This window comes from Patiria miniata, unplaced genomic scaffold, assembly GCF_015706575.1.
Source record: "Patiria miniata isolate m_02_andy unplaced genomic scaffold, ASM1570657v1 HiC_scaffold_10, whole genome shotgun sequence".
Taxonomy (NCBI): Eukaryota; Metazoa; Echinodermata; class Asteroidea; order Valvatida; family Asterinidae; genus Patiria; species Patiria miniata.
This window is the reverse complement of record NW_024037048.1, coordinates 19,167,097-19,239,185: the sequence shown is the minus strand read 5'-3', so window position 1 is coordinate 19,239,185 and position 72,089 is coordinate 19,167,097. Positions and strand designations below refer to the sequence as shown.

Below are 72,089 nucleotides of genomic sequence, written 5' to 3'. Positions count from 1 at the left end.
ACATCTTGAAGCTTGCTCACCAAACGTTGAATCTTCTCCTAATTCTCTGCCGTTCTTCAGCATGACTTCTCCCAGGAATCCTACGGGTTGTTGAGGCTTGGTTCCTCCCTTGTTCTGACCACGGACTTTACTCATGGCTCTGGAGACTGTTCAGGAAAGACAATACGATTGATTAGGGTCGGCACACAAATAGAAGATGTATCTCTATTTGGTTTGTTTGAAGTGAATACTTAGACCCGATTCAAACCGGTGTTCTATAGTCACCCCAAACGTAATTATTCCAAAGGTTACAATTAAAGGTAATATACGACATTTGCAAACATCAGCAAACAAAACTACCAAATTATTATGAAATACTTTACTTGACTGTAGGTGAATGACAGTCTCAGACATCCTGTGAAATCATGGCACCTGGTGTGCTGTCATTTTTAAGAAAAGTGGAATTGTTGTATTGATTTCAAAAGATGGTCGGTCGACCATCGTTGGAAGAAACTGATTTGTCCAAATAGTGCCCAAATTTACCCAATTTATTTAGTCTGCATTTTTTTTGCAAGCGGTTACACATCCGTGAATGGATGCAAGCCAGCTAGTCTGGTTCCCTGAGCTCAGGGAACATCACAAGATCCGGCCCAAGACCTTGACACAGTGCATCCTCATAAATCAGGCACACATTTTTGCCATATAGCCTCAATCCTGCAAAAGCCTACATTTTGCAAATAGGATTTTGGAGGATTTGGGAAGGTTAGCGCCAATGATGTTTCAATTTTGGTTCTTACCTGGATTGGGCTGAAGGTATTCTATTGTCTTGTTCACCAAATCATCCACTGTGTGACCTGCCACGTCAATTTTCTAATGAAAAGAAAAATACATTACCCAAAGACAATGAGAAGAATTCAATAAGCATATATAATCTCAAGCAATATTTACTAATACTAAATGTGTTAAAACTTTTTTCGCTATGGCAGGAGAGATTCATACCCTGGACTCCGTTGCGTGTACACAACAGAGTCCAACCTGGGCTAGGACTAGGGCTAAGTTACACTTACAGCAGAGGGCTCTGGAGTGCTCTGAAACGTGCAAAACAAAACAGGCAAAGAAAATGTCCTCAGTATTTCACCAACCAAGTTTGGAGACTCAATTCAATTTTCAAAGGAGATTTTTCTTCAATGTTTTGCACATGAGAGGGAAGTCAAGTGATTTCAAAATGGGACTAAATACTAGACTGGTACATGTCCAACCATCATGACCATATGGTCCAACTATTTGAAAAGACTGACCTCTTCATTCAGTGTCAATAGTCTGGTGGCTTGACTACGGAGAAATGTGTAGTAAATTGAGACTAGTTCCCGCTTCATGCCACATGTTTCTTAAATTCTTTTGGCATGGTTGATTGATGCAGTACTGAAGCTGTGTTGGACTGGTTGTTTCAGGTGCCAGTCTTTTTTCTTGCTTTGCATGTTTTCAATACCATAAGTTTTGGGACTCTCATACACAGTATTGAGAGTCCCAAATTTTCGGACTACACTTACAGTAGTCCGAGTAACTTGGACCATGCTTGGACCCAACTTATCGTCTTTTTAACATTCAGATTTCACCCTCAAAATGGCCTCCCAATTACTAAATAGGCCACCTGAGGTACAAATAGACATCGATGATTAAGATGGTTGTACTGAAGGTTATTTACGATCCGGAAGAAAAGTGAAATTTCCCTTTCAATTCTGAGAGCTCCCCTTGCAATCACGAACACGTTAAATTTCCAACTTGTGATGTAGTCTTCATGCCCAGCGTACATTCAATGGTCCCAATATTCCAAGTGCGATTCTGTTACCGAGCGCGAAGCATCGATTATGATAATGAGTAGACTGGATCTCGCTTGTGAACACAAGTGGATATCAAATGGTAAAAGACAATCGGGAACTAGCTTGAACTGGTTTCCGCCCATAAAAGCTGTACGTCCTAGTTCCCGACTCTCTATTAGGCCAAAAAAAAAGAATATGACTCTGCCGTTTTCCTCATACATCATCTCAATGAAGGACAGTCATTGCAAAAATTATGCTAAGACTTGAATCTAGGACTAAGAAACATTTGCAATTTTAATGTTAGGAAATACTTCAATTTTCTTGACTCACCATAGACTTTGTACCGCTGAAGTGGCGTCAGGTTGCAACATTCTTTCCATGTCTGCTCCCCATTGGAGATCAACCTGCTATCTGTACTGCCATCAATTGCATCATATGCTGCATTCCTCTGACTCTGTGTCTTGCATCACTGGCTGCTCATGGCATGCACGTCATCAATCTCTATGAAAACCGTAGGATAACAGAAAGGCACTTTTATCTGTATCTGTATGGTTACGTTGCAGAAGCCTATTCAGGCATTATCGCAACGGAGTATATGTACTCAAGGCACTGGCAGTTATGTCTATTATTAGATGAATGAAGTACATGAGAAATATGAGACCCATTATGTAGCACCTTTCATTGGTTTAATATAAGTTGCTGCGGCCACTGCCAGGACACCGAGGCGAACCCCTTCTCTTACTTAGCGAACAAGTCTTTAACGTGCATTATACAACACACGGGACCTACAGCTTTACGTCCCATCCAAAGCCGAACGAAGCAAGAATGGTCAAGTGCCTTGCTTAAGCACAAGTGTCCGCCGGCGGGCTCGAACCCACGTGACATTGTTGCCTCTGAAACACCAGAACATGAGTCCGGTGCTCTTTAACCGCTAGGCCATGGCACTCCATTTATAACGGCTAAATAAAGCGTGAGTTGGTATTTGCTGGACGTGTACTAAAGGAGCAATTCTTCTGAAAATTAGGGACTGTCCATGCAAACTCAAACAAGGCCTAGCCTAGCCCTAGGCCTAACTTAACTGACGTTTTTTTGGCCAGCCATGCCAGCATAATTTATTACTTTTTTATTAGTCAGAATGGGACAAAACTATACGTTCACGTTACGAGTGTCTTACTACGCTGATCTTGAATAACTGCTCCAAAAGAATCCTGTATTTTATTCTGAAATTTACCTTTCCAAAACGAGTTGTGGATCACGTTGCAATTTCCCCATGTGGTGATATCTGGCGCCATCTGTCAACTGATAAAAGAACTGCGCCCTCTATTGATTAGATAAATAGCGCCCTCTATTGACCTTTCCCGTTTGGGGCTAACAAGTGGAAGGGGGCGAGTCGGTAACTGTATGGTCAGTAGAGGGCGCTGTTATGTTTTTCAATACAGTGCGCTATTTATTGGATCACAAAATAGCTGTTTATTATATCAATAGAGGGAGCTCTTCAAATGTTCAACAGAGGGCGCTATATCGGACAAGTAGAATGGCATAACCGGAATTAAGTGATCAGTTTATAGTTGCTTGCCCGTGCAATTTTGTTAGTTTTGACAATGAAAAATACATTTTGTTTTTAAATTTCTATTTTTTTTTCTAGCAATATGAAAGCTTTGCACTTTGTTATGATGGAGACATCTATCGAAACGATCCGCCCACGTTCAATTATAGAATTTTGACATGACCAAAATTTCGAACTATATAAGAGCCCAATAAATCCCTCGAATCTGAAATAGAAAGCTTATAATTTTTTTCTCTGACGGCGTGAATCCGAGAGCGAAATAGAAAATCAAGTGGTTACATTGTTTAAACTAGTAAAACAAACAATGCGGGCAGAGCAGCTTTAAAAGCCTGAACTTTTCACTGAAAAGAAACAATGTAGTGTGCATGTGACTGTCGCAAAAAATGACACCGTTTTCTTAAAAGGTCAATTACAATGTTAACAATATTTCGATTGATATGATGAACGGTAATATTAAGTGTAATGCTATAGTCTCACAAACAAACCATATCCTTCATGTGCAATCATAGATGATGTGCTGGACAAGCTATTTCAAAAATTAAGTGATGCATCGAACTGAATTGTGGCCAGATGACTGGTCATGACAAATAAACAAGACAGAATATTGAAACAAAACATTGTTTTGCTCGCCCTCAACATTGTCTTGTGTCGCAACACGTAGAAAAACTTTGTGATGGGCTGCAGTACAGTCCAAACAGAACATTTGTCTCACTTTTGCACAGAAACGATAGTCCAGGTAGACACGCTATCTCAAAAATTAAATGAGGCATTGAATTTAATTGTTGCCAGATGACTGGTTTTGAAAAATAGACAAACAAGACAGAAGATTGAGACAAAACATTGTCTTGCTCTCCCTCAACATTGTTTTGTGTCGCAACACGGAAAAAAACTTGGTGATTGGCTGCAGTTGCAGATCAAACAGAACATTTGCCTCACTTTTGCACAGAAACGATAGCACTGCTGGACACACTATTTGAAAAATTAAGTGATGCGTCGAATCGAATAGTGGCCAGATGATTGGTCATGGAAAGTAGACAATAAAGACAGAAGATTGAGACGACATTTTTTGTCTCCCTCAATAGTGTCTTGTGTCGCAACACAGAGAAAAACTTGGCGATGGGCTGGAGATGCTGTCCAAACATAACATTTGCCTCACTTTTGCACAGAAACGATAGTCCAGCTGGCACGCTATCACAAAAATTAAGTGATGCATCGAATAAATTTGTTGCCAGATGACTGGTTGAGAAAAATAGACAAACAAGACAGAAAATTAAGACAAAATATTGCTTTGCTCTCCCTCAACAGTGTCTTGTGTCGCAACACAGAGAAAAAACTTTGCGATGGGCTGCAGACGCAGCCCAAACATAACATTTGCCTCACTTTTGCACAGATACGATAGTCAAGCTGGATCTCAAAAATTAAGTGATGCATCGAATTGAATTGTGGCCAGATGATTGGTCATGAAAAGCAGAAAAACAAGACAGAAGATTGAGACAAAATATTGTTTTGCTCTTCTTTAACAGTGTCTTGTGTCGCAACACGGAGAAAAACTTGGTGATCGGCTGCAGTTGCAGTCCAAACAGAACATTTGCCTCACTTTTGCACAGAAACGATAGTCCGGCTGGACACGCTATCTCAAAAATTAAGTGATGCATCGAATTGAATTGTGGCCAAATGGCTGATCATGACAAATAGACAAACAAGACAGAAGATTGAGACAAAATATTGTTTTTCTCCCCATCAGCAGTGTCTTGCGTCAACACGGAGTAAAACTTGGCTATAGGCTGCAGTCACAGTCCAAACAGAACATTTGCCTCACTCTTGCACAGAAACGATAGTTCATGTAGACACGCTATCTCAAAAAATTAAGAGACGCATTGAATTGAATTCTGGCTAGATGATTGGTCATGAAAAAAAGACAAACAAGGTAGAAAATTGAGAATAAAAAATGTCGTTTTCTCTGCCTCAACAGTGTAAACACAGTTATTGTATTAACTCAAGATAAACACATTGCATAAATATGACATTTCCTCTTATATTTTGCCATGATATTTGACAAGAGCATCTTGAAAATTGACAGGAACCGCCAACGAATGAATGTAAAACAATTGAAGGAATTAGCATTGTGAGGACACTCCGTGTTATTTTTATCCGTGCATCAATTTCTTCCATAAGAGGGCGCGCTAAACAAACACCGCTCACCGCGCACCGACTTCAGTCCACTATCTCGTTTCGATCTCGTTTTCGTTCTTGTTCAACGAATTCCCATGAAAATATACTCCTGAATGTGATACATTATGAAGAATTATTGGTCGGAATTTCACAAAAATACAATTTGTAAATTGTGACTAATTAGGCCACCGAACCATATAGTATTTTCTGTCATTTACTATGTCATTCATTCGGAAGGTATTTTTCAGGTTTCACACACTAAGTTGTTTATTTGCTCACATTATTTTGTTCTTTGACGAATTCATTTGAAATGGTACCGGCGATCGTAACACATAATTAACAATTATTCAACGAAATACTGAGTTAATACGTTCAGTGTTCCATGAGATATTGTCCGAACCATTAGTGTCTTCTTTTTATTCAATACCAGTTCGTGTTGACTCTGCGTGTTAGCAGTCATGTAGCACAGTAGCGACCACTGTGCATGTGGTGCGCCCTCTATTGAAAGATTAAACCGCTGGGTACAGCTGTCTCTGCGCGAGACAATCAGAAAGCAAAGAGTAGTTGAAAAGAGTTTGGGTGAAATGCCCTTGAAAAAAATGAAACAACGGAACCTCTTGGGAATTTCTTTTCTTCTTGAAAAGGAATTGTGACTTTTTTGCCATGAACGTTGCTTCATTTGGATAATATTTTTCACGTTTAAAACATTTAATTGTTTCGATCTCATTTTCGTTCTTGTTCTATGAATTTTGTACAAATCACTTTTTACTCAATACTATATAGTTGTACGTTAATCATGACTGGCACCGCAAGCCTGTTAAATACTGACAGACAAAATAGAGATTATCGGTTTTTTGTATAACACCGACAATTAAACTACATTCCCAACTGAAGTCACTGTCCAGAATATCAACCATATTATTAAACAGAAACACAATCACACATAATGTCACACGATAACTCAAAAATATTTGTTATATTGCATTGGAATTTTTCCTATAGAGGTTGAGCATGACAGTTAACACAAGCATGATAAATATCGAGAGAAAAACACAGATTATCGGCGGCAATATAATTTCAGTAACACGGACAAAGCCCATCCAAAGTGAAGTCACGGCCTCCAGAAAATCGTGTGACACCTACGCCACACGATTGCTCTAAAACTAGTCCTTTTATGGGATTGAAATTTTGACTAGATGTAAAGTTTGACTTGCAACATTTGCCTGTTAAATATTTAGAGAAAATAATTGTGTTGTTTTGGAGTGAAACTATATCTTCTGATTGGTCATCATAGACAACACCACACTTTTTAATTTATAGAGGAGTAGTTAAAAAAAAATAATATATCCCTTATTTGATGACAAAACAACAACACGCTCGGTTTCCGGAAGATAACTCAAGAAATACATGTTGCATGGAATTGAGAGTAACTGTAGCCTTTCCACAATGTCACCCTGATTAGCGCCGGTAGTTAACCTAGTGGCGAAACAGCGAGGCGTTCGGAACGGAGACTAGACATAAGTACAGTCGAGTGAGTTGCAAGCGAGGTTTTGAAAGTCCCGGCTTCATTCCAATACCGGATCCAGCTCTATTGCCAAGCCGCATGCCCGAAGGCGGTATACAGAACGAAGCCGGAGTTTGAGAAACCCCGGTATGTCTCATGACCTCGGTGACTTTCGGTCGTTTTGTAAACATAGGCTTCGTGCCCGGTTCGGAACAAAGCCATGTAAGGCCCCTAATCAGACAAGTGGCTTTGTCATTTACTCGCATGGTATGGTCCCACTGGTATGGGGGAGGGGAGGGGGAAGGGGGGCATGTGGTCGTTCAACTGTCCCACCCCACCCCCATCGTCGCTACGTCATTGCTTCAGAGATTATTATCAATCGAGGTGGTTCGCAACACAGAATGGCAAACTCTGGTGTGATTTGTCCGGATATCACCAGGGCTAGTTCAGGGTGAGTCGTGCGCGTTATGCGGAGGCCACGAACTAGCAAATGTAGGAAATCTGGTCGTTCCATACAAGCCTTTCTCGTTGATATAGGGGGGGGGATCTTAAATCACTTTATATGCTATTTTGGAACTGTGTCATTACTTTAGGTAGTGAACGTTTGATTTTTAGGTCCATCATCACCGGTCACGCATTCCAACATTTCTGGAAATGATTATTTGAACTGGGAGATATTCAAGTGTAAAAACCTTTTCCACATTTAGAAGGCCACGATTATACACGGGCCGTATATGATACGTAAAGTTCATGAAAGTTTATTTAACTGTATTTTATTTTCTCAAAGTCCCAATCAAGGAGCAAAGCCTACCTCAGGGGCATAACTACGGGGACACGGGGCATTTACCCCACCCCCTGTGGAAGCCGGCCCCAGCCCTCCCCCGCCCCATTTTGAAATCCTGAATTAAAACATTCACTGTACTAAGCTGTAATAATACGTTTATTTTGCATTTAGTGCAGCCTTTGAAAAAAAAACACGCACCTCAGGTGCCCTACCCCAAGTTAAACCCAAGTTTCTCCGCTGGCTTGAGTACGATTTAATTCCTCATAATCCCGAATATATCCACACAATTTAATAGACTGAAGCGCCAACTGTACATTGAATGAATCACGGCCGGTGTATACGTCACTTGTCTATCCACCAATCACAGTTTGTCGGTGACAAGTTGGTGACGACAAGTCGGTGACCACAAGTGAGTGGTCTGTGACTGACAGATTGTGTGTGTCAATCATAAATTCCATATTTGGATGTGTCACCGACATCCATACAATATCCACCAATAAGAAGCGGCCATTTCAATCTCGGTGACTAGTTTTGATGGTGACTATATAGCCTCAACGACATTAACATTGCTTTCATATCATTAATATGAAGCGAGTCGGTGATGTGTGATTGACAGCGCACATGAGCCATGCAATCACAATCCAGGTCCGAGTTTTTAGTCACTGCTCAGGAAATCGATGGCACTATTTAAGACATGTGGGGCCGTCCACCCTTCACATCAACCACAGGTCATTAACACCTTCGGACGACAACCAGAGAGAGAACTGACTGCAACAACAAGATTTTGCTCGGTGAGTGTTTGAAACAATCCATTTTCCTCTGAAGAAATTTGTTGTCTTTTGAACAATGTGTTTGAATCATTGCGGAATTCAGATTTTGTTGAATGTTGCTGATTCAATCATTTTTCAAACAACGAGCTCGGTAGTAGGCTTGATATTTCCTCGTCTTTGTGTGTTTGTGAAATGTGGTAGCTTGACGACTGAAAAAAGAAAGATTGATGAACAAATGTTCAATTTCTTTTTACAATGACTCTGATACACGTTTGCTAGCAGCAAAGCCAGCGCGCTAATTCCGATCCAGAAGTTGTGCCTTTTCCCAACGACCACTTTGGAGTTGATAAAGTATCACGATAATTTACAAATGTGTTTGAAATTAAGTTGTTCAGACGGGCTTTGTTTGTGCATAACATGCACTAATCAAAGCCCGTCTGAAAGAGTTAATTTCAAACACTTTTTTGAATTATCGAGCTATTTTATTTCAGCTCTTAATGTAAACAGTTGGTGCGGATGCAGACCACGGTTTTGTGAGGTCAAATTTCAAGGCAATATAAATGAGGAATTCCTGTCTGGCAATATTTCCGCTACTACTTCCATTGTGCACTCTCATAAACAAATTGTCCAAATACTTACTGGTTTCTTTTCTTCTTGAACAAAAATCATTTGGATTCTTGTCGATATGGATAATACACTACGAAGTCACATTTATGGACTTTTTTTTATTTAGGTTCGACTGTTAGGTTGGACTGTTTTCTGACCGCAGTTTTTCGCAAGTATAAAACATCAAGTTCCCTGCTGTGATTCAGAACAGTAAAGATGTATTGATCATTCAAAATAATATTTCAGAGGAACTACAAATCGGTGTTTCACATTTTCGGTTTCAAAAATAAAAGTCTCGAAAAACCTGGACTCTTTATAACCTGGCCAATATTTTTGGAACGGTCAAGCACACTCTTATTTTTTGCCTCCTTTTTTCCTATTGACTTTATCGTTGAAATTTTCAAACATGAAATCCTAGTGCAATGTACTCACATTATTTCCGGATATCACTCAAACTCAATCAGAATGAAAAGTTATGCGGAAGTTGGCCACGGAAGAACGTATACAGGTATCCGGACATCTCAAAATGCCGGTCTTATTTGTGTTATTATTTGTGGATATTCTCAGTGCCTTTGAACTTTAGTTCACAGTGCGCCATTCCGGTTTCATCAAGTTACTTTTAAGCATTGCAGGATAAAAGTGTCACTGGTCAGAATAGACTAGAGGGCGCAAATACAAACGCACTGGATCATGATGATGCACACAGTTTTATACAAGTTCAATAGCTGGATTCATTATGTAGAATTCATGGATAGATTTGATTTTTGGAGAACGCATTTGAGATAAATAGTCAACCCAAATTACATTTCACAGTACAGACATTTTTTGGCCGTATTGTACTTGTGGAATTCAGCCATGCCTCCCTACCAGACTCCAAGTTATCTCCTAGAGGATTTTTAATGACTCATAATTGTTGTTGGTATTTTTTTTCAGCCAGCAATCCGCTCAAGTGTTGAAGAGTGCTTCTGCGAGAGAATTCAAGAACTGTGCTTAGGTGAGTGTCTGTTGACATTTTCTTCATTCAAGCATCAGAATAGAGCAGTGATTTGGTAGGAGACTGTTCCTTTTTTCTATGCATTTAATCTTTTCTGTTCAAAATTAGAAACCAGAAAACGTCATTCAATTACCTCTACGAAAAATATCATCCTGGCCATGATGGTTAGGCTTCTCAATTTCCCTTCTTAAAAAATATCCTCCAAGCCATAGTCTCCTCAATTATCCCTTCTAAAAAATCCTCCTAGCAATGATGGTTAGTCTCCTCAATGATCTCATCTAAAAAATATCTTCCAAGCCGTAATGCTTTGTCTGTTCAATAATCTCGTCTAAAAAATATCCTCCAAGCCATGATGATAACTCTCCTCAATTGATGATGATTACTCTCCTCAATCCATTCTAAAAAAAATATAGCTTCCAAGCCGTGATGGTTTGTGCGTTCAATAATTTCTTCTAATATAAATTCTCCCATTCATAATAGTTAGTTTCCTCAATTAGCCCTTCTTAACAAATATCCTCCAAGCCATGATGGTTAGTCTCCTTAATTATCCCTTCTAAAACAATATCCTCTAAGCCACAATGGTTTTATTTCAATAATCCCTTCCAAAAAATCCTCCTAGCCATGATGTTTAGTCTCCTCAATTTTCCCTTCTAAAATATCCTCCAAGCCGTGGTAATTAGTCTCCTCAATTATCCCTTCTAAAATATATCATCAAAGCCATGATGGTTTTCATTTCAATAATCTCTTCCAAAAAAAACCTCCTTGCAGTGATGATTAGTCTCCACCATAATTATCCCTTCATTTTAGAAAAGATCCTCCTATCCATGATGGTTAGTCTCCTTAATAATTATCAAATCTACAACATATCCTCCTTGCCAGGATGATAGTCTCCTCAATTATCCCTTCTAAAAAATATCCTTCTAGCCATGATGGTTTTCATTTCAATAATCCCTTCTAAATAATATCCTCTTAACCGTGATAAGTCACCTCAATTATCCCTGTAAAAAAACCTCCTAGCCGTGGTGATAAGCCTCCTCAATTATCCCTTTTCAAAAAAAATATCCTCCTAGCAATGATGGTTAATCTCCTCAATGATCACATCTAAAAAATATCCTCCAAGTCCAGATGATTAGTTTCCTCAATTATCTCTTCTAAAACATATCCTCCAAGCCATGGTGGTTTTCATTCAATAATCCCTTCTAAAAAAATCCTCCTAGCCGTGATGATAAGTCTCCTCATTTAACCCTTCTAAAAATATCCTCCTAGCCATGATGGTTAGTCTTCTCAATTATCCCCTTAAAAAATATATCCTCCAAGTCATGATGTTTAGTGTCTTCAATTAACACATCTAAAAGATAACATCCAAGCCATGATGGTTTGTCTGTTCATATAATCAATAATAATAATGTTCAATAATCCCTTCTAAAAAGATACCTCCTTGTCATGAGTGTGAGTCTCCGCAATTATCCCTTCTAGAAATTATCCTCCAAGCAATTATGGTTAGTCTCCTCAATTATCACATCTAAAAATTAACTTCCAAGCCGTGATGGTTTGTCTGTTCAATAATCTCGTCTGAAAAATATCCTCCAAGCCGTGATGGTTTTTATTTCAATAAGCCCTTCTAAATAAAAATATGCTCCTAGCCATGATGAGTAGTCTCCTCAATTATCCCTTCTTCCAAGCCGTGATGGATTGTGTGTTCAATAATCTCTTCTAAAAAATATCCTCCTAGCCATGATGGTTTGTCTCCTCAGTTATCCCTTCTAAAAATATCATCCTAGCCATGATGGTTAGTCTCCTCAATTATCCCTTCTAAAAAAAATTGTACAAGCCATGATGATGTCTCCTCAATTATCCTTTCAAAAAATATCCTCCGAGCCATGATGGTTTTCATTCAATAATCCCTCTGAAAAAATATCCTCCTAACCGTGATGAATAGTCTCCTTAATTATCCCTTCTGAAAAATATCCTCCAAGCAATGATAGTTAGTCTCCTCCATTATCCCTTCAAAAATATCTTCCTAGCCGTGATGATTAGTCTTCTCAATTATCCCTTCCTTCTAAAACATATCATCCAATCCATGATGGTTTTCATTTCAATAATCCCTTCTACAAATATCCTCCCAGCCGTGATTATTAGCCTCCTCAATTATCCCTTTAAAAAAATATCCTCGTGGCCATGATGGTTAGTCTCCTCATTTAGCCCTTCTAAAAAATATCCTCCTAGCCATGAGGGTTAGTCTCCTCAATGATCACATCTAAAAAAATATCTTCCAAGCCTTGATGGTTTGTCTGAACAATAATCTCGTCTAAAAAATATCCTCTAACGTATAACCATGATGGTTTTTATTTCAATAATCCCTTCTAAAAAATATCCTCCTAGCCGTGATGATAAGTCTCCTAACTTATCCCTTCTCAAAACAATTTCTTCCAAGCCGAGATCGATTGTGTGTTCAATAATCTCTTCTTCAAAAATATCCTCCAAGCAATGATTGTTTTTATTTTAATAATCCCTTCTAAAAATCCTCCTGGCCATGATGGTTTGTCTCCTCAATTATCCCTTCTAAAACAATATTCTCCTCGCCATGATGGTTAGTCTTCTCAATTATCCCTTCAAAAAAATATCCTCCTAACCATGATGGTTTTCATTCAATAATCCCTTCTAAAAAAATCTTATAGAACTGCGCCTGGAACACACCTTTTTGAACCGTAGCCTTTTCGTTCGTGGTCTTTGAATCAACATGCGATTCAGTTTCAAATTCTCCCTATTATAACTAACTTCGTTCGATGACGTCACAATTCTGAATTGTCGCAAAGACGTTTGTGGTAATTCAAAGAATATCTATGGCTGCAGACCAGCAAATAAACTGCCATGGACCTCAGTGATAAATACCCCACTTGTAAAGATCAGGACAAATACTCACAACTCTCCAAGGTGTTTGAGACACCCATCAAATTACAGCTTATTTCATCATCTTTCATTGTCTGTTCAATTTTTGCGGTATAATCCGATGACCTTTTGGGATAAAAATTCCATCCAAAGATGATGACCCTGTAGTCCTGTAGCCCATCGCCCAAGGCACAATCTGCCACTTCACAAAACAATGAACACTCAGGTTTATTGGGACAAAAGATATTGCTCAAACAGGGGCGGATCCTGGAATTTTTGCAGGGGGAGGGTCAGGCTCCTAAAGAAATTAACAAATTGTTGTGACAGGCGAACGGGTAATATTTTGTGTGCATGTTTCACTTTCAATTATTTTTCACATACTGACTGGTTTAGTTTTTGAAAAAAGTTGAAATCTTGTCACTATAAGGGATAGCACACTGTACATTCACGGAAAGTTGTATTGTCAAAACAAAGGCTATCAGTAGGACTTTTTCTAGTCACTATGATATCTGATCGCAGTTTTTAAAAGAGTTTAAAAAAACATCAAGTTCCCTGCTGATTTAAGAATAGTTTCAACTGATTGTGATTAATGCTTAAACAAATTCACGCACTTTTAATACTTTAAAAAAGTGTCTTTCTTTGGTTTAAAGAAGACATATTGCGAAAGCTCCATCCTTTATAAATAACCTCACCCATAAAATCAGTATGATCAACCACCCCTTATTTTCTTCCTCATTTTGCCATTTTAATTTTATCAATTTAATTTTAAAACACGGAAACTCTGGTGCAATGTACTCACATTGTTTCCCGGCAATCACTGAAACTAATTCAGGATCAACAGTTATGGGGAAGTTGGTCACGGCAGAACGTTTATCAGGAAATCCGGACATCAAAAACATTCCTGTCTTATTGTGTGTAATTGCTCAAGCAGTACCCTTTCAACTTTGTCATTTCGCTAGAGTTCACAGTGCGCTTTGATCATCAAGTTTCATTCAATCATCGCAGGATGAACGTGTCATGAATATAGAGGGCGCAAATACAAACGGACCGGATCGTGATGATGCACACAGCACACAGCACACAGTTTTATACAAGTTCAAATTGCTTTATTTAACTGGGTAAATTTGTAGAAATCATCTATAGAGTTGATGTTTGTACACATTACTCAGGCTTTCTGTTCGCCTGAAGATATTGAAGCAAAAGCTCTCGATGAATTCACTCATGTATTTGCATGTAGGGTTCCACTCAGCATGCCGCTGAGATTCTGTTGGACATTTGGACAAACAGCCATATTGATTTTTAGCTTATTTTTCGAAAGTTTTTGGTGATTGGTACAGATTTTCACAAATCTGAAATATTTTGTGAGACAAGTTTCAGTTGACAAACAGATGGTGGCTTACTAGAGCCAAACCGGTGCGCTGATTTCCTATCCGGAAAATAAATCTTTATGTAACGACTGTAACTTCGGTAGTCCAGCTGTAATGTTTGCGCCTCTACTTCCTTGGTATGAGATCGATTTCCCCCACAAATGCAGAAACTGTATGCTCATTGTGATTCCTACAACTACAAGTTCAAGCAACCTTGAACCAGTAAGAGGAACATATGATCAATTGCTCACAATCTTAAGTATGATGCAGCACAACTAACTTTTGAACTTTTAGCTTAGTTGATGCTATACATTTGACCAAAACAGATAAATTAAAGGGATTATTTTTTTGGTTCTTGTCACTGAATTCCGTTGCTAACACACGTTAATAGTCTGCCCACCGGCACACTATTTCGAAAACGTCTTCAGTTTTTTAAGACGATATATCTTGTCTGATATAACACTATACAAACACGAAATAATTCAGTGTCAAAAACAAAGCTGTTCAGACTCGACTGGTTTTGAATCAAATTTTGGGAGCATTTTTTTAAAGAGCTCATTACATCAAGTTCCCTGCTGTGATTCAGAATAGTTGAAATTGATCGGGATTCGCACTTATTCAAAATAATTCACGCACTTGTAATAGTTCAGGTAAAAAATTACTGCGTTAACATTTTGGTTTAAAGAAAACAATCTTGCGAAAGTTCGACTCTTTAACCTAAACAGTATGGTATGATCAACCACCCCCTTATTTTCTGCCTCGTTTTTTCCCTGTTTAATTTATCATTTTAATTTTTAAACATGAAATCCTGATTCGATGTACTCACATTGTATTCCGGCAATCAGTCAAACTAATTCAGGATGAAGAGTTATGGAGAAGTTGGTCACGGAAGAACGTTTATCAGGAAATCCGGACAACTCAAACATGCCTGTCTTATTTTGTGTTATCATTTATGTGGATACTCAGTACCCTTTTACGAAGGCCCATTAGCGCCACTGCAAGTATATATGTTACAGATTGTGTAATTCGTCTGATGTTCTCACACGTGGAGAGCACGTGACCAGGGGCCTGTGTATATAGCGCCGCTAGGCGGCGCTATCTTTGCATACAACGTTTGCACTCCTGTGCCATACTTGCCGAGTATGACTCAGAACGTATGAGTAATTCGTCACATATTAAATAATCCGTAATAACGAATTAGTAATCCGTTATAACGAATTAAATAATCCGTAATAACGAATTAGTAATCCGTAATAACGAATTAAATAATCCGTAATAACGAATTAGTAATCCGTAATAACGAATTAAATAATCCGTAATAACGAATTAATAATCCGTAATAACGAATAGCAATCCGTAATAACGAATTAATAATCCGTAATAACGAATTCAATAATCCTTAATAACGAATTAGTAATCCGTTATAACGAATTATTAATCCGTAATAACGAATTAATAATCCGTAATAACGAATTCAATAATCCGTTATAACGAATTAGTAATCCGTAATAACGAATTAAATAATCCGTAATAACGAATTAGTAATCCGTAATAACGAATTAAATAATCCGTAATAACGAATTAATAATCCGTAATAACGAATTAAATAATCCGTTATAACGAATTAGTAATCCGTAATAACGAATTAAATAATCCGTAATAACGAATTAAATAATCCGTAATAACGAATTAGTAATCCGTAATAACGAATTAACTAATCCGTAATAACGAATTAATAATCCGTAATAACGAATTAGTAATCCGTAATAACGAATTAATAATCCGTAATAACGAATTAAATAATCCGTTATAACGAATTAGTAATCCGTAATAACGAATTAATAATCCGTAATAACGAATTAAATAATCCGTTATAAATAATTAGTAATCCGTAATAACGAATTAAATAATCCGTAATAACGAATTAATAATCCGTTATAACGAATTAGTAATCCGTAATAACGAATTAATAATCCTTAATAACGAATTAAATAATCCGCAACATATATACTTGCAGTGGCGCTAATGGGCTTTCGTACCCTTTGAACTTTGTTGTTAAATTGTGTCATTTCGCTAGAGTTCACAGTGCGCCATTCCGGTTTGATCATCAAACATTCAAGCATTGCAGAATGAACGTGTCACTGAATATAGAGGGCGCAAATACAAACGGACCGGATCGTGATGATGCTCACAGTTTTATTCAAGTTCAAATTGCTTTGTTTAGTTGGATTCATTTGTAGCAATCATGTACAGCGTTGATGTCTGTGCACATTATTCGTCCCTTCTGTTCCCTGTCAAGGGCGGATCCAGAACACAATATTTTGGGGGGTAGCTCCCCCAAAAAATTGGTCCCCGGAACGTGGGTCCAAAATTTTACGGCGTGGGGTTCTCGGCCCGCTTAATCATGGGTCCCGATTTTTTTGTAATTCTAAATGCTCTGTGGCGATCTGAGGAAATTTCTGACCACTTTAGCCATTTTTTTTTCTCGAAAAGATGGTAGTGTACCCAGTGCCTGCCTTTATTGCGACGTCACTTAAAAACAAAATTGGGTTTTTTTTGGCGGGGCGGAGGGGGGGGGGGATGGTCCCCTCCTGTTCGTCTTAAAATATGAAGCACAAGCTCTGTTTGCATGCAGGGTTCCACTCAGCATGCCACTTAGATTCCGTTGAATATTTTCTTGAAATGGTGATAGTAGTATTTGCTGAATACTTTGAAAGTGTTTGGTCAGTTGGTACACAAATAATAATAAAAACAATTATGGGACATTATTCGGTCAAACATGGGTGGCTGATGCTAGTAGTCAAACCGGTGCGCTGATTTCCAATCTGGAACATAATTATTTTTGTAACGACCGTACCTTGACTGCGGCGCCCACCTGATTTCCGCCACTACTTCCTTGGTATGAGATCGATTGTCCTTGATAATGCAGAAAATGTATGCTCATTGTGATTCCTACAATTTCAAATGCAAGCAATTTAAAAAAGAAAACATAGGATTATTTGCTTTTGAATTTTTTTTTTTCGTGCGAAGCAACAAAATGGCTTAAAAACTTAAGAAGGTCGCAACTAACCTGTTGAAGTTTCAACTCAGTGGATACTATCATTGAGAAAAAGCAGAGAAAACGTATGCACTATTTTGTTGGATCTCGTTACTTGATTCCGTGCTTTATAACACCTTAACTATTTTTTTAATTTTAAAAACACCTTCAAAGTTTTCAACCGATATATCAGGCGAAATACTTTCACCGGGTATTTGATGCCAGTCCTTATCTTCACTCTCAGCATTGCAAGGTTTCTGTCATTAAATGTACTTTTCCGGGCAATTGTAAATGATCCTACGTGGCCTTAAATTCTTTTTGCATACAGATTTCTCTCAGAAAATCTGGGCATTTGTTTTGGTAGTTACTGCGTTTGATTCAAAAATATTAAATCCTTCAAAGAAGACATGAATATTGTTGCTCGTGCGTGGGTCTGTTCGGGGCCGTTGCATGCAGGACGCATTCCGCTAAATATATATATATATAATCATTCCAGATCACATTTCGCCCGACAGAGATTTTGATCTGGGGGTGTTTTACTTGTGAAATTCAGCGATGCCTCCCCCAACAGCCCCCAAGATATCTCCCGGTGGATTTTCAATGACTCATTTTCGTTGGTATTATTTGCAGCTCGCAATCTGCTGAGTGTTGAGGATTCCCTTCGTGATAGAATTCAAGAACGTTACATCGGGGTGAGGGTCTGTTATTTGACATTTTCCTCACTCATCATCAGAACAGAGCAGTGATTTTGGTTGGAGACTGTTTTTTTTTTTCTATATTTATAAACCTTTTGGTCAAAATTTTAACAGAAAACATCGCTCGAGTGATATTCCCTCCCTATAACACCCACCGTAGAACTGTGCAAGACATTTTGGCCTGCAGTCTTTGCAAACTCCTCGTTAAACTCATCGATGTGCCTCGAACTTATAGCGGAAACACGCTGAAATTTCCTTCACATTTTTTTTCTGCAGGTACATCAGTTGGCCAAAAAAGAGAACTAAGATGAAAACAAATATTGATCACACCAATATTTAGTTGCTGTGTAATCAGATTCTTTGGAATTTGTCTTCTTTTATTTATTTTTTAAATCGGAATTGTGTTCGCAACCGTTGTCCTAATTTTTTCTTGATCGTTGATCACGTTGTAATTCGTTTGTGATTGTTTATCAACTGCGGGAATCATAACATATAGGTTTTCCCGTCCAATTTCGCAACTTGTTCGTCCAATAAGAGAGACTGTTCATTACATTGAAAAAAAGGTCGCAGTTAACGCATTTGATTTTTTTTAAATATTTACACCCACCAAATCGTGTAGGCAACTTTGTCGTGCAAAAGAAAATCCATTTCTTTGTTGGTTTTCGATTTTGCACCGAGTATAGGCGAATCTGTAAGAGGAAGTATTCATTTTCAACAAAAGTGCAATGGAATAAGGGGTCCATTTTAATTTGCAATTTGCAATTCGCCAATTGTATTGGCTACAAAAAAATTAGGGCCTAGGCCTATACGATTTTTTTTATTTCCACAGAGTGATTACAACAATTAACAAACTGGTCACTTAATTGTCCTACATAAAAATCTGTCTTTTGACATAGTATTTTATCGGCGAGTGCTCTAAATGTATTTCCTTCTATCACTTTGACACTTTACATTGATACAGTTCTGTTCTGCTTTTTTCATATTCCCTTCCCAGGCATTCCAATCTTTGAAATAGCTGTACATTCCTTAATCCAAACTTGTCAAAAGCCATGTCATTTTATACTCTGTTGTATCACTATAACACAATATCTTGCTAATGCAACTTCCAAATATCATTGAACTGTGTTACTTTTGTAAACGTATGCATCAAAGTGAATTCCCGAGCGGGACTGAAATTCAAAGCACAAGAAATTCAATGCACAAGTCACGTAATTTGCTGCTTACTTTTCACGCGTGAATGAAGAATACCCTGAAACATGTTGAGCTTTCGCTAAATTCAACCGGGTGTGAAAAGGTCTGCATGTTTTATGCCAATTTGAATGCAAATGTTTTATTATTGAATTAGCAAAGTGTGAAATTGGGCGGGAAACCCTATAATATTTCACAGTGAATGAAGAATTTCATTGCTGCTTTAAAACTCATAGCGAACTGGAGTTAAAAGTAAATTTGCCTGGAAAAGTGCAACAAAAGCTTAGAATGCCAACAGACTTTTGACCGAGTTCCAATAGTGTCTCAAAATAGATACATGCCTTTAAAATTATTTGAAAAAAAGGTTTCAATAATAACGTTTAAACAAATTGAAGCTAATTTCAAGAATCAGTCAATTCGAGAGAAATTGAACAATGCGACATTAAAACAGGTTATTTTTCTTGACGAATAGGGCCGAGAAAACCTATTATTCTAATTACTTGACCGTAATAACTTGGTGAGTAATTTTCCTGTTTTGGGGTGGCAATGTATCCAAATGAGAAAAAAATCGCACTCATTTATCTCAATTGATAATAAAATAGTATTAAAATGTAAACTTAACCAGTATTCGTTTGTATGTTTTTTTTTTTCAGCCTACACTGAATTCCTTGTGATCTCTTCTTGGACCCGATCTTCAAGAACGAACCATCGAGGTGGGTGTGGTGAGGTTTGATTAATGATTCTATCAGGACCGGGGAAGGGGCAAGCAAGATGTGCTCCCCCCCCCCCCCCCCCTCCAAAAAAAAATACTACAGCTCCGGAACGCTTCGCCCTATCGGAATGCATTTTGGTGACCTTTCCTAACTCTTATTGACGGGCGAAATAAAAAAAATTCGATTCGATGGGTTGCCATGACAACCGGTTTTATAAACTAGGCTTTTCATAAATGTTAGCCCCTTGACCCCTCATACGCCACTGTTATATAACAAAGAAAACATTCTTTGAACAATAATTCCTCCAATCTCATGTTTTTTGGGTGTGTTTTTTTTCTTCAAATCTGACGGCGGATTGTCATGAATTTTAGACTAGTTCTCTTTTTTATCAAACCTCAATATTTTTGTCTACTCTTCCCTATTTTAAAAACTATTTTATTGAAAACAATTCTCACCTGATTTGTTTCAGTTTAATGCTTTGTTTATGTACAGAATGAAGATCTTCGTGGCAACCGTTCTTTCAATCGCCCTCCTTCTGGGTAACTCAGTCAACCTCCGAGCTTCCGTTACTGGGCCGGTTGCCTCGGACGGTGATGGTCCTGCGTCTCAGGCGTGTCCGATGTGCTGCCAGGGGTCGGCTGCAATTCCCGGCATACCAGGTCTGCCTGGGTCCTTAGGTCAACCAGGGTCAAAGGGCGAGCCAGGTCAAAAGGGTGATATTGGACAGAGTGGACCTATGGGTGAGCGTGGAGCAGCTGGGCCTCAAGGGGACGAAGGCATAGGCCAGCCCGGAAAAATTGGTCCAAGAGGAGTCCCAGGTGTTGTAGGGCCAACGGGGGAAACTGGTATCAAAGGTCAAAAGGGTGAGCCAGGGGAGACACCAGACGACTCCAACCAGCGGGTAGCATTCACCGTGGTGAGGACGAGCAGCTCGGATACCTCTACGAGTAACGACTACCGTTTGCCCTTCCAGGCGACCGAGACACTTCTGCCGGGTACCAGCTTCGATCTCGAGACCGGCACGTTCACGTGTGGTGTGCCGGGCACCTACGTGTTCATGTTTTCTGTGTGCAAATATTCTTCCAGCAGCCGCCTGTGGGTTCATCTCCGGAAGAACGGCGACGTGGTTGTCTCTGGCTATAGCACTGATTCAAGTCACGGTGAGCAGGTGTCTGGGAGCGCGGTGGTGGTTCTGCAGCGTGGAGATACGATGTATCTCGCAATGTACGGTAGGGCGTATAGTTATTCCTATCACCACACCTCATTCAGTGGCTTCCTCCTTTACCCCGAATAAACACAATCCAACACATAAAGATACACGAGCATCGTGTTTCTGATTTTTTTAATCACTTTCCATTATTGCCGAAACAATAACTAATGAATTAAAAGAAATAATGTTCAATGACAATGTCACAAAATATCATTAATAATGTTTTTGCTTTGCGCATGCGCCGATCTGTATACTACAATGGATTTGCCCTTTTTTAAAAATTCTTGCAAAACAAAATATTTAGCTTTATGCATGAGTATTGGGATATAGTGAAAAGTATGCGTTAAGATTTTTGACGATATTTTTTTTGGACCCATTGTAGGCCTATCGAGAAGTATTTTGATGGAATATTTTTCAAAGCAAGCTGGGTCATCATTGTTTTTAGAAACAAAAGGTTTGCAATAAAGCAGTGCCACCATGTATCCAGAAATGTTAACGACTAAAAAAAAATTGTGTTTATGGCATTATCTCGACCAACCTGGAGTTTTTAGGCCATGTTTCTGACCGCCATTTTTTTTTATTGCCACATTTGGTCAACATGTAGAATAACGTGTTTTTTTCCCGAATATATATGCAACTTATTTGTAGTATTGGGTATTTAAAACAGATTAATTAAACACAATAACTGTATCCTAAAGCAAACAAAGTATAAAAGACATACAGACAAACAAACAAAATATTTTGCTACATACCTGGATAATTTTAGGGCGTTTACTGTAACATGTTATTTTCTTTGCCTTATGTTCCCTGTATGCCCAGCACAGATAATGTCAATTAAATCAATCCCATGTATGTATCAATTTTTATTTCATGTCACAAAAAAAGTCTCGAGTGATTGAATCTGATTTTCTTATAGACTTTAAGCTTGGCATTTGGATTAACAATTGTTTGAAATATTCTAATGCTATTCACAGCAATTAGAATACACTGGTTTTTATTAAATGATTGCATTATTTTAAACGTTATAATATGTGAGAATTATGTAAAAGTAACAATTGACTGGCTATGAAAACAGTATGCATAAAACCTCATTCTGAGGATTACCAAAAGCACCACCATTGTTGATAAATACTCTCTTTTTTCGCTTGGCTTCGTTATGAAAAAAAACCCATGATTTTAATTACTTTCAGTTGAAACAGAAACGTGCCCACAGTAATGAAATAAGTGGAGTTGGCTGTTGTTTTTAAAGCCCGCAAAAGTGCGACAAGTATTTCTTAATTAACAGACTCCAAATTATTTGAAGACTGGTATTGTTCTTAATCAGCATTACTTGATTGCATTCAAGAAACTCACTTTAAAAACATCAGTGAAAGTGTGAGCCCGTTAGATGGTAAAGAAACAATCTTAACGAAATCAATCAAAACAAAAGTACAAATTCCATTCAAGTGAGGAGGGTCTTTCAACTGGTTGGAATTGTCCTTTGTCACTTTATCATTTCAAGTGAATTTCTTTGTATTGACTTATATTTGGATGCCATATTTGGTCGGGTGATGTAAGGCTCCTGCTGACAGCATATCCTTGGATAATGTCTCCAGCCGGCACATGTACATGTAAGCTGAACAAGTACGCTTCCTGGGAATAGGTAGACTCCTGCAAGAAATCAAAGAAAAGTTATAATGGACCCTCCTGCATGTCAATCAACAGTGCACATTGGCCAATCAGATCACCACTTTTGATCAGGTGACCACAGTAGCTCAGTCAGACTGGGTCACAAGCACTGTTAGATCTATTGCTCACCCCGCCCCCATTTTTTGCACCAGCAGTTAACACCCCCCCCCCCCCCCCAGTATTCTGTAAAGAGTGCCCTTTTTACACAAGTAACTTTTAGTTTTTACACAAGTGTCCTTAGTTTTGTTAAAAAGTTTCTTGTTTCGCGAGCGGCTTTTAAAGAATTGTTGGATTTCAAGGAGATGAGGTGAGGGATGAGTAGGGTCACGCCTGGGAGGGGGGGAGGAGGTGGGGAGCGGAGGTGGGGGGGGCACAAATAAAAATTATGCAGAGCATTATTTCCCTTTGTCATAAAGCATGTGTTTCCTTAGACATGCAGCCATCCAGAATAACCTGAGAGATCTCAGAAAGGCTCCATGAAATGAATTGGACACTGAAACATATAATAAAATAATAAGGCCTACCAAGAACATAGAGTGTGGTGTTTTCTATTACATATAAAATAAAAAACAACTGTGTGGTAGGGTAGGTAAAAATCTTTGGGGGGTTTGACATTTCTATAGCCTAAAAATATAGGGTGGGATGATAGTCGTTAAATATTTACTTTTTTCTCTATTTTGCATGCATTAGTTAACATGTGAATCATTCTGCACTACTGACCAACTTACACAAAATAAACATAACATTTATAGTTTTCACTGTGGGGGGGGGGGGTGCTTGAGCGCAAGGAGGAGATTCTACCTTCTCTTTGAGCGTGGTGACTTCTTCCTTGCTGATCTTCCAAGGAAACTTCTCTGTGGTCTCCAGGCTGCTTCCTCATCCAGCATCCAGGGTTTGGAGAGCTCCTTGATGATTGTGCTGGTCTTGATCTTACCCAACCCACCAATCTAGACGGAAACCAATCAGGAAAGAAAATTTGAATGCATTTGCTCTAAATAAATTGTGTTCAGGTCTTGGAAAAGACCAACGTTAGTGCTAAAAAAAAAGCGAGAAACCTGGACAAATCTGGTTTAATGATCTTGTTATTCATTTTGCAACTTTGACTTAATTCTTTAAAGACCTGCTTGCATTTTACTCAAACTGTTCATCAAAATTCATTCCGCAAAGTCTGTGAGTACACATTTCGGTTCTCAAAATACTCATCGAAATATTCTGCTCACCCTGTATGTTGAAATCACAAAAACTAGGTACTACGCGTTAAGTTACGGAAGACAGATAGTGCCACTCAATGAGTGTGAATATATTTCTTTGGTGCGTGTGGGAATATTTTTTTGTACAGCGGCCGCCACTTATTATGTGGCGGCAGCTACATAAGTCGTCATAATAAGTGGCAGCCGCTGTGCAAAAAAAATATTCACACACGTACAAATAAAATATATTCACACTTTTTTATGTGGCGTCCGCCAGATAATAAGTGGCAGCCGCCACATAAAAAAGTGTGGATATATTTTTTTTTGTACAGCGGGCCGCCACTTATTATCTGGCGGCCGCCAGATAATATGTGGCGGCCGCTGTACAAAAAAAAATATTTTCACACGCACCCAAAAAAATATATTCACACTCATTGAGTGGCACTATCCATCTTCCGTATAAGGGAAGAGCTCTAAGTGTATTGTCTCCATGCATGGACAAAAGAGGGCGCTTTATAGTCAAACAAGCAGAAGCCGGAATGAGGGACACTTCACTGGTTCACCCATGCTGGTTATCTTTCAATGGTACCAGCATTTATAAGCCATGATGGCGCCAAAAAGGCCCTCGTTTATAGTTTTCTCTGTGGAGGGGGGGGGGGGGGGGTGCTTGAGCGCAAGAAGGAGATTCTACCTTCTCGTTGAGCGTAGTGACTTCCTCCTTGCTGATCTTCCAAGGAAATTTCTCCGTGGTCTCCCCTGCTTCTTCATCCAGCATCCAGGGTTTGGACAGCTCCTTGAACTGTCTCAGGCTCTACTCCTTGGGCTTCTTGTTCAGGTCCGGGATGACCTCCATGTCCGAGCAGTTGATGCGGAACTTGCTGAGCATGTTGGCCATGTTCATCTTCTCCCTGTCCATTTGCTCCTTCTTGCTCGTGGTGGCAAAGACGCGCAGCTTGCATTTCTCCCAGTTGGATTTCATGGAGATGAGGTGAGGGATGAGAAGGGTCAAGCCGGGGGGTGGTGGGAGGTGGGGGCGGGGGTTGGGGGGGGGGGGTTCACAAACAAAAATTATACAGAGCATTATATAAAGCATGTGTTTCCTTAGACATGCAGCCATCCAGAATAACCTGAGAGATCTCTGAAAGGCTCCATGAAATGAATTGGGCACTGAAACATATAATACAATAATCAGGCCAACCAAGAACCAAAAGTGTGGTGTTTTCTACTACATACAAAAAAACAACTGTGTGGTAAGGTAGGTAAAAATCTGTTTTGAAGGGTTTGACATTTCAATAGCCTAAAAATATAGGGTGGGATGATAGTCATTAAAATTTCCTTTTTTCTCTACTTTAATTTGCATGCATTAATTAACATGTGAATCATTCTGCCGACTACTGACCAACTTACACAAAAATAAATATAAAGTTTATAGTTTTCACTGGGGGGGGGGGGGGGGGGTGCTTGATCCCAAGGAGGAGATTCTACCTTCTCTTTGAGCATGGTGACTTCTTCCTTGCTGATCTTCCAAGGAAACTTCTCCGTGGTCTCCAGGCTGCTTCCTCATCCAGCATCCAGGTTTGGAGAGCTCCTTGATGATTGTGTTGGTCTTGATCTTACCCAACCAACAGCACAGAACTCCATCTTGGGCAAAATCTTGTCCTTGTACCAGCCTTCAGAAAAAGAAAAAAAACAGTCAATTGTTATTTAATGAACGTTAACTTGGCCTCGTTTATAGTTTTCTCTGTGGAAGGGGGGGGGGTGTTTAAGCGCAAGGAGATTGACCTTCTCGTTGAGCGTATAGTGACTTCTTCCTTGCTGATCTTCCAAGGAAATTTCTCTGGGTCTCCCCTGCTTCCTCATCCAGCATCCAGGGTTTGGACAGCTCCTTGAACCGTCTCAGGCTCTACTCCTTGGGCTTCTTGTTCAGGTCCGGGATGACCTCCACGTCTGAGTAGTTGATGCGGAACTTGCTGAGCATGTTGGCCATGTTCATCTTCTCCCTGTCAATTTGCTCCTTCAAAGTGTGGGGGGGGGAGGTGGGGGGGGGGGGGGTTCACAAACAAAAATTATACAGAGCATTATTTCCCTTTGACATAAAGCATGTGTTTCCTTAGACATGCAGCCATCCAGAATAACCTGAGAGATCTCTGAAAGGCTCCATGAAATGAATTGGACACTGAAACATACATTAAAATAATAAGGCCAACCAAGAACAAAAATGTGGTGTTTTCTATTAGATATAAAAAACAACTGCCTAAAAATATAGGGTAGGATGATAGTTGTTAAACTTTCACTTTTTTTCTTTATTTTGCATGCATTAGTTAACATGTGAATCATTCTGCACTACTGACCAACTACCTGATTCTACCTTCTCTTTGAGCATGGTGACTTCTTCCTTGCTGATCTTCCGAGGAAACTTTTGGTCTCCAGGCTGCTTCCTCATCCCGCATCCAGGCTTTGGAGAGCTCCTTGATGATTGTGTTGGTCTTGATCTTACCCAACCCACCAATCTAGACGGAAACCAATCAGGAAGGAAAATTTGAATGCATTTGCTCTAAGTAAATTGTGTCCAGGTCTTGGAAAAGACCAACGTTAGCGCTGCAAAAAGCCAAAAACCTGGACAAATCTGGTTTATGGATCTTGTTATACATTTTGCCACTTTGGCTTAATTTTTAAAGACCTGCTTGCATTTTACTCAAACTGTTCATCAAAATTCATTCCGCAAAGTCTTCTTCAAGTACTCAACTGTGAGTACACATTTCGGTACTCAAAATACTCATCGAAATATTCATTAAAATAATTCACCAGAGGTAAACAAGACTTGTAAAAAGATACTAAACTAATACAAAACCTCAGGATTCATTGAAAACAAATGAATCGACTCATAAAGTAGTACTCAGTAAAAAGTAGTCTACTAAGTCAAAAACACTACTCAACTCATACTCGACTTATCGCAGACTGCTTCACTCATCAAGCAGACTCGACTTAAAAGACCAAAGTTATCAAACAGTACCTCAATCCATTTAAAACTGGTGTTCCAGAGTCCCTAACTTAACTCAACTAAACTCAACTTAAATAGATTCAAGTTTCAAACACAGGCAAAGTTCTTGTATTCATTTTCCATTGATTAGACACTGGAGTCATTCTGAACGACTGCAACACTCAATCTTTGGACGACTTTCATGTGTAGTTGCTCCTCAATATTTCAAACGTCAAACTTAATTCAACTCTTTGGAATAATTTAGTTCGGCACTTCTCTGAATGCTAGTCTGAAACGCATGTAGTTGTCAAAAGGTACACAACTCATCAAAATGCAGAAAACTTGAGCTATCCACGCATACTCAGGTCTGACCCTGATCCCCCTCATAAGCCTACCTGCATGAGTGCCATAGTTTGAGCGTAGGGCTTGCTACCATGGCTGGGAATGCCTTGATCTTCTGAACATCCACCCATTTCTCCTGAGAGTCTGTCAGAAGCTCCATCAAATGTGTACTCTGCTCACCCTGTATGAAAGGCGGGACAAAATGTTTCCCCTTAAAGCTTAGCAGCATACTAAAGAAATTAATACTCTACTAAAATAATAATTAAAAATTGCCCAGTCTGCCTACCGTCAGTATTATAGCACAGAGACAGCTTTACTTAAGATAAGAAATGATTTATTAATGGCTATGGATAGACAACAGGTTTCTTTGTTAGTTTTCATTGATTTGAGTGCCGCCTTTGACACAATTAGACCACAACATTTTACTAAATACCCTCCAGAGTAAATTTGGTATTCATGGTACTGCTCTTAAATGGTTTCATTCTTACTTGTCTGGTAGATCCCAACGACTGTTTCTATAAATGGTAATCTCTCTCAGCAATTTAACATTGATTATGGCGTTCCACAAGGCTCTTGTCTTGGGCCTTTGTTATTTATTTTGTATACAAGCCCACTGTTTGACATCATTAAGACCCATCTTCCACAGCATCATTGTTATGCCGATGATACCCACCTGTATATTTCTTTTAGCACTGACAATTCAGAAAATCAAAGATTGTCCTTAGCAGCTATGGAGAGCTGTATTCAGGATTTACGTAACTGGTTGTTGGCTAATGGTTTAATGCTGAATGACAGCTAGTACAACTGAGTTTATGATTATTGGGACCCACAAACAGTTGTCTAAAGTTAACCTTGATTCCATTCATGTTGGTGATTGTATGGTTACACCTGCACCCATTACTCGTAACTTAGGCTCATGGTTTGATGTACAATTATTGTTAGTCAATACAGAAGAAAATTAGTGAACTTATATGGAAATCTTTCCCATTCCGGAATCGGACTTTAAGCGCATTTTATTTTGTATACTTTCAGTCACTGCTCAGTTCATTGAATTTGAAAAATGCAGGGGTGTGAGTGACCACTGATAAAAATAGCTGAAAACAGCTGAAAAAGGTGTAAAAAAGCTGAACTTTGGAAATCTCCTATACTTTTGTACACAGCAAGTGAGGGAAAAAAGCTGAAATCCAAAACAAAAAAAGCTGAAATCAGCTAAAAAGCTGAGATTTCACACCCCTGAAAATGATTGTAGGTGATCAGGGAAAATATGGTAATCCTTACTTTTAGGACACCTCTATTTTGTACGAGTTCTGTTCAAAACTGACTTTTGCAGATGACTGTCCAGTACCAAAGTGACTTTGGCAGGCTAAAGAAGTCTTTTTTCTTCAGACAAACTCATGTTAGTTATAATTTTGAAAGCACTTTCAAAGAAAATGTGACTTTCCTACCTTTTTATGCAGTTTGCCATCTCAATTGTTTTAAATTTATTTTCTGTTTGTCATCGTCGTTTTTAACCCCTCATAAATCAAAACCCTGCCCTCTTTCTACAAAATCAAACCTGCTGATATTCAAGAGGTGTCATTGCCAAATTGTCAAATGTGTCAATAAATATCAGAATGTCACTTTTGAGTGTCATTTAGTCAGCTGTTTTGGTGAGTCTTTTAACCTTATATAGGAATGGGGTCCTAGAAAAAGTAAGGATTACCGAAAATATTTAGTTGGTGGGTTTTTTCCAATTTTTTTTCCAAACTGTAGAATGTAATATTGGCTCTTATCTGCTTTTTTTTTTAGCAAATGTACTCTTCAAATGCTCTGCCTATAATGAATTGACTAATTGAAGTGTGAATAAAAAGTCTAGACGTGATGACTTACATACATGTACGTTATCGATCGAGAAATTTGTCTGCTACATCAGCCAGCTGCACGACGGACTGCGGACAATAATGGGATATCATCAAACAACAGCCGGCGCCCTTCACAATTAACGGTGTGAAAAGTGACAATTTCATAACCCGTAAATTCCCGGTCGCATTAATTCCTTCCTAACGAAACCATTTCCCAATTCCTAAGCAAATAGAAAAACGGATAACGAAACCCACTTCCCCAATTCCTAAGCAAAAAGAAAAACGGATAACGAAACCAATTCCCATTTCCTAAGCAAAAAGAAAGGGTAACGGACTTCGAATCCAAAATCCATTCTCGACAGCAAAACGGATAACGAATAACGATTCCCCCCTTCCAAATCCTTTCGAGAAAGGAATTGACATTTCTCAATGCATGATGGGAAAATTCGGACTTCGAAACTTTTTCGCAACCTTGTCCCCAGGGTTAACTTTATGTCGTAACTTTCTTTCCTGTATTAAGTACCTGTCAGTGCGTACCGCTCAACACTACGTAAACGAGATTGTATTTGACACCGTTAATTGTGAAGAGCGCCACCTGTTGTTTGGTTTTCCCGATAATGTATGTGGCGGTAGGCTAGGCCTGTACACCAAGCATGTTTTGTCAGGTAAGCCTGGACTATTTACTTGTCAAAATTCAACTTCCTTTCGGCGTACTGGAAAGATTCCCATATCTGGACATTACTCATTTCTCCCTTCAGTGATTTATGCCACAATTCCGGTTTAAAATGTCCAAAAATATTGGATTTAGCAGGGAAATGTGTTACCTAAAAACTATAGTCGGAGTCCCTTATCGCGGCATCCCTTTATCGCGGCATGGAAAATTTCTCATTTTGTGTTGACTAAACTCCTTTAAGTGGCGATTTTTATCCAGGTCCTCCAGGCCATAAGGACTTACTGCCGAGTCGTATTAAAAAAGGACGATTAAAAAATGTTCTGTTTTTCGGGACTTTTAACGATTTTTAATAAATATTCACATTTTCCAAAACCTGCAAATTTTCCCTCACTGTCATGACCGTGTCTACTAAACCTAAAAGGTACCGTCTATTAATTTTAACATAAATCATTAATGGTGCTCCGTCCATGAAAGTTCCATTGTCTGGTTCCCCTTCTACAGCTGCAAACACAAAATGAAGTCGAATGACGATATTTCCACCGCGGAATCATAAAAACTTTTACGGGATCAAAATAAGGACAGCGCGTAAAAAAATAAAACGGCACACCGTGTAAACTCAATGGCGCCCCCAATCGCCAATCAGTAGAATTGTCACAGTAATTTTCTTCTCCTTTCGGGGAAGGGCAGGGTTTTAAGAAATCATCCTGCAGGGATATAGCCTGTCAAAGTTTAATCAACTTGAACGTTACAGGGAAAATATCAGACTTTATTCAGGGGATGTTTTGGTAAAACATTAACTACATGTATAGAAAAAAAGTTGAGTTATAAAAACCACAATTCCCACATACCGTGATAATATCCACCTCCATTCGCACATTCCGATCATGTCTATTTTCACAGGTATTTGAAAAGGAAGAGTTATACAACCTAAGAGACAGGACAATTCGGGAAGGTTAGCGGGCAATCTCTAGTCCAAACAAGAAACGTGATAAGTACTGCGATAATACGGCGTTCCATCCTACATGCTTACTGGCACTGCCAGCATCCTACTGTCTGAAAAAAACACCAAGGACATTTCACTAAATGTCCAGAACTCCAGGTATGGAATCTTTCCGGAGTACTTTTTAACCCTAACCCACCTCACTCCTCCAAAATCCTCCTGGCGGTTTTGGAGAATTCTAGAGGATTGAGGATGAATGGTGATTGAATCACATGAGGATTCTGGAGGATTGAGGATGAATGGTGATTGAAGCATAGAAGGATTCTGGAGGATTGAGGATGAATGGTGATTGAATCACATGAGGATTCTGGAGGATTGAGGATGAATGGTGATTGAACCACAAGAGGATTTTGGAGGATTGAAGATGAATGGTGATTGAATCAAATGAGGATTCTGGAGGATTGGGGATGAATGGTGATTGAAGCATAGAAGGATTCTGGAGGATTGAGGATGAATGGTGATTGAATCACATGAGGATTCTGGAGGATTGAGGATGAATGGTGATTGAACCACAAGAGGATTTTGGAGGATTGAAGATGAATGGTGATTGAATCAAATGAGGATTCTGGAGGATTGAGGATGAATGGTGATTGAAGCACAAGAGGATTTTGGAGGATTGAAGATGAATGGTGATTGAATCAAATGAGGATTCTAGAGGATTGAGGATGAATGGTGATTGAAGCACAAGAGGATTTTGGAGGATTGAGGATGAATGGTGATTGAATCAAATGAGGATTCTGGAGGATTGAGGATGAATGGTGATTGAAGCATAGAAGGATTCTGGAGGATTGAGGATGAATGGTGATTGAATCAAATGAGGATTCTGGAGGATTGAGGATGAATGGTGATTAAAGCACATGAGGATTCTAGAGGACTGAGGATGAATGGTGATTGAATCACAAGAGGATTCTGGAGGATTGAGGATGAATATATTGATTGAATCAAATGAGGATTCTGGAGGATTGAGGATGAATGGTGATTGAATCACAAGAGGATTTTGGAGGAATTTCCTCCATGAGGATGAATGCATTTTGAGGCAGGACTGTCTGATGATTTTGAAGGATTTGGCGTTGGTTATCCTTCATTTAAACACGAGTGCAAAATTTTGGGATGAGGAGGATTTTGGAGGATTGACGATGAATGCATTTTGAGGCAGGACTGAAACATTTTGAAACATTTAGGCGGAGTTGCAAAATTTTGGAGGATTGAGGATGGTTCTGAGCAAAAAGGGCCAAGGGGGTTATTAATGCTTCAATTGCATACATTGTTAGACTTTCTTTTTGTAGCTCCATGATTGTATAGTCATTCTTCCAGAACTGTAAGTGTAAGGGTTTTAAACTAAGTTCAGGAAGTATGGTCAGGCCCTACAGGCCCCATTTTTATCTTTTGTAAATTTGTCAATTTTTTGGGAAATTGTTCTCAAATTTCACAGTAATTATTGTCAACCAAATTCTTCAAACAATGCCCTTTCCAATAATAGCAGACGAAAACAATATTTGAACTAAACCTTATGAATTAGAAGGTAAAGATGTTTAAGTAACTTGTTTTGCTTTGTTTCTTGAAGATGACAGAGTTTGAAGGTTCTACCAAGGATGTCAACTGTGGAGCACATACAGGATGCAGAGCACAGTGATGACGTATCACCATGGCAACGCGTACTGCTCAACATGACTTGAACGAGATTGTACCTGACACCGTTAATTGTAAAGAGCGCCACCTGTTGTTTGGTTATCGATCAACATTATGCAGCAGATAATGCAGCGGTAGGCTATATAGGCCTGTACGTCAGGTAAGTCTGGACTATTTATTTCTCAAAATTCAACTTCTTTTCGGCGTACTGGAAAGATTCCCATATATCTGGGCATCACTAATTTTTTCTCTACAGTGACCTATATCACCATTAAAAGGGATAATATGTCCAAAAATGTGGGATTTAGCAGGGAAAAGTTGCTACCATGGCATGCCTACTGAGAAAACATGTCAAAGGACATTTCATAGTCTTTATTGGTCAGTGACGTCTGAGGTATGGGTGTCTTTCCGGAGTATTTTGGAATGCTTTGCATACATTGTTGGGTAAGACCTCTTTTTGTAGCTCCATGATTGTATAGTCATATAGTCAGCAGGGCCAGGGCCTATTGTTTTTAGTTCACCGCACCTACCCCAATTAAGAACCCAGAATCAATGCACACATATAGTGGTGTTCCCTAACGTGGCGCACTGCGACGTTTCTCCTGACTTTCCTCATGCACGGTTGCCAAACTTCTTTGTTGATAAACTTTGAATTCATTCAGTTATTACTGGTACTTTTTCAGTAGTGTTTGCCATTTTAACTTCTGTAAACAATTTCACTGTCATACAATTTTGAGCAAAATTTAAAAACGGTGGCGTCCAGAAATTGGGCCAAAAATCAGCTTAGTGTTCCCTAACACAGCGCACTTGCGTAAATCTTGGAATATTCCAGGTTAACACTAAAAAAGTTATTTAAAGTTAGCAAATTCTTAATTAATAAATGAATATATCTCTACTTTACCCAACTAGAAGTATGTTAGAACATTATTTTCTTATTTGTGGGTGAGTATATCAGTGGTGAGTTGAAGGTAGATTGTTTCTCGATGATAATTTGAGTTAGAAATATGATTCGGGTTTGTAACTTCAGGGGTTGCCCTTCAGAAAAATCAAGTTTGGATTGATTTGGGGGTCAAAAGGTCAATGTCATTGGTCAAGGTCTAGGTCATTCCATTGACCAGTATTAACTATTCTACTACATGTTCTTGTAATTTCACACCTTATATCAACAAACTCAGGCCGAGGGGTTTCAACAGCACCGCTATATTTTTTTAGGAAAGTTGCAGTAATGTTTATTGATTCATTTTATTTCATCAACAGCTTTGAAAATGGAGTTGAGGCCAGACAGACAGGGGGCATAGGACTGCATATTTGCTCTCAGGTCATTTCATCTAATGCATTTAATGTTAGACACTATTCGTTTTTGAACTTTTCTCCAAAAACCTGAAATTATTTATTGCCAATCACCCTCTATTATTCAGGACCAAATTTTTTTTGGAATTATTCTTGACCATTCTCTTTATTTGGTGAACAATTTTGACCATCGTCTGACTAGAGGCGTTTGCATGTTGATATTAGTGCTCATCAAGCATCAAATTACGTCAGGAATCGACCACTAGTCTCGCCCCAACTTGCTCATAGTTGTTTCTGTGACATGGTTTAGCTGTATTTGTCCTTTTCGGGGGAAAAAAAGTAGTGCAGGTGGGAATATTATCAGAAAAACCAAGATGACATTTTTGTATGTTTACGTTTCTAGAGTTACTTCAACAACGACGATAGGTTCAACTACAACTATGCGCAGGCCAAAGCCACAGCAGGCAACTACAAGGAAGCAGAGGAGGTAGGTTGGACTCCCGGACCCAATTTTTGTTGTTGCGCCCTCAATAGTTGGCCAGTCATGGCGCAGTGACTCGTCATGGTGCCTGAACTAGTCATGGTGCCTTTCATTTGCAAACATCAGAAACAAAAACTGCCAAGTTATTATGAAATACCTGACTGTTAGGGAATAATAGTCTCAAGCATCCTGTGAAATCACGGCACCTGGTGTGCTGTCATTTCTAAGAAAAGTGGAATTTTGTATCAATTTCCACCGATGGTCGGCCCTGTTTGAGAGAGAAGCCCAACTTTCTGTCTGTTCTCATCCATATACTGTTGCCGTATACCTAGATGTAGAACAAAAAGATATTCCAATAGCTTATTTTCCCACGTGCTGCATCTCTTTGGAATTCCTTGCCTGGTGCTTATTTCCCTCCAACCTATGATCTGTCCTGATTCAAGGGGAGTGTGGAGTGCTGTGGCCTCGTGGTTAAGGGCGTTGGATTCGTGGTCTGCAGGTAAAGCTGCAGGTTGTGGGTTCGAGTCCAGCCTGGGATCATGGTGCGTGTGCCCTTGGGCAAGGCACTTTGTCATTCATTGCTTCTCCCCACCCAGGAGTAATAGGCTATCAGCTTTGGTCCAAAAATTGGGCCACCGGCAGACGATCGAAAAGAGCAATGATAGCGATTTTTTGAAAGGCACATCTAGGGTTGGAGAATGTGTGATAGCTTTGCAGTGTGAGTGGTGGCAGTGTTATCACTTTTGATTTGTGTTTTCAAAATTGCCTTCAATATGCTTGAACCGGATAAATTGTATGTTGTAACAAGCATGTTTTGGCTGCCATTTAAAAAAAAGAAAAAAAGGGATAGCACCCAAAAAGCTGCCACCGCTGCAATGCTGTCACATATTTTCTGACTAGAGGGGTGCATATTTGCCAAAAATCACAATGAGCATTATTCCCCTCATTTGATACTGACCAAACCCCCACACTGATGGCTTATAAGTGGGTGCCTATGAGGGCAGAGATGGTGTGGTTGATTTAGCTGCTTTGCTCCGACTTGTAGCCCTGTATATCTGGAGTGGCTTGTAGCCGAGTGTTCAGGGCAAATAGGCATAAAGAACAAGTCTAAAACTCGGATGGGGATCTTTCTGTGCCTCCTAGACCACTGTTTTGGTGGGGAACACTTGGTTTTACCATGATTTAATTGGAGTGGGTTTCGTTTCTCTTGTTTTCCAGATTTTTATGCTCATTCAGAGTGAGAAGATCAAGAATGACTACACGTGTCTCTGGTTGGCAAGATGCTGTGAGTATTACCGTCAATTGTGAATGACGTTTCCTCTTCCAACTTCCAAGTTGCTAATATGGGAATGAATCTACCTGTTATTATTCAGGACCAATTTTTTTTTGGAATTATTCTTGACCATTCTCTTTATTTGGTGAACAATTTTGACCATCGTCTGACTAGAGGCGTTTGCATGTTGATATTAGTGCTCAGGCATCAAAATACGTCAGGAATCGACCACTAGTCTCGCCCCAACTTGCTCATAGTTGTTTCTGTGGCATGGTTTAGCTGTATTTGTCCTTTTTGGGGAAAAAAAGTAGTGCAGGTGGGAAAATTATCAGAAAAACTAAGATGACATTTTTGTGTGTTTACGTTTCTAGAGTTACTTCAACAACAACGATAGGTTCAACCACAACTATGCGCAGGCCAAAGCCACAGCAGGCAACTACAAGGAAGCAGAGGAGGTAGGTTGGACTCCCGGACCCAATTTTTTTTGTTGCGCCCTCAATAGTTGGCCAGTCATGGCGCAGTGACTCGTCATGGTGCCTGAACTAGTCATGGTGCCTTTCATTTGCAAACATCAAAAACCAAAACTACCAAGTTATTATGAAATACCTGACTGTTAGGGAATAATGGTCTCAAGCATCCTGTGAAATCACGGCACCTGGTGTGCTGTCATTTTCAAGACAAGTGGAATTTCGTATCGATTTCCACCGATGGTCGGCCCTGTTTGAGAGAGAAGCCCGACTTTCTGCCTGTTCTCATCCATATACTGTTGCCGTATACCTAGATGTAGAACAAAAAGATATTCCAATAGCTTATTTTCCCACGTGCTGCATCTCTTTGGAATTCCTTGCCTGGTGCTTATTTCCCTCCAACCTATGATCTGTCCTGATTCAAGAGGAGTGTGGAGTGCTGTGGCCTCGTGGTTAAGGGCGTTGGATTCATGGTCTGCGGGTAAAGCTGCAGGTTGTGGGTTCGAGTCCAGCCTGGGGTCATGGTGCGTGTGCCCTTGGGCAAGGCACTTTGTTACTCATTGCTTCTCCCCACCCAGGAGTAATAGGCTATCAGCTTTGGTCCAAAAAATGGGCCACCGGTACCAGACGATTGAAAAGAGCAATGCTCATAGCGATTTTTTGAAAGGCACATCTAGAGTTGGAGAATGTGTGATAGCTTTGCAGTGTGAGTGGTGGCAGTGTTATCACTTTTGATTTGTGTTTTCAAAATTGCCGTCAATATGCTTGAACCGGATAAATTATATGTGGTAACAAGCATGTTTTGGCTGCCATTTAAAAAAGAAAAAAGTGATATCACCCATATATAAAGCTGCCACCGCTGCAATGCTGTCAAATATTTTCCGACTAGAGGGGTGCATACCTTGCCAAAAATCACAATGAGCATTATTGCCCTCATTTGATACTGACCAAACCCCCACACTGATGGCTTATAAGTGGGTGCCTGTGAGGGCAGAGATGGTGTGGTTGATTTAGCTGCTTTGCTCTGACTTGTAGCCCTGTATATCTGGAGTGGCTTGTAGCCTTGTTCAGGGCGAATAGGCATAAAAAAAACAAGTCTAAAACCCGGATGGGGATCTTTCTGTGCCTCCTAGACCACTGTTTTGGTGGGAACACTTGGTTTTACCATGATTTAATTGGAGTGGGTTTCGTTTCTCTTGTTTTCCAGATTTTGGGCTCATTCAGAGTGAGAAGATCAAGAATGACTACACGTGTCTCTGGTTGGCAAGATGCTGTGAGTATTACCGTCAATTGTGAATGACGTTTCCTCTTCCAACTTCCAAGTTGCTAATGATGGGAATGAATCCACCTGTTAAGCCTCAACTCATAATGTATTGACCACTCACAATTGTGACTGCACAACCAAATGTCCAACTAAAGTCACGACACGTCGCGTGCATGCATTTCATGTACTGCTGGAAAATCCAGAGTGGCATTAGGGAGATGCACATGTTGCCCATGTGTGAGGTAGACTGAAGGGTCTCTAACAATGACATAACCAGCATGCAATCATCGCCCTGATTGTATATTAAGGATGTGACTTTGCGTTTCATTGTGTAAATGTAAAGCAAATATTTCAAGAACCGTTTTAAACGTTTAGCCATTGACAGTGGCTTTTGCCTACCCATTATGTCTGATCTGCAGACCGGCGTGATTGACATGATAAATCAACAATGGTTGACATAGTAAATAGCAGGCAGTCGTTGATAAAGTAAAAATGTAACTACGTGTTCCCCAAATGTAATCAAGTACTACGGTGCTTCTAAGGTTTAGTAAATTAAGTAGGTTTTAAATCTGTGTTAATTATTTGTGCTATGTGTGGTTATCTCCAAGGAAGATCGCGTGAACGGAGGTCCCGTTTGTATAATTTGGGTTTAGTTTAAATGTTTTGAAAAATTTGTAAGCGGATTTAGAAGTTTTTACGTTTAAACGTGTAAACATCACATCTTAGTCGTACATTTGCCATGTTGGATTTGTTCTATCACATTTTAAGCAGATTGTACGACAGAAATTTGCTACATTGAACATCCCTCTTGGCTCCCAAATATTGTACACAGTTACACTGAGCATTGCTGGCCGAAAATTGCTGAAACGAGCATCCACTGAACCGAACCATCTTTTGTGGACCCCAATGTGTTTTCTTACAGCAGTATCCTATGTATTTATATTAATGAGGATTTTGGAGGATTGAGGATGAATGGTGATTGAATCAAATGAGGATTCTGGAGGATTGAGGATGAATCAAATCAAATCAAATCAATCATTGTGATTGAATCAAATGAGGATTCTGGAGGATTGAGGATGATGGTGATTGAAGCACATGAGGATTCTAGAGGATTGAGGATGAATGGTGATTGAAGCACAAGAGGATTCTAGAGGATTGAGGATGAATGGTGATTGAAGCACAAGAGGATTTTGGAGGATTGAGGATGAATGCATTTTGTGGCAGGACTGTCTGATGATTTTGAAGGATTTGGCGTTGGTTATCCTTCATTTAAACACGAGTGCAAAATTTTGGGATGAGGAGGATTTTGGAGGATTGACAATGAATGCATTTTGAGGCAGGACTGTCTGACAATTTTGAAAAATTTAGGCGGAGTTGCAAAATTTTGGAGGATTGAGGATGGTTCTAAGCAAAAAGGGCCTAGGGGGTTATTAATGCTTTAATTGCATACATTGTTAGACTTTCTTTTTATAGCTCCATGATTGTATAGTCATTCTTCCAGAACTGTAAGTGTAAGGGTTTTAAACTAAGTTCAGGAAGTATGGTCAGGCCCTACAGGCCCCATTTTTATCGTTTGTAAATTTGTCAATTTTTTTGGAAATTGTTCTCAAATTTCACAGTAATTATTGTCAACCAAATTCTTCAAACAATGCCCTTTCCAAAAATAGCAGATGAAAACAATATTTGAACTAAACCTTATGAATTAGAAGGTAAAGATGTTAAAATAACTTGTTTTGCTTTGTTTCTTGAAGTTGACAGAGTTTGAAGGTTCTACCAAGGATGTCAACTGTGGAGCACATACAGGATGCAGAGCACAGTGATGACGTATCACCATGGCAACGCGTACCGCTCAACATCACTTGAATGAGATTGTACCTGACACCGTTAATTGTAAAGAGCGCCACCTGTTGTTTGGTTATTGATCAACATTATGCAGCAGATAATGCAGCGGTAGGCTATATAGGCCTGTACGTCAGGTATAGTCTGGACTATTTATTTCTCAAAATTCAACTTCCTCTCAGCGTACTGGAAAGATTCCCATTTATCTGGACATCACTAATTTTTCCCTACAGTAACCTATATCACCATTAAAAGGGATAATATGTCCAAAAATGTTGGATTTAGCAGGGAAAAGTTGCTACCATGGCATGCCTACTGAGAAAACATGTCAAAGGACATTTCCTAGTCTTTATTGGTCAGTGACGTCTGAGGTATGGGAGTCTTTCCAGAGTATTTTTGAATGCTTTGCATACATTGTTGGGTAAGACCTCTTTTTATAGCTCCATGATTGTATAGTCATATAGTCAGCAGGGCCAGGGCCCATTGTTTTTAGTTCACCGCACCTACCCCAATTAAGAACCCAGTATCAATGCACACATATAGTGGTGTTCCCTAACGTGGCGCACTGCGACGTTTCTCCTGACTTTCCTCATGCACGGTTGCCAAACTTCTTTGTTGATAAACTTCAAATTCATTCAGTTATTACTGGTACTTTTTCAGTAGTGTTTGCCATTTAACTTCTGTAAACAATTTCACTGTCATACAATTTTGAGCAAAATTAAAAAAAAAAACGGTGGCGTCCGGAAATTGGGCAAAAACTCAGCTGAGTGTTCCCTAACGTAGCGCACTTGCATAAATCTTTGAAAATTCCAGGTTAACACTAAAAAAGTTATTTAAAGTTAGCAAATTCTTATTTAATAAATAAATATATCTCTACTTTACCCAACTAGAAGAATGTCAGAAAGTTATTTTCTTCTTTTTGGGTGAGTATATCAGTGGTGAGTTGAAGGTCAATTGTTTCCCGATGATAATTTGAGTTAGAAATATGATTCGGGTTTGTAACTTCAGGGGTTGCCCTTCAGGAAAATAAAGTTTGGATTGATTTTGGGGTCAAAAGGTCAAAGGTCAACGTCATTGTTCAAGGTCTAGGTCATTCCATTGACCAGTATTAACTATTCTACTACATGTATTTGTAATTTTGCACCTTATATCAACAAACTCAGGCCGAGGGGTTTCAACAGCACCGCTATATTTTTTAGGAAAGTTGCAGTAATGTTTATTGATTCATTTTATTTCATTAACAGCTTTGAAAATGGAGTTGAGGCCAGACAGACAGGGGGCATAGGACTGCATATTTGCTCGGAGGTAATTTTATCTAATGCATTTAATGTTAGACACTATTTGTTTTTGAACTTTTCTCCAAAAACCTGACAATATTTATTGCCAATCGCCCTCTAATATTTAGGACCAATTTTTTTTTTGAATTATTCTTGACCATTCTCTTTATTTGGTGAACAATTTTGACCATCGTCTGACTAGAGGCATTTGCATGTTGATATTAGTGCTCAGGCATCAAATTACGTCAGGAATCGACCACTAGTCTCGCCCCAACTTGCTCATAGTTGTTTCTGTGGCATGGTTTAGCTGTATTTGTCCTTTTTGGGGGAAAAAGTAGTGCAGGTGGGAAAATTATCAGAAAAACTAAGATGATATTTTTGTGTGTTTACGTTTCTAGAGTTACTTCTACAACGACGATAGGTTCAACTACAACTATGCGCAGGCCAAAGCCACAGCAGGCAACTACAAGGAAGCAGAGGAGGTAGGTTGGACTCCCGGACCCAATTTTTGTTGTTGCGCCCTCAATAGTTGGCCAGTCATGGCGCAGTGACTCGTCATGGTGCCTTAACTAGTCATGGTGCCTTTCATTTGCAAACATCAAAAACCAAAACTGCCAAGTTATTATGAAATACCTGACTGTTAGGGAATAATAGTCTCAAGCATCCTGTGAAATCACGGCACCTGGTGTGCTGTCATTTTCAAGACAAGTGGAATTTTGTATCGATTTCCACCGATGGTCGGCCCTGTTTGAGAGAGAAGCCCGACTTTCTGTCTGTTCTCATCCATATACTGTTGCCGTATACCTAGATGTAGAACAAAGAGATATTCCAATAGCTTATTTTCCCACGTGCTGCATCTCTTTGGAATTCCTTGCCTGGTGCTTATTTCCCTCCAACCTATGATCTGTCCTGATTCAAGAGGAGTGTGGAGTGCTGTGGCCTCGTGGTTAAGGGCTTTGGATTCGTGGTCTGCGGGTAAAGCTGCAGGTTGTGGGTTCGAGTCCAGCCTGGGGTCATGGTGCGTGTGCCCTTGGGCAAGGCACTTTGTCACTCATTGCTTCTCCCCACCCAGGAGTAATAGGCTCTCAGCTTTGGTCCAAAAAATGGGCCACCGGTACCAGACGATCGAAAAGAGCAATTAATGCTCATAGCGATTTTTTGAAAGGCACATCTAGAGTTGGAGAAGTGTGATAGCTTTGCAGTGTGAGTGGTGGCAGTGTTATCACTTTTGATTTGTGTTTTCAAAATTGCCGTCAATATGCTTGAACAGGATGAATTGTATTGTAACAAGCATGTTTTGGCTGCCATTTAAAAAAAAATTAAAAAAGTGATAGCACCCAAAAAGCTGCCACCGCTGCAATGCTGTCACATATTTTCCGACTAGAGGGGTGCATACCTTGCCAAAAATCACAATGAGCATTATTGCCCTCGTTTGATACTGACCAAACCCCCACACTGATGGCTTATAAGTGGGTGCCTATGAGGGCAGAGATGGTGTGGTTGATTTAGCTGCTTTGCTCCGACTTGTAGCCCTGTATATCTGGAGTGGCTTTTAGCCTTGTTCAGGGCAAATAGGCATAAAAAACAAGTCTAAAACCCGGATGGGGATCTCTCTGTGCCTCCTAGACCACTGTTTTGGTGGGAAACACGTTGTTTTACCATTATTTAATTGGAGTGGGTTTCGTTTCTCTTGTTTTCCAGATTTTTGTGCTCATTCAGAGTGAGAAGATCAAGAATGACTACACGTGTCTCTGGTTGGCAAGATGCTGTGAGTATTACCGTCAATTGTGAATGACGTTTCCTCTTCCAACTTCCAAGTTGCTAATGATGGGAATGAATCCACCTGTTAAGCCTCAACTCATAATGTATTGACCACTCACAATTGTGACTGCACAACCAAATGTCCAACTAAAGTCACGACACGTCGCGTGCATGCATTTCATGTACTGCTGGAAAATCCAGAGTGGCATTAGGGAGATGCACATGTTGCCCATGTGTGAGGTAGACTGAAGGGTCTCTAACAATGACATAACCAGCATGCAATCATCGCCCTGATTGTATATTAAGGATGTGACTTTGCGTTTCATTGTGTAAATGTAAAGCAAATATTTTAAGAACCGTTTTAAACGTTTAGCCATTGACAGTGGCTTTTGCCTACCCATTATGTCTGATCTGCAGACCGGCGTGATTGACATGATAAATCAACAATGGTTGACATAGTAAATAGCAGGCAGTCGTTGATAAAGTAAAAATGTAACTACGTGTTCCCCAAATGTAATCAAGTACTACGGTGCTTCTAAGGTTTAGTAAATTAAGTAGGTTTTAAATCTGTGTTAATTATTTGTGCTATGTGTGGTTATCTCCAAGGAAGATCGCGTGAACGGAGGTCCCGTTTGTATAATTTGGGTTTAGTTTAAATGTTTTGAAAAATTTGTAAGCGGATTTAGAAGTTTTTACGTTTAAACGTGTAAACATCACATCTTAGTCGTACATTTGCCATGTTGGATTTGTTCTATCACATTTTAAGCAGATTGTACGACAGAAATTTGCTACATTGAACATCCCTCTTGGCTCCCAAATATTGTACACAGTTACACTGAGCATTGCTGGCCGAAAATTGCTGAAACGAGCATCCACTGAACCGAACCATCTTTTGTGGACCCCAATGTGTTTTCTTACAGCAGTATCCTATGTATTTATATTAATGAGGATTTTGGAGGATTGAGGATGAATGGTGATTGAATCAAATGAGGATTCTGGAGGATTGAGGATGAATCAAATCAAATCAAATCAATCATTGTGATTGAATCAAATGAGGATTCTGGAGGATTGAGGATGATGGTGATTGAAGCACATGAGGATTTTGGAAGATTGAGGATGATTGGTGATTGAATCAAATGAGGATTTGGAGGATTGAGGATGATTGGTGATTGAATCAAATGAGGATTCTGGAGGATTGAGGATGATTGGTGATTGAATCAAATGAGGATTCTGGAGGATTGAGGATGAATGGTGATTGAAGCACAAGAGGATTTTGGAAGATTGAGGATGAATGGTGATTGAAGCGCATGAGGATTCTAGAGGATTGAGGATGAATGGTGATTGAAGTTCATGAGGATTTGGAGGATTAAGGATGAATGCATTTTGAAGGCAGGACTGTCTGATGATTTTGGAGGATTTGGCGTTGATTATCCTTCATTTAAACACGAGTGCAAAATTTTGGGATGAGGAGGATTCTGGAGGATTGAGGATGAATGCATTTTGAGGCAGGACTGTCTAACAATTTTGAAAAATTTAGGTGGAGTTGCAAACTTTTGGAGGATTGAGGATGGTTCTAAGCAAAAAGGGCCTAGGGGGTTATTAATGCTTTAATTGCATACATTGTTAGACTTTCTTTTTGTAGCTCCATGATTGTATAGTCATTCTTCCAGAACTGTAAGTGTAAGGGTTTTAAACTAAGTTCAGGAAGTATGGTCAGGCCCTACAGGCCCCATTTTTATCTTTTGTAAATTTGTCAGTTTTTTGGGAAATTGTTCTTATATTTCACAGTAATTATTGTCAACCCAATTCTTCAAACAATGCCCTTTCCAAAAATAGCAGATGAAAACAATATTTGAACTTAACCTTATGAATTAGAAGGTAAAGATGTTAAAGTAACTTGTTTTCCTTTGTATCTTGAAGTTGACAGAGTTTGAAGGTTCTACCAAGGATGTCAACTGTGGAGCACATACAGGATGCAGAGCACACTGATGACGTATCACCATGGCAACGCGTACCGCTCAACATCACTTGAATGAGATTGTACCGTACCTGACATCATTAATTGTAAAGAGCGCCACCTGTTGTTTGGTTATCGATCAACATTAATGCAGCAGATAATGTAGCGATAGGCTATATAGGCCTGTACGTCAGGTAAGTCTGGACTATTTATTTCTCAAAATTCAACCTCTTTTCGGCGTACTGGAAAGATTCCCATTTATCTGGACATCACTAATTTTTCCCTGCAGTGACCTATATCACCATTAAAAGGGATAATATGTCCAAAAATGTTGGATTTAGCAGGGAAAAGTTGCTACCATGGCATGCCTACTGAGAAAACGTGTCAAAGGACATTTCCTAGTCTTTGTTGGTCAGTGACGTCTGAGGTATGGGTGTCTTTCTGGAGTATTTTTGAATGCTTTGCATACATTGTTGGGTAAGACCTCTTTTTATAGCTCCATGATTGTATAGTCATATAGTCAGCAGGGCCAGGGCCTATTGTTTTTAGTTGACCGCACCTACCCCAATTAAGAACCCAGTATCAATGCACACATATAGTGGTGTTCCCTAACGTGGCGCACTGCGACGTTTCTCCTTTGTTGATAAACTTCAAATTCATTCAGTTATTACTGGTACTTTTTCAGTAGTGTTTGCCATTTTAACTTCTGTAAACAATTTCACTGTCATACAATTTTGAGCAAAATTTATAAACGGTGGCGTCCGGAAATTGGGCCAAAAATCAGCTGAGTGTTCCCTAACGCAGCGGTACTTGCATAAATCTTGGAAAATTCCAGGTTAACACTAAAAAAGTGTGTGTGTTTACGTTTCTAGAGTTACTTCTACAACGACGATAGGTTCAACTACAACTATGCGCAGGCCAAAGCCACAGCAGGCAACTACAAGGAAGCAGAGGAGGTAGGTTGGACTCCCGGACCCAATTTTTGTTGTTGCGCCCTCAATAGTTGGCCAGTCATGGCGCAGTGACTCGTCATGGTGCCTGAACTAGTCATGGTGCCTTTCATTTGCAAACATCAAAAACCAAAACTGCCAAGTTATTATGAAATACCTGACTGTTAGGGAGTAATAGTCTCAAGCATCCTGTGAAATCACGGCACCTGGTGTGCTGTCATTTCCAAGAAAAGTGGAATTTTGTATCAATTTCCACCGATGGTCGGCCCTGTTTGAGAGAGAAGCCCGACTTTCTGTTCTCATCCATATACTGTTGCCATACCTAGATGTAGAACAAAAAGATATTGCAATAGCTTATTTTCCCACGTGCTGCATCTCTTTGGAATTCCTTGCCTGGTGCTTATTTCCCTCCAACCTATGATCTGTCCTGATTCAAGAGGAGTGTGGAGTGCTGTGGCCTCGTGGTTAAGGGCGTTGGATTCGTGGTCTGCGGATAAAGCTGCAGGTTGTGGGTTCGAGTCCAGCCTGGGGTCATGGTGCGTGTGCCCTTGGGCAAGGCACTTTGTCACTCATTGCTTCTCCCCACCCAGGAGTAATGGGCTATCAGCTTTGGTCCAAAAAATGGGCCACCGGTACCAGACGATCGAAAAGAGCAATGCTCATAGCGATTTTTTGAAAGGCACATCTAGAGTTGGAGAATGTGTGATAGCTTTGCAGTGTGAGTGGTGGCAGTGTTATCACTTTTGATTTGTGTTTTCAAAATTGCCGTCAATATGCTTGAACCGGATAAATTGTATGTTGTAACAAGCATGTTTTGGCTGCCATTTAACAAAGAAAAAAGTGATATCACCCATAAAGCTGCCACCGCTGCAATGCTGTCAAATATTTTCCGACTAGAGGGGTGCATATACCTTGCCAAAAATCACAATGAGCATTATTGCCCTCATTTGATACTGACCAAACCCCCACACTGATGGCTTATAAGTGGGTGCCTATGAGGGCAGAGATGGTGTGGTTGATTTAGCTGCTTTGCCCCGACTTGTGGCCCTGTATATCTGGAGTGGCTTTTAGCCTTGTTCAGGGCAAATAGGCATAAAAAAAACCAAGTCTAAAACCCGGATGGGGATCTCTCTGTGCCTCCTAGACCACTGTTTTGGTGGGAACACTTGGTTTTACCATGATTTAATTGGAGTGGGTTTCGTTTCTCTTGTTTTCCAGATTTTTGTGCTCATTCAGAGTGAGAAGATCAAGAATGACTACACGTGTCTCTGGTTGGCAAGATGCTGTGAGTATTACCGTCAATTGTGAATGACGTTTCCTCTTCCAACTTCAAAGTTGCTAATTATGGGAATGAATCCACCTGTTAAGCCTCAACTCATAATGTATTGACCACTCACAATTGTGACTGCACAACCAAATGTCCAACTAAAGTCACGACACGTCGCGTGCATGCATTTCATGTACTGCTAGAAAATCCAGAGTGGCATTAAGGAGATGCACATGTTGCCCATGTGTGAGGTAGACTGAAGGGTCTCTTACAATGACATAACCAGCATGCAATCATCGCCCTGATCGTATATTAAGGATGTGACTTTGCGTTTCATTTTGTAAACATTAAGCAAATATTTTCAGAACTGTTTTAAACGTTTAGCCATTGACAGTGGCTTTTGCCTACCCATTATGTCTGATCTGCAGACCGGCGTGATTGACATGATAAATCAACAATGGTTGACATAGTAAATAGCAGGCAGTCGTTGATAAAGTAAAAATGTAACTACGTGTTCCCCAAATGTAATCAAGTACTACGGTGCTTCTAAGGTTTTGTAAATTAAGGAGGATTTGAAAACAACGTTAATTATTTGTGCTATGCTTCTAAGGTTTAGTAAATTAAGTAGGTTTTAAATCTGTGTTAATTATTTGTGCTATGTGTGGTTATCTCCAAGGAAGATCGCGTGAACAGAACTCCCTTTTCTATAATTCTGGTTTTGTTTACATGTTTTGAGAAATTTGTAAACGGATTGAGAAGTTTTTTCGTTTAAACGTGTAAACGTCACATCTTAGTCGTACATTTGCCATGTTGGATTTGTTCTGTCACATTTTAAGCAGATTGTACGACAGAAATTTGCTACATTGAACATCCCTCTTGGCTCCCAAATATTGTACACAGTTACACTGAGCATTGCTGGCCGAAAATTGCTGAAACGAGCATCCACTGAACCGAACATCTTTTGTGGACCCCAATGTGTTTTCTGACAGTAGTATCCTATGTATTTATAACCTTTCTTTGTGTTGTTTTCGTTGTTCAGACATCATGAATTGTAAGGCCAGACTAGCCTGGGAGTTGTACCTTAAGGTGGAGACGTCTGGCGAATCGTTCAGCCTGCTGTAGCTCATTGCCAACGACGGCTACAAGGTAAAACATCATCCCCTAATTTTGTCCGTTGTATGTTTGGTCAAGATTTTGGCATTAGCCCCAAATTAGTATCCAGTCACTCAATCTCAACCTGCAGCCGATTTCACGAAACAGATTTGTCACTTCGTCCAAACGCAAATCGTAGAGGAGACATAAATCTAAATATAACGCAAGTGTAGAAAAGAATGCAGTATCCAGACACTACTTCAGCAGTTGTGTACAAAGTCGATGGAGAGTCAAGAAAACTTTCCAAGTATTTCTGAACCAAATTGGAAGTGTTTCTCAGTCCCAGATTCATGTTTGTGAAACATTTCTGCAATGACTGATCTTTATTGAGATGACGTGTGAAGACAAATGTTGCGTCAGGTTGCAACATTGTTTCCACGTGTAGAATAAACGAGAATAAGTGACGAATCTCTGTCAAATCGGGGGGAAAAAACTGATTCATTGCACATTTACCACTTTGAACCACCTTGAATAATGAAGTATGCACTTTTGTGTTGCAAACTTTGATAAACATGTAGAGGGCATCATAAAATATTAGAATAGCCAAAAATCCCAAACTGCTTCAAATATTGATTTTGGACAAATTCATCACTTTAACATCTTATAAAAATTCATCACTTTGTCAACACGGTGGGGATATGATAGAAAACTTCAGGCTTTTGGTTCGAACTGCTGATTTTTTTGCTCGACCTCAAATAATTGTCACGGTCTCTTCTCAATTTTCATATTCCAACTTTTCTATCAGCAGATGGGCCAGTTTTACTATGCAGCTAAGGCTTCCGATGTAAAGATTGGACACCAATCCTGCATACTGGGAAGGCAAGCGAGGGGCGTGCGTGGGCGTATTCCAGCAGATCATAGCTGGCCATGAACCAAGGTGGGTGTCATCTCTGTCAATCAGCAGTGCACACTGACCAATTACATCTCAACCTTTGGTCAGGTGACCACAGTACATCGATCAAACAGTGCGTACTGACCAATTACATCTCAATTAGTATATCACTCCGGTGCTCTACCAACTGAGCTATCCAGCCCAATGTTGGCGGTTCCCTAATTGTCAATGTCTCTGTCAAAGGGGCGCTAGTCAGAAGCCCTCAACCCGCATATGCCATGCAGCCAGGGATCACGCCCAAAGTCACGATGCAGACCTGGCAAATATCAAGCGGGGATCACTCAGAGAGGATACGGCTTTTTATTACAAATTTTCATGAATACTTTGCAACTTCTTAGCCCTCTAGTTCAAATTCATTGATCTTTATGGATTTTTCCTTTTTCCCCCTAAATTCTATAAACAGCTTTCATTTTCACTATTAGGTTTTGCCCTTCACTGACGTATAAACACTGTATACTCAGTGCGTTACCTCCCGAGTTAAAGTTGAAAAAATTACTCGGTTGGGACTCGAACCCATGACCTCCTGCTTGTTAGTGCAGACGTCTTAACCACTGGACCATCAAGCTTACAGAATTGGTTGCCTAGCCAGCCAACCAACCCCGTAAGCTCCATGGTCGAGTCGTGGGTTCGAATCCCACCCAAGTGATTATTTTTCAACTTTCACTCGGGAGGTAACACACTGAGTATACAGTGTTTATACATCGGTGAAGGGCAAATCCTAATATTGATTGACATCGCCTCGACGCAAAGTCCATCTTGTTAATAGCTTTCATTTTCATGTGCACAAAACCCAGTGAAGTTCAAGCCACTAGATTTTTGTCATTTTTTTCCTCTACAGAGAAACACTGCGAGACATCCTCCAAATCTTGCGCAACACCGGTAACCCGCAGGTGGAATACATCATCCGTGTCATGAAGAAGTGGGCCAAGGACAACAGGGTACCAGTTTCCTGAGGTGGTCCCTATCCTAGTCTTGAGATTGTTTAAATTTGTACATTCCAAAAAACCCTGCTTCGCAAAGGGATTTTGAAATAATGGAATGGTACTGTTGATTAATTTAAGAGTGATTTAATTGTTCGTCACGTTGGGAAATTTGCCTTGGAATATTTCTCTATTTAGCTTTGGCAAGGTGGTTATGCAGGAGAAAACAACAGTTCTGGAGAGAGGCTAGTCTCTCATGGCATAAACAAAGTAGGCTTGCCTAGTTAAGCTGGACTCTGTGACTCAGTCAGTGACTTGGTCAGTGACTCAGTCAACAACTCAGTGACTCGATCAGCGACTCCGTGATTCAGTCAGTGACTCAGTCAGTGACTCAGTCAACAACTCAGTGACTCGATCAGCGACTCCATGATTCAGTCAGATTCGGTCAGTGACTCAGTCAGTGACTCAGTGAGCGACTCAGTGACTCGATCAGCGACTCAGTGATTCAGTCAGTGACTCAGTCATTGATTCGGTCAGCGACTCGGTTAAGGAATCACTCAGTGACTCATTGAGCGACTCAGTGGCTGTCATCAACTCAGTGTCTTGGTCAGTGACTCATCGCGCAGTCAGTGATTCGGTCAGTGACTCGGTCAGTCAGTGATAATAGTGACTGACTCGATCAGTTAATACTCAGTGACTCGGTCAGACAGTCAGTCAGGCAGCATTGAAATGTTCATCATAATTATGAATGTTCACGTCACAAATGTTGCTTACATGTAGGACAACTCTGCAAGTTTGTTTTCTTGGAGTTTCTGGGGCATGTTTAGAGACAACCCAACGGCATGAGAATGGGCCAGGAATGGTTATTCAAGGAGGGGGGTAGTCATCTGTACGTAATGTAATTATACTAATTAATGGTTTATATTGATATAAATATACATGTACAAGTTTTCAGAGCACGTTTGTCAGGTAATTAGGGTGTAAGGTCCAGAAGGCAGGAAACAAATTGAAAATAAGTGATTTGAACCGAGCCCAATTTCATAGCGCTGCTTAGCACACAATTTCTGCCAGCAGAGCCTCTCCGTCTATATTACTGAGACTGTAAGCAGTAAACAAAAGGCATGCTAATACCTCAGAGAAACAATTTGCTTAACTTACCGTAAGCAGTAAACACAGCAATAGGGACGCTAATACCTCAGAGGAACAATTTTCTTAAATTACCGTAAGCAGTAAACACAGCAATAGGGACGCTAATACCTTAGAGAAACAATTTGCTTAACTTATCATAAGCAGTAAACACAGCAAAAGGGACGCTAATACCTCAGAGGAACAATTTGCTTAGCTTTTGACGTAACAATGTACATGTAGATCTCAATGCGTGCTGAACCGTTAGCACATCCACGCCATGAGTGCTTAAGGATGGTACAGTTCTGCTGTAGTAATATGAGCACAACTTTTCTGGTAACTGTTAAGCAGCGCCATGCAATTGGGCCCAGGTTGTATTCAAGTCCCGAGTCCGCACAAATCCTTGAAAGTCAATCTTGTCGTCCATGTCCCAAGTCAGTTTCAGAAATTTCAATCCAACAGAATCTTTCTCAAAGGCAATCTATCACATTGTCAATACTATATTTTTTTTCATGTACAATATTGGGAAAGAATGTTGCAACCTGATGCTGCTTTTTCTTCATATCATCTCAATGAAGTCATCCATTGCAAAAATGATGGTGGGTCATTCCATGTCAGACCAACGCACTTTTTTACCTCATGTCTTCCGATTTTGATTATAATTGCTGTGCTTGTAGGTCCTAATGAGCAATGAATACACACCAATTTTTAGCCCGATCCGACCTACCATGTGGTCAGGGCAGAAGCCACAAAAAATGGCATTTTTAGAGTAAAATACCACCCTTTTGGTATAAATATGTCAAAACTATGGCAATTTTCATCGAATATATGTGAATTTGGTATTAAAATAATGAGGATTGCATGCTCAAAGCACTTCTTTTGTCAAAATTATATTTTGTGAAAAGTAGGTCACATGACCTTTAATATGCTATCGTGACCTTTGACCCATTTTTTGTAATAATGTATCATTCCGAAAATCAACGAAATCAAAATAACTTGCTAGAGCATGTCTTCCTCTATCAGAATCTACTAAACATCAGTTGGGGTCTTCAAAATTTACAACTTTATGACTATTTTTGTACAGTTGGTAGGTTACAAATGAGTCAATTTATAGACTTTACATAAGAAATACACCAACACAACTTACTATTCTGTTTCTAAAGTTACTAAAATATATCTTGGTTTGTGAATTTCTCATTCTGAGGGCTGATGAGGTCTAACCAGACTCATAGTGTAGATTATCAGCAGTGGCGCACCCAGGATTTGGCTTTTGGTGGGGGGGGGGTCATAAATCGTTTTTTTGTTCAAATTTCTGTTAAAGATTGGACCAACAAAAACTAGCCTAAAATCAAACAAACAAATTGACAATGTTGGGGGTATGTTCAAGCCCCCCCCCCCCCCCCCCCTCCTGGGTGCCACTGATAATTAGTTATCCCACGAGCGCGCTTGGAACATGAAATAATGCAATGCTGCTGTGACCCATATGCCACTCGATGCACTACATAATTCCGTGTTCCACGAGCGCAAGTGGGATTTATAACCAATTTATCTTCAAGCAAACTTGATATCAAATGCGTACACGCGGTGAAGATGATATGTACGTGCATACATGTACTGTTTTGGTCCGTTCTGCAGGAAATAACACAACATATGTACACGTACATTTCTAATATCTGGGGTGCAATATAGCTGTGCAATATTAAAATCACACAGTTGTTGCTATAGATGGACTAATCAGGGTCTAGGATTCAAGTTTGCTTGAAGATATACTTAATATTACAATCAAAGTTACCTTTACTCATTCATCACTGTGCTTCTTGAACTTTAATGACTCTCACAGACTTGGCATTTTGTTTCTTTGAGATGAATTTCACCTGGACGTGAGTCCGCTGTACTGGGTGAAGGCCTGGTAACTGTTAGTGGTTAGCACACTTCCGAGTCCAGATATTCTGATTAGACAGTTTCTTTGGAATCAGAAGGTAGAATTTTGTTTTTCCTGGCTTTGTACTTTATACATAAAAATCTAGATTAATTTTAGTAACTTAAGAAACAGAATAGTAAGTTGTGTTGGTGTATTTCTTATGTAAAGTCTATAAATTGACTCATTTGTAACCTACCAACTGTACAAAAGTAGTCATAAAGTTGTAAATTTTGAAGACCCCAACTGATTTTTAGTAGATTCTGATAGAGGAAGACATGCTCTAGCAAGTTATTTTGATTTCGTTGATTTTCGGAATGATACATTATTACAAAAATTTGGTCAAAGGTCACGATAGCATATTAAAGGTCACATGACCTACTTTTCACAAAATATAATTTTGACAAAAGAAGTGCTTTGAGCATGCAATCCTCATTATTTTAATACCAAATCCACATATATTCGATGAAAATTGCCATAGTTTTGACATATTTATACCAAAAGGGTGGTATTTTACTCTAAAAATGCCATTTTTTGTGGCTTCTGCCCTGACCACATGGTAGGTCGGATCGGGCTAAAAATTGGTGTGTATTCATTGCTCATTAGGACCTACAAGCACAGCGATTTTTATTAAAATCGGAAGACATGAGGTAAAAAAGTGCGTTGGTCTGACATGGAATGACCCTGGTAGGACATGAATCTGGGACTGAGAAATACTTTTTTTCTTGACGCTCCATAGACTTTGCACACAACCGCTGAACTGGCGTCTGGTTGCAACATTCTTTTCCAATATTGTGTGATATTCTGACTTCATTTCTTTATTTCATCTGTAAAAACATTAAATGTTTACTGCCTTTCTTTAAAGGGAAGATACAACATTTGCAAACATCACAAAACGAAATGATCAAATTATCGCGAAATACCTTGCTGGATTGTTGGGGAATGACAGTCTAAAGCATACTGTAAAATTGTGGCTCCTGATGTGCTGACATTTTAAAGAAAAATGGTACTTTTCCAACGCTGGTCAGCCGACAAGCATTGGAGAAAACTGGCTATTTTTCAAAAATTGCTCCCAATTTTTTTATAATTAGTTATTCCGCATTTTCTTTGCAATTGATTATACACCTGTGAAGAGGTATAAGTCTGCTAGACTGATTCTCTGACCTTACAATTCCCCAAAGTCTATTAATTGCTCCGTTTTATCTTAAAAGTGGGGTCACCAGACTGCAAATACATGTCTGGTTTTCTTGGCTTTTCCAGCATCTACAAGCCCAAACGTGAAAAAAGTCATTTTAACAATATTTGCTAAAACATACTAATCCTCCAAATCCATTTATTTCTGAAAATTGCAGCGAAAGCAAATGTTGTACATGCCCTTTAAGTCCGATAAATCTTATCTTGCAGTGTAAATATTGTGTAGGTGAATTTTAAAAGTAAATGTGTACTTAAAATGTTGTTGAAATGCTGTGCATAGTTCTTTGAATAAAGGGATATTAAATCATCACAATAAATAAAAGTGAAAAAAAATACCTGTTTGTTATTGATTTGTTTGTTTTCTTGGTAGTTTGTTTGGGATTCTGAAAACAAAACTTCAGTTTATTTAAAAGATAAGTTTAGTAAATTTATGTTTGGGCATGGGGCTATAAAAAGTTGGGAAGGTAAAAAAAGAAAGAATAATATAATTATGGTGGGACTCGAACCTGAGTCGCCTGATTGAGAGTCCTACGCCGGTCCACAAGACCATTAACGCACTCAAATGTTATACTAGTTCTGCTTAATTACAATTGTAAGATAGGCTTATCGTGGCTTTTCACGTTGACGCCCATGCACGCTTAGACGTAAAACACAGTCTGACGATGTAAAACATTCGTTAGATTTTGGGTGTAGCTGTTCTAATCGATCTAAATTTAATTGGAAAAGGGTAAAGGGTGTCAACTGAACTAAAATCCTGAAATTCAATGAAATAAAACTCGTACAATCCTTGGTTTCAGTTTGAAACACACGTGTTCAACGGATGCAGAGAAGCCTATTTCTTTTGTTAAATTCTATTGTTGAATCTTGCGTTAACAATAAAATGTTTCCATTGAGGCGAAAGGATTAAACGCCGCGATCTTTTTTCACGCTTGAGTGCATCTGAATGGGGAATATTGAAGCGGAAAATCACGATTTACAGCACTTAGGCAGCATTTTATCCCACATAATGATACTTTTTGAAGAGGAAATTGCATACTGAATACATCTATAGTTTTAAAATGCCAAAATTCGCCTTATTTAAAAAGTCGAGGTAATTTTTTTGGAAAAATTTCACCCAAACTTTCCTCATCCTGACGTAGGCGGCGCTTTATATATTTCATTCACAGTGCGTGCATTGTTATCGCGCTAGCCGCCGCCCCATCTGAGTATCACCCGCTATCCACTGTACCCAATCTTATCCTAGCATCACAATTTCAATTTATCTCACCAATAAAAGTTGAATAGGTCTACAACTAAAACAATAGATAATTAAGGTCTGTGAAACAAAATGCAATCAGAATAAAAGTCAACTTTAATGGAACAAAAGAGACGCGTATAAGGATATTAATAAAAGGGCCCCGGTATACCCATGAAGCAAGAGGGGGGCGGGAATTTGTTTTGTCGTGTGAGATGGGGGGAGGGGGGAACAAGCGAAATATTTTTACTAAAAGTCGTTAGTGGAAAAATGGTTTTAAAAAAGGGTTATAAACCGTACATGTATACATAATAGGCAGCCAGCCCCGCCCCCATCCCCTTGCAATGCCATACACACACGCTAATGCGCTAGCCAACTCTGAATACGGTGCACGTGCGAGAATGAAATGTATATAGCGCCGCCTACGTTCGGATGAGGAAAGTTTTAGTGAAATTTTTCCAAAAAAAATACCTCGACTTTTTAAATACGGCGAATTTTTGAGTTTTGAAACTACAGTTGTATTCAGTATGCAATTTCCTCTCCAAAAAGTATCATTATGTGGGATAAAAATGCTGCCTAAGTGCTGTAATTCGTGATTTTCCGCTTCAATATTCCCCATTCAGAGGCACTCAAGCGTGAAAAAAGATCGCGGCGTTTAATCCTTTCGCCTCAATGGAAACATTTTATTGTTAACGCCAGATTCAACAAAGGAATTGAACAAAAGAAATGGGCTTCTCTGCATCCGTTGAACACGTGTGTTTCGTACTGAAACCAAGGATTGTACGAGTTTTATTTCATTGACGTTCACGATTTTAGTTCAATTGACACCCATCACCCTTTTCCAGGTAAATTTCGATCAACGTGAACAGCTACACCCAAAATCAAACGAGTGATTTACATTGTCAGACTGTGTTTTACGTCTAAGCGCTTCATGGGCGTGTACGTGAAAAGCCGCGATAAGCCTATCTTACAGTTATAATTAAAGAGAACTAACAGAGTATTTGAGCGCGTTAATGGTCTGCTGGACCGGCGTAGGACTCCCAATCCATCGACTCAGGTTCGAGTCCCACCATGATTATATTGATACTTAGTTTTCTTCTTTTTTTTCTTTCCCAAAAATAAATTTTTATCTTCCTTTTTTAAAGTGAAGTTTTGTTTTCAGAATCAAATACATCAAAAATATAAACACTAAAATTGTATTTTATATTCTTCTCTCATTTTTAAAATATTATTTAATCCTCCATCCATGATAGGATTAAGAAATTGAAAACTAAAGAAGAGACAAGTTTGGATTTTTTTTCTGAAAATGATTTTCATTTTAATTCTGTCAACTGCGTTTAACACTTTATATGAAACTTAACACATAGTTATCACTGACTGTGTTATTATTGAAATATATGAAGAGCATTTTATTGCAAAAATGAAACATATGTTAAGGGTAGATATAACATTTGCAAGCATAAAAAAACGACATGGTCAAATTTTCACGAAGTACTTCACTGGATTGTTAGGGAATGACAGTCAAAAGCTTAGCATCCTGTAAAATCATGGCTCCTGGTGTGCTGACATTTTCAAGAAAATTTTTATTTTTCCAACACTGGTTAGCCAACCAGCATTGGGAAAAAAGTGGCTTAAAAAAACAGTTCCTAATTTTTCATGTTTAGTTAATTCGCGTTATCGTTGCAATTGAATTACACAATGGTGAAAGGGTACAAGCCTTCTAGACTTATTCTCTGACCTTACAATTCCCCAAAGTCTACCTATTGCTCTGCTTCATCTTAAGTGGTTCAGGGAACCAGACTACATGAACATGATTGGTTTTCTTGGTTTTTCAGCATATACAAGCCCAAAACGTGAAACAAGTCAGTTGAACAATATTTGCTATAACATAATAATCCTCCAAATCCATTTATTTTTGAAAATTGCAGCAAAGGCAAATGTTGTACATTCCCTTTAACCAAAACATTTCACGCATATCAGTACTGCATGCGTACAGTTAAAAAAAAAACAATGATAAGGACCAGTAACTGGGTTTTGGCATTAAAGATGACTCATTGTCCAAAATCAACAAATTATTTTGTTTTCCAATTACCAATTTTCCATCTTTTTGTTATTTTAACAGAAGAAAACAACTCTTTTGTTCTGTTTTGGGACATTTACAACCCTCAGAACAAGTAGCATTTAATTTGGCAGCTTTTCCATGCAAACAGGCCCCCTACCCTACTGAGTACACGAGACTGTTTGCCTGCATTATCATTTCTGACAGGGATATCGGGAACCAGTTTTCCCTACAAGAACTGACTTATTACAGGGCTACATATAATGACAATCTAAGTATAATTTATTACATAACCAAATATGGGCCAAATTTGTTGTTCTCATGCAAAAGTGCATACTTTTTGTATTGTTTGAATATACAGCAATAAAGAACTTTTCTTGGGGGTCGGAGTCTCAGTAATTGCACAGACTGTGGTTATAAAAAAAATCTAAATTTCATGTATGTAGACGCCTACTAAGGAAATAGGAAATATACTGAAATAACAGCTAACATTGACCCAGGATCGCATGGACCAACAAAGGGCATGAAAACGACTCTTCTCAACTGTTCTCAGACTTTAATTTAAAATTATATCCAAGTGAGAGATATTGAGGCTGTGTTCAATCGATGGGTACGATGCACCCATACCCAACCTTGCGTCATTCAATGACTGTTTATTGCCTGTAAGCAAGTAACTGAAAACTTGGTAAAAGGAATTACAGGGAGCACAATATTTGAGTGAATAACCAAACCACATTACTCTGAGTTACTAAACATGCAAAACAATCTAAACCGCATGGATGTTTATTGAAGGCAGGACCAGTCCAATTCAGTCCAGGATCTGCAATCCAGTATCCTAACTGGTTCAGCATCTGCAATCCAGTATCCTAACTGGTTCAGCATCTGCAATCCAGTATCCTAACAGGTTCAGCATCTGCAATCCAGTATCCTAACTGGTTCAGCATCTGCAATCCAGTATCCTAACTGGTTCAGCATCTACAATCCAGTATCCTAACTGGTTCAGCACCATGTGATAGCTGGGTGACCCTCTCGATGATCTTATCCTGTCTCTCTCCACCAACCTGCTGATCAAATTTCTGCAGGAAACAGTCTGGATGCCACAGCAGCTGCACGGAGCGTACAAACCCCCACAGCCCGGCAGCATCATCGCTGAACATAATGTAACGCATCAGCACCTGGAACAATCTTGTCTGAGACTGAGTTGCCATGATGAAACAGTCACGGCATGTCCTCCATGGATCCCAGCTGAGTCAACTACTGTTCCTATACTTGCACTAATAGCATCTTGTTACACAACTGTAGATACTCATCCTGTGTCACTGTCTTTGTTCTTTGTCTCAGCTTGTCTAATTCCTCTCTGCTGTATCGGACAGCTGAGACCCCTTGTATCGCTGCTGCTGTTCTGTCAGTGATCTGCTGCTATGGCGGCTCAGTCGTCAAATGAATCCTGATGATTAAATACATCATAAAAAAAAATAATTCTGAAATAATTTATAATATGTGAATCTTCGTTTTGACAAAAAAAATCACTGACATCTTTGCTTTATTCAGACTAAGTTTTCCACAGGGAAAGTAACATATATTCCAGGGTTTTAGTAAAAATACCTCCATCGAGCTTCATAAACAGCCCCAACAACTTCAACAAGCATGATACTCAAGTTGCTAATAAGAGTTGCAATAATAGGCGTCAGCTATTTGGTTCGACTTACAGTCAAGAAAGCGTACGTAGTTTTTTTTCCTCAAAAGCTTCTTGAAAGCCCGGAACGCACCCACTCCTTTGATTAACTTTTTGGAACCGAAATATAAAATCTGTGTCGCCAACATACCCTGCAGTCCTATAATAAACCCACACTACTGGGACCTGGCATGGAGTGCTCTGAAACATGCAAAACACAGTATTGATGAGAGTTCCAAATTTTCGGACAAGCATAAACCTGCGGAAAGAATTTTGCAACCTGACGCTGCCGTTTCCTTCATATATCATCTCATTGAAGGACAGTCATTGCAAAAATGATGATAAGACATGAATCTGGGACTGAGAAACATTTCCAATTTTAATGTTAAGAAATACTTCAATTTTCTTGACTCACCATAGACTTTGTACCGCTGAAGTGGCGTCAGGTTGCAACATTCTTTCCATGTCTGCTCCCCATTGGAGATCAACCTGCTATCTGTACTGCCATCAATTGCATCATATGCTGCATTCCTCTGACTCTGTGTCTTGCATCACTGGCTGCTCATGGCATGCACGTCATCAATTTCTATTAAAAACCATAGGATACAGACAGAAAGGCACTTGTATTACATAAATAAAGTCACAGTGAGTTGCTATTTGCTGGGCGTGTTTTCTTAGTTGAACCTAGCCCGAAAATTAGGGACTGTCCATGCAAACTCAAGTCAAAGTCTAGCCCGACTGCGTCTGGCCGTACAGTACTATCGCAAGCTCTGTAGTACGGTCAGATTATCTTTTCGTCCAGGACACAAATTTCCATCCACAAAATGTAGGTGGGTTTAACGCAAAAAATAACGGGCAATTTTGAGTCAACTTTCACACTCGGTTTCCACAAGATAACTGAAGAAATATCTGTTGCATTAACTTAGAATGTATTCCGGGATCCCTTTGCAAGTTTTCCAACAACTTTGGGGCAATTTAGATTTTTTGTTTTTTCCTCAATAAAAAAATACAAGAGGTTAGGCCAAAAAAAAAAGTCTCCGGTTTCTGGTATGGAGCTTGCCCAAAAAGTGGTGCGGCGGCGCGGCTTTTTTTTTTTTTTTTACCTGATTTTTTGGGTTCAAATGTCGGCTGATGACTGCAAATGGTGCCCGAGAGAGGCCACATAAAGCTTATTCTCGACCATAACCCAATCTAAAAACACGTTAAAATTGTGCAGCAGCAGGATTCAAGTCAAACCAGTGAGTTTGGCGGTTTTGAGACATCATGTTTCATAAAAAAAAAAAAAATTCATTTTGCCGACGCGCATGGCTACGGCGACGCGCGCATACCAGAAACCGGAGCCTTTTTTTTGGGCCTTAGCCTCATATTTTTAATTCAATTTGGCAAACAACAAAAGCTTTTCTCCAAAACAATTATGCAAACATTCCTTGGAAAGTAGGAGAAGCTTCGACCAACATTCATCGACCCATTTTGTTTTTTAAATATCAACCACATATAACCTTATATGGTAAGGAATTATTTTGTTTCCCCTTCTTTTCTTGCGCAGTTTTATCAAACGAAAAGCAACGATTTCTGATTTCGCAATCTACCTGAAACGAAAGCTGGACATTGTTCGTTGTGCAATTTTCTGAACGACATAGACACATTGGTTGCGCAATGCATTCCAAACGACGCGGATACGTCTTGAGACCATGATTATGTGCACCAAGTATAAAGCATGTTATCTTCTAGAAATAAAATCAAAAATATTTTGAGTGTTATTTTTAATAAGAATGTCTTTTATTTCAAGTCACTACCACTATCTACCACTATAGCTATAGTACGCGGGTATGTATACATGCATTTTGGAACAGTGCCCTCAATAGTCAGGTAGCGTCTAGCCCAACCCCCTCCACCCCAGCTTTTCAAACTTTCCAAGTTGGTGGCTCCGCAAATATGAACAAGAGATTGCCTCTGCTGGTCAAGAGGCCTAACTGTAGCCTTTCCACAAGGTCATCCTGACAAGCGCCGGCAGTTAACCGAGGGACGAAACAGCGAGGCGTTTTGAACGGCGACTTGACACACGTCGAGTGAGCTACAAGCGAGGTTTTCCAAATCCTAGCTTCATTCCAATACCGGATCCAGCTCTATTGCCAAGCCGCATGCCCGAAACCGGTTTACGGAACGAAGCCGGAGTTTGAGAAACGCCGGTATGTCTCATGACCTCGATGACTTTCGGTCGTTTTGTAAACATAGGCTTCGTGCCCGGCTTCGGAACAAGGCCATGTAAGGCCCCTAATCAGACAAGTGGCTTTGTCATTTACTTGCATGGTATGGTCCCACTGGTATGGGGGAGGGGAGGGGGAAGGGGGAATGTGGTCGTTCAACTATCCCACCCCACCCCCATCGTCGCTACGTCATTGCTTCAGAGATTATTATAAATCGAGGTGGTTCGCAATACAGAATGGCAAACTCTGGTGTGATTTGTCCGGATATCACCAGGGCTAGTTCAGGGTGAATCGTGCGCTTTATGCGGAGGCCACAAACTAGCAAATGTAGGAAGTCTGGTCGTTCCATACAAGCCTTTCTAGTTTAAATCACTTAACATGCTTTATTGGAACTGTGTCATTACTTTAGGTAGTGAGCGTTTGCTTTTTAGGTCCATCATCACCGGTCATACATTCTAACATTTCTGGAAATGATTATTCGAACTGGGAGATATTCAAGTGTAAAAACCTTTTCCACATTTAGAAGGCCACGATTATACACGGGCCGTATATGATGCGTAAAGTTCATGGAAGTTTATTTAACTGTATTTTATTTCCTCAAAGTCCCAATCAATGAGCAAAGCCTACCTCAGGGGCATAACTACGGGGACACGGGGCATTTACCCCACCCCCTGTGGAAGCCGGCCCCAGCCCTCCCCCGCCCCATTTTGAAAACCTGAATTAAAACATTCACTGTAAGCTGTAATAATACGTTTATTTTGCATTTAGTGCAGCCTTTGAAAAAAAACCACGCACCTCAGGTGCCCTACCCCAAGTTAAACCCAAGTTTCTCCGCTGGCTTGAGTACGATTTAATTCCTCATAATCCCGAATATATCCACACAATTTAATAGACTGAAGCGCCAACTGTACATTGAATGAATCACGGCCGGTGTATACGTCACTTGTCTATCCACCAATCACAGTTTGTCGGTGACAAGTTGGTGACGACAAGTCGGTGACCACAAGTGAGTGGTCTGTGACTGACAGATTGTGTGTGTCAATCATAAATTCCATATTTGGATGTGTCACCGACATCCATACAATATCCACCAATAAGAAGCGGCCATTTCAATCTCGGTGACTAGTTTTTATGGTGACTATATAGCCTCAACGACATTAACATTGCTTTCATATCATTAATATGAAGCGAGTCGGTGATGTGTGATTGACAGCGCACAGGAGCCATGCAATCACAATCCAGGGTCCGAGTGTTTAGTCACTGCTCAGGAAATCGATGGCACTATTTAAGACATGTGGGGCCGTCCACCCTTCACATCAACCACAGGTCACCTTCGGACGACAACCAGAGAGAGAACTGACTGCAAGAACAAGATTTTGCTCGGTGAGTGTTTGAAACAATCATTTTTCCTCTGAAGAAATTTGTTGTTTTTGCACAATGTGTTTGAATCAATGCGGGATTCAGTTTTTGTTGAATGTTGCTGATTCAATGATTCTCCAAACAGCGAGCCCGGTGGTAGGCTTGATATTTTCCCGTCTTTGTGTGCTTGTGAAAATGTGGTAGCTTGAGGACTGAAAAAAACCCCAAGATTTTTATGAACAAATTGTTCTTTTTTATTTCACTATGACTCTAATACACGTCTGCTAACAGCAAAACCAGCGCGCTAATTCCGATCCAGAAGTTGTGCCTTTTCCCAACGACCACTTTGGAGTTGATAAAGTATTGCGATAATTTACAAATGTGTTTGAAATTAACTTGTTCAGACGGACTTTGTTTGTGCATAACATTCACTAAGCCCGTCTGAAAGAGTTAATTTCAAACACTTTTGTAAATTATCGAGCTATTTTATTTCAGCTCTTATAATGTAAACAGTTGGTGCGGATGCAGACCACGGTTTTGCGAGTTCAAATTTCAAGGCAATAAAAATGAGGAATTCCTGTCTGGCAATATTTCCGCTACTACTTCCATTGTGCACTCTCAAAAACAAATTGTCCAAATACTTACTGGTTTCTTTACTTCTTGAACAAAAATCATTTGGATTCTTGTCGATATGGATAATACACTACGAAGTCACATTTATGGACTTTTTTAAATTTAGGTTCGACTGTTAGGTTGGACTGTTTTCTGACCGCAGTTTTTCGCAAGTATAAAACATCAAGTTCCCTGCTGTGATTCAGAACAGTAAAGATGTATTGATCATTCAAAATAATATTTCAGAGGAACTACAAAAAACAAGGCTCGCAAAACCTGGACTCTTTATAACCTGGCCAATGAAATCCTAGTGCAATGTACTCACATTATTTCCGGATATCACTCAAACTCAATCAGAATGAAAAGTTATGCGGAATTTGGTCACGGAAGAACGTATACAGGTTTCCGGACATCTCAAAATGCCGGTCTTATTTGTGTTATTATTTGTGGGTATTCTCAGTGCCTTTGAACTTTGTTGTTCAACTGGCATTTTGCTATAGTTCACAGTGCGCCATTCCGGTTTCATCAAGTTACTTTTAAGCATTGCAGGATAAAAGTGTCACTGGTCAGAATAGACTAGAGGGTGCAAATACAAACGCACTGGATCATGATGATGCACACAATTTTATACAAGTTCAATAGCTGGATGCATTTTGTAGAATTCATGGATAGATTTAATTTTTGGAGAACGCATTTGAGATAAATAGTCAACCCAAATTACATTTTCACTGTACAGACATTTTTTTGGCCGTATTGTACTTGTGGAATTCAACTATGCCTCCCCACCAGACTCCAAGTTATCTCCTAGAGGATTTTTAATGACTCATATTTTTGTTGGTATTTGTTTTCAGCCAGCAATCCGCTCAAGTGTTGACGAGTGCTTCTGCGAGAGAATTCAAGAACTGTGCTTAGGTGAGTGTCTGTTGACATTTTCTTCATTCAAGCATCAGAATAGAGCAGTGATTTGGTAGGAGACTGTTCCTTTTTTTCTATGCATTTAATCTTTTTGGTCCAAATTAGAAACCAGAAAACGTCATTCAATTACCTCTACGAAAAAAATAATCCTGGCCATGATGGTTAGTCTTCTCAATTATCCCTTCTAAAAAAAAATCCTCCAAGCCATAGTCTCCTCAATTATCCCTTCTAAAAATATCCTCCTAGCCATGATGGTTAGTCGCCTCAATGATCTCATCTAAAAATATCTTCCAAGCCGTGATGCTTTGTCTGTTCAATAATCTCGTCTAAAAGAATTCCTCCAAGCCATGATGATAACTATCCTAAATTATTATCAACTCTAAAAAAAATAGCTTCCAAGCCGTGATGGTTTGTGCGTTCAATAATTTCTTCTAAAAAAAAATCCTCCTAGCCATGATGTTTGGTCTCCTCAATTTTCCCTTCTAAAATATCCTCCTAGCCGTGGTGATTAGTCTCCTCAATTATCCCTTCTAAAATATATCATCCAAGCCATGATGGTTTTCATTTCAATAATCTCTTCAAAAAAATCCTCCTTGCAGTGATGATTAGTCTCCAAAATAATTATCCCTTTAGAAAAGATCCTCCTATCCATGATGGTTAGTCTCCTTAATAATTATCACATCTAAAACATATCCTCCTTGCCAGGATGATAGTCTCCTCAATTATCCCTTCTAAAAACTATCCTTCTAGCCATGATGGTTTTCATTTCAATAATCCCTTCTAAAAAATATCCTCTTAACCGTGATAAGTCACCTCAATTATCCCTGTAAAAACAACCTCCTAGCCGTGGTGATTAGCCTCCTCAATTATCCCTTTTCAAAAAAAATATCCTCCTAGCAATGATGGTTAATCTCCTCAATGATCACATCTAAAAAATATCCTCCAAGTCCAGATGATTAGTTTCCTCAATTATCTCTTCTAAAACATATCCTCCAAGCCATGTTGGTTTTCATTCAATAATCCTTTCTAAAAAAATCCTCCTAGCCGTGATGATAAGTCTCCTCATTTAACCCTTCTTAAAATATCCTCCTAGCCATGATGGTTAGTCTTCTCAATTATCCCCTTAAAAAATATCCTCCAAGTCATGATGATTAGTGTCTTCAATTATCACATCTAAAAGATAACATCCAAGCCATGATGGTTTGTCTGTTCATATAATCAATAATAATAATGTTCAATAATCCCTTCTAAAAAGATACCTCCTTGTCATGAGTGTGAGTCTCCGCAATTATCTCTTCTAGAAATTATCCTCCAAGCAATTATGGTTAGTCTCCTCAATTATCACATCTAAAAATTAACTTCCAAGCCGTGATGGTTTGTCTGTTCAATAATCTCGTCTGAAAAATATTCTCCAAGCCGTGATGTTTTTTATTTCAATAAGCCCTTCTAAATAAAAATATCCTCCTAGCCATGATGAGAAGTCTCCTCAATTATTCCTTCTCAAAAATCTCCTCGTCTCCTCAAAAATCTTCCAAGCCGTGATGGATTGTGTGTTCAATAATCTCTTCTAAAAATATCCTCCTAGCCATGATGGTTTGTCTCCTCATTTATCCCTTCTAAACATATCCTCCTAGCCATGATGGTTAGTCTCCTCAATTATCCCTTCTAAAAATATCGTACAAGCCGTGATGATAAGTCTCCTCGATTATCCCTTCTCAAAAAATATCTTCCAAGCCGTGATGGAAAGTGTGTTCAATAATCTCTTCTAAAACATATCCTCCAAGTCAAGATGATTAGTCTCCTCAATTATCCCTTCAAAAAACTATCCTCCGAGCCATGATGGTTTTCATTCAATAATCCCTCTGAAAAATATCCTCCTAACCGTGATGAATAGTCTCCTTAATTATCCCTTCTAAAAAATATCCTCCAAGCAATGATAGTTAGTCTCCTCCATTATCCCTTCAAAAATATCTTCCAAGCCGTGATGATTAGTCTTCTCAATTATCCCTTCCTTCTAAAACATATCATCCAATCCATGATGTTTTTCATTTCAATAATCCTTCTACAAATATCCTCCCAGCCGTGATTATTAGCCTCCTCAATTATCCCTTTAAAAATATCCTCGTAGCCATGATGGTTAGTCTCCTCATTTAGCCCTTCTAAAAAATATCCTCCTAGCCATGAGGGTTAGTCCCCTCAATGATCACATCTAAAAAAATATCTTCCAAGCCTTGATGGTTTGTCTGTACAATAATCTCGTCTAAAAAATATCCTCTAACCATGACGGTTTTTATTTTAATAATCCCTTCTAAAAAATATCCTCCTAGCCGTGATGATAAGTCTCCTAAATTATCCCTTCTCAAAACAATATCTTCCAAGCCGAGATCGATTGTGTGTTCAATAATCTCTTCTACAAAAATATCCTCCAAGCAATGATTGTTTTTATTTTAATAATCCCCTCTAAAAATCCTCCTGGCCATGATGGTTTGTCTCCTCAATTATCCCTTCTAAAACAATATCCTCCTCGCCATGATGGTTAATCTCCTCAATTATCCCTTCTAAAAATATCCTCTAAGCCATGATGATTAGTCTTCTCAATTATCCCTTCAAAAAAATATTCTCCTAACCATGATGGTTTTCATTCAATAATCCCTTCTAAAAAAATCTTATAGAACTGCGCCTGGAACACACCTTTTTGAACCGTAGCCTTTTTGTTCGTGGTCTTTGAATCAACATGCGATTCAGTTTCAAATTCTCCCTATTATAACTAACTTCGTTCGATGACGTCACAATGCTGAATTGTCGCAAAGACGTTTGGGGTCATTCAAAGAATATCTATGGCTGCAGACCAGCAAATAAACTGCCATGGACCTCAGTGATAAATACCCCCACTTGTAAAGATCAGGACAAATACTCACAACTCTCTAAGGTGTTTGAGACACCCATCAAATTACAGCTTATTTCATCATCTTTCATTGTCTGTTCAATTTTTGCGGTATAATCCGATGACCTTTTGGAATAAAAATTCCATCCAAAGATGATGACCCTGTAGTCCTGTAGCCCATCGCCCAAGGCACAATCTGCCACTTCGCAAAACACTGAACACTCAGGTTTATTAGGACAAAAGATATTGCTCAAACAGGGGCGGATCCTGGAATTTTTGCAGGGGGAGGGCCAGGCTCCTAAAAAAAATATGTCAGATTGTTGTGACAGGCGAACGGGTAATATTTTGTGCGCATGTTTCACAGCGGGGGCTGGGGGGGGGGGGGGGGTTCGGCCCCCCTCCCCACCCTCTGGATCCGCGCCTGTCAAACTATTTTGTCAAATTTTGACCTGAAATGCTTGTAATTTGATGTATGATGACGTCATGACGACGTCACTAAAATATCCACATTTTCACACTAAGGTTCATGTTCATATCAGGTTTCGTCTTTCTGCAACTTCTTTTTGCATTTTAAATTCACCTAAATTTGACCTACCAGTAACCCCGGAAGGAAAGGTTAGACATCAAAAATGTTATCAATCTATAGTCAATCAGATTTCAAAGTGTGAACATGATTGTTCATTTTGTTTATGAGGTTTTGCAGTGAAATTGCTTGTAATTAGATACCTGATGACGTCATTATGACGTCAGAGTATAAAAAAGGTACACCTCGGAGTCTTGATGTTCATTCAAAGTTTCAAGTTTATACCATGTTCTGTACGGTTCAGAAGAAAAGTCGCAGATAATTATTGTCCGGAAAAAAAACAAGAAAGAAAGGAAGAAAGTAATATATTTCTTAATATATTTTCATTTCGCACGCTTAAAACTAAATTATTGTTCACATACTGACTGATTTAGTTTTTGAAAAAGTTGAAATCTTGTCACTATATGGATAGCACACTGCACACTCACGGAAAGTTGTATTGTCAAAACAAAGGCTATCAGTAGGACTTTTTCTAGTCATATCTGATTGCAGTTTTTAGAAGAGTTTAAAAAAAACCATCAAGTTCCCTGCAGATTTCAGAATAGTTTCAACTGATTGTGATTAATGCTTAAACAAATTCACGCACTATTAATACTTAAAAAAAAAGTGTCTTTCTTTGGTTTAAAGAAGACATATTGCGAAAGCTCCAACCTTTATAAATAACCTCACCCATAAAATAAGTATGATCAACCACCCCTTATTTTCTTCCTCATTTTGCCATTTTAATTTTATCACTTTGATTTGAAAACATGCGATGTACTCACATTGTTTCCCGGCAATCAGTAATTCAGGATCAACAGTTATGGGGAAGTTGGTCACGGAAGAACGTTTTTCAGGAAATCCGGACATCAAAAACATTCCTGTCTTATTGTGTGTTATTGCTCAAGCAGTACCCTTTCAACTTTGCCATTTCGCTAGAGTTCACAGTGCGCTTTGATCATCAAGTTACATTCAGCAGGATGAACGAGTCATGTATGAATATACAAGTTCAAATTGCTTAACTGGATGAATTTGTAGAAATCATGTGTAGAGTTGGTGTTTGTACAAATTGCTCAGGCTTTCTGTTCGCCTGAAGAGATTGAAGCACAAGCTCTCGGATGAATTCACTCATGTATTTGCATGTAGGGTTCCACTCAGCATGCAGATTCTGTTGGATATTTGGACAAACAGCGATATTGATTTTTGGCTTATTTTTCGAAAGTTTTTGGTGATTGGTACAGATTTTTACAAATCTGAAATATTTTGTGAGACAAGTTTCAGTTGACAAACAGATGGTGGCTTACCAGAGCCAAACCGGTGCGCTGATTTCCTATCCGGAAAATAAATCTTTATTTAACGACTGTAACTTGACTGCGGTAGTCCAGCTGTAGTGTTTGCGGCCCTACTTCCTTGGTATGAGATCGATTTCCCCCACAAATGCAGAAACTGCATGCTCATTGTGATTCCTATAACTACAAGTTCAAGCAACTTTGAACCAGTTAGAGGAACATATGATCAATTGCTCACAATCTTAAGTATGATGCAGCACAACTAACTTTTGAACTTTTAGCTTAGTTGATGCTATACATTTGACCAAAACAGATAAATTAAAGGGATTATTTTTTTGGTTCTTGTCACTGAATTTCGTTGCTAACACACGATAATAGTCTGCCCACCGGCACACTATTTCGAAAACGTCTTCAGTTTTTTAAGACGATATATCTTGTCTGATATAACACTATACAAACACGAAATAATTCAGTGTCAAAAAAATACGGCGTGGGGTTCAGGTCCCGCTTAATCATGGGCCCCGAATTCTTTGTAATTCTAAATGCTCTGTGGCGATCTGAGGAAATTTCTGACCACTTTAACCATTTTTTGTTTCGAAAAGATGGTAGTTGTACCCAGTGCCTGCCTTTATTGCGACGTCAATTTTTTTTTGGCGGGGCGGGGGGGGGGGGGGGCATGGTCCCCCCCCCCCCCCCGGATCCGCCTTGTCCGCTGTTCGTCTTAAAATATGAAGCACAAGCTCTGTTTGCATGCAGGGTTCCACTCAGCATGCCACTTAGATTCCGTTGAATATTTTCTTGAAATGGCGATTGTAGTATTTGCTGAATACTTTGAAAGTGTTTGGTCAGTTGGTACACAAATAATAATAAAAAATATGGGACATTATTCGGTTAACAAACAGATGGTGGCTGATGCTAGTAGTCAAACCGGTGCGCTGATTTCCAATCCGGAACATAATTATTTTTTGTAACGACCGTACCTTGACTGCGGTGCCCACCTGATTTCCGCCGCTACTTCCTTGGTATGAGATCGATTGTCCTTGATAATGCAGAAATGTATGTTCATTGCGATGCCTACAATTTCAAATGCAAGCAATTTAAAAAAGAAAACATAGGATTATTTGCTTCTGAATCTTTTTTTCGTGAGAAGCAACAAAATGGCTTAAAAACCTAAGAAGGTCGCAACTAACCTGTTGAAGTTTCAGCTCAGTGGATACTATCATTGAGAAAAAGCAGAGAAAACTTAAGCACTATTTTGTTGGATCTCGTAACTTGATTCCGTTGCCAACACCTTAACAATTCTTTTTTTATTTTTTAAAACACCTTCAAAGTTTTCAAACGATTATAACAGGCAAAATACTTTCACCGGGTATTTGATATCAGTCTTATCTTCACTCTAAGCATTGCAAGGTTTCTGTTATTAAATCGCTCAGTACTTTTCCGGGCAATTGCAAATGATCCTACGTGGTCTTTAATTCTTTTTGCATACAGATTTCTCTCAGAAAATCTGAGCATTTGTTTTGGTAGTTACTGCGTTTGATTCGAAAATATTAAATCCTACAAAGAAGACTTGAATATTGTTGCTCGTGCGTGGGTCTGTTCAGGGCCGTTGCATGCAGGACGCATTCCGCTTAAAAATATATTATCAATCCAGATCACATTTCGCCCGACAGAGATTTTGATCTGGGGGTGTTTTACTTGTGAAATTCAGCTATGCTTCCCCCAACAGCCCCCAAGATATCTCCCAGCGGATTTTCAATGACTCATTTTCGTTGGTATTATTTCCAGCTCGCAATCTGCTGAGTGTTGAGGATTCCCTTCGTGATAGAATTCAAGACCGTTACATCGAGGTGAGTGTCTGTTATTTGACATTTTCCTCACGCAATCATCAGAACGGAGCAGTGATTTTGGTGGGAGACTGTATTTTTTTCTCTATATTTATACACCTTTTGGTCAAAATTTTAACAGAAAACATCGCTCGAGTGATATTCCCTCCCCTAACACGCACCGTAGAACTATGCCTGACATTTTGGCCTGCAGTCTTTGCAAATTCCTCGTCAAATTCATTAGAGTGCCCCGAACTAATGGCGGACACACGCTCAAATTTCCTTTTACATTTTTATGGACGTACATCAATTTGTCCAATAAGAGAACTGAAAACAAATATTGATCTCATCAATGTTTAGTTATTGTGTAATCAGATTCTTTGGCATTTATCTTCATTCTGTTTCCTTGTTAATCGTGTTCGCATTGTTTAAAATCAAAACTGTGTTCGCAACCATCGTCTTAATTCTTTCTTGATCGTTGATCACTTTGTAATTCGTCTGTGTTTGTTTATCACGTTCGGGAATCATAACATTTAGGTTTTCCCGTCCAATTTCGCAACTTGTTCATTCAATCAGACAGACTGTTCATTACATTTCCAAGGTTGCAGTTAACGCATTCGAATTTTTTTTTTAATATTTACACCCACCAAAGCGTGTAGGCAACTTTGTCGTGCAAAAGAAAATCCATTTCTTTTGTTGGTTTTCGATTTTGCACTGAGTGTCGGCGAATCTGTAAGAGGAAGTTTTCATTTTCAACAAAATTACAATGGAATAAGGAGCTCATTTAATTTGCAATTCGCAAATCGCCAATCGTATTGGCCACAAAAAAACCCCAACAAATTTATATGATTTTTAATTTTTGCAACAATTAACAAACTGGTCACTTGTCCTTACATAAAAACCTGTATTTGGACATAGTATTATATCGGCGAGTGTTCTAGATGTATTTCCTTCTATCACTTTGACACTTTACATTGATACAGTTCTGTTCTGCTGTTTTCATATTCCCTTCCCAGGCATTCCAATCTTTGAAATAGCTGTACATTCCTTAATCCAAACTTTTCAAAAGCCATGTCATTATATACTCTGTTTTATCACTATAACACAATATCTTGCTCATGCAACTTCCAAATATCATTGATAGTCAGGTGGCATATGGTCGGAATCGTGACCGAGTACAGGCGAATCTGTAAGAGGAAGTTTTCATTTTCAACGAATGTGCAATGGAATAAATCGCCAATGGCCCCCCAAAATAATATGATTTTTAATTTTTGCAACAATTAACAAACTGGTCACTTAATTGTCCTTACATAAAAACCTGTATTTTGACATAGTATTTTATCGGCGAGTGTTCTAAATGTATTTCCTTGTATCACTTTGACACTTTACATTGATACAGTTCTGTTCTGCTTTTTTCATATTCCCTTCCCAGGCATTCCAATCTTTGAAATAGCTGTAGATTCCTTAATCCAAACTTTTCAAAAGCCATGTCATTATATACTCTGTTTTATCACTATAACACAATATCTTGCTCATGCAACTTCCAAATATCATTGAACCGTGCTACTTTTGTAAACGTATGCATCAAAGTGAATTCCCGAGCGGGACTGAAATTCAAAGCACAAGAAATTCAATGCACAAGTCACGGAATTTGCTGCTTACTTTTCACGCGTGAATGAAGAATACCCTCAAATATTTTGAGCTGTCGCTAAATTGAACCGGGTGTGAAAAGGTCTGCATGTTTTATGCGATTTTGAATAAAAATATCCTATAATATTTCATAGTGAATGAAAAAGTTCATTTCTGCTTTAAAACTCATAGT

The 72,089-nt window shown here is 39.2% G+C and overlaps 2 long non-coding RNA genes and 1 pseudogene across 3 annotated transcripts; 1 reads left to right on the top strand and 2 right to left on the bottom strand.

Moving 5' to 3' along the window:
* LOC119739514 overlaps positions 1 to 843 on the bottom strand; it is a 12,422-nt pseudogene extending 11,579 nt beyond the window's left edge.
* Positions 844 to 46,423: 45,580 nt separating this feature from the next.
* On the top strand, positions 46,424 to 49,385 carry LOC119739498. Of its 2 annotated transcripts, none has more exons than XR_005272584.1 (4): positions 46,424 to 46,462; positions 47,484 to 47,590; positions 48,345 to 48,473; positions 49,327 to 49,385. It is a non-coding gene; the product is annotated as an uncharacterized LOC119739498 (long non-coding RNA). The 2 variants fall into 2 exon arrangements; XR_005272586.1 differs by having other exon boundaries at positions 48,342 to 48,473.
* A 7,634-nt stretch (positions 49,386 to 57,019) lies between these two features.
* LOC119739490 lies at positions 57,020 to 59,086 on the bottom strand. Its single transcript, XR_005272581.1, has 2 exons — positions 59,029 to 59,086; positions 57,020 to 58,385 (listed from the first exon to the last, which is right to left on the bottom strand). It is a non-coding gene; the product is annotated as an uncharacterized LOC119739490 (long non-coding RNA).
* Positions 59,087 to 72,089: the final 13,003 nt, after the last annotated feature.